Source organism: Lepus europaeus, chromosome 18 (assembly GCF_033115175.1).
Source record: "Lepus europaeus isolate LE1 chromosome 18, mLepTim1.pri, whole genome shotgun sequence".
In the NCBI taxonomy this organism is placed as follows: domain Eukaryota; kingdom Metazoa; phylum Chordata; class Mammalia; order Lagomorpha; family Leporidae; genus Lepus; species Lepus europaeus.
Genome location: NC_084844.1, coordinates 71,112,789 through 71,184,877, shown reverse-complemented (window position 1 = coordinate 71,184,877; position 72,089 = coordinate 71,112,789). Strand labels below are relative to the sequence as shown.

Sequence of the window (72,089 nt, the reverse complement as noted above, 5' to 3'; positions counted from 1 at the left end):
GCAGCTCTGGCCATTGCAGCCAATTGGGGAATGAACCAGCAGATGGAAGACCTCTCTCTCTCTCTCTCTCTCTGTCTCTCTCTCTCTGCCTCTCCTCTCTGTGTGTAACTGTGATTTTCAAATAAATAAATAAATCTTTAAAAAAAAGTTCCATTAACCTGAAGGTCATGTGAGAAACAGGAGACCCTGGGACTCCACTGGACACACCCTGGTCCTTGAGCCCATCTCCTTGAAATAAGCACTGGTGCTAAACAAATAAAATAAATAAATAAATAACTGTTATCAAAATTTGCTTTCTGTATTCCTTTCCATGCTGAAGAACTTCAAAATTAAATGACATGATACAAGAAATTGTTTAGAATTCAAGAGCTTTATTAATATAAGTTTGTTATAAATGAGAATACAGTATATGCTTTCAATACATAGGGAGGGGCCAGCACTGTGGCATAGCAGGTAAAGCTGCCAACTGCAGTGCCGGCATCCCATATGGGTGCCGCTTCAAGTCCCAGCTGCTCCCCTTCCAATCCAGTTCTCTGCTATGGCCTGGGAAGGCAGTAGAAAATGGCTCAGGTGCTTGGACCTCTGTACCCACATGGGAGACCTGGAAGAAGCTCTTGGCTTCGGATCAGTGCAGCTCTGGCCATTATGGCCATCTGGGGAGAGAACCAGTGGATTGGAAGACCTCTCTCTGTAACTCTGCCTTTCAAATAAAGATTTTAAAAAATACATAGGGAAAAATACATTTTTGGAATAATGATTCCCAAGAAAAACACTTGTGAAAAAGGTTTCTTTTTCCAAACATGGAAACATCATGACTTCAGAGAAAATATCCATAGACTCAAAATGATTGCATTGGGAGTTATGACTATTGATTAAAAAAGGAATTTTATCAAAGTACAGAATTTAAAGGGAGGGCACATGTTCAAGGTCCAACACAGAAGAGAGGTGGGGAGCTATAGGAAGTTCAGCAGACTAAGGTCTATAGTGGCCTTATGCAATGGGGATGTTTATAAGGGGGAAAGGAGACTGCAAAAGTCACTTTAAATATGTTTATAAGCAAAAGTCTTTATCCCATATCATGTGAAAAGAAGAAATGTGACCAACTGGCAATTTTTCAGGAAACCTGATCTTGAGTTAAGGGAGATTAGTGATATTTTGATGAGAAAATGAAATGTTCAGAAAATTCTGAAAAACTCTTTAAAAAAAAGAGATTTATTCCTTTATTTGAAAGGCAGAGTTATAGGGGAGAGAGCAAAAAGAGGAGGAAGAAGGGGAGATAAAGAGCAAGAGAGAGAGAGAAGCAAAAACCTCCATCCACTTGTTCACTCCCCAAATGGCTGCAACAGCCGGGACTGGGCCAGGCCAAAGCCAGTAGCCAGCAGCTTCTTCTGGGTTTCCCATTGGGTAGAAGAGGCCCAGAAAGAATTGGACCATCTTCCACTGCTTTCCCAGGAGCACTAGCAGAGAGCTGGATGGGAAATGGAGCAGCTGGGATTCAAACTGGTGCCCGTGTGGAATGCTGGCACTGCATGTGGTGACTTAACTTTCTATGCCACAGTGCCAGCCCCTTGAGCAAGTCTTAATGCCCACTTGCTAACACTGGTTCTTTACTGTGATAAGTAAAATTAAATAACACTTATAGGTCATTTTCTACTAAAATGTGAGAAAGTTAATATGTACATGCTTTCAATGCATAGGAAGGGGCCAGCACTATGACATAGCAGGTAAAGCTGCCAACTGCAGTGCCAGCATCCCATATGGGTGTCGGTTCAAGTCCCAGCTGCTCACTATATTTAAAATGTTACAAACACACTGGGAAGTCTAATGAAATTTAAAGTTGCATTTTCTAGATATTGATATGAAGATATTATATCAGTATATATTCTAACAATACGAAACATTCGGTGATCTACAGCAAGATATACATAATTAGGTTATGTGTTTGTGAGGTGGAGTTCACTTGGGCTAGACTCAACTTATATATCTGGAATTCATCTGGATGGCAGCTAACCTAGGATGGCCTCAGCTTTCCTGACTAGGGCACCTTGGCTCTACATCTGGCTCCATACAAACAGACTCCAAAGCAGAATACAGGCATGACTTTTAGACTATAGAAGGCTTGCTCAGGCATATGGTTATGGCCGTGATAAAAGATCAAGAGCCTGGATGGAGATGTACATGATTTTCCAAATCTCTTCTTCTGTCTGACCTGCACACATCTCACTGTACAAACCAGGAAATGTGGCTGGTATCTAGAGAGGAGTGGGAAGCCACAAGAATGCTCTGTGGCAGCAGATGTGAGTAAAGGAGAGCTGAAGAACTGGAGCCATTACACGCAGTCAATATGCTGCTCACCTGAATTTTCTGATTAGTGACTAACATGTTCCATTAAGGAAGTAAACAAAATGTATTATTATTTATTTATGAATATTTATTTTCTTTTTGTAAAAAATTGTAATACAAAGTAATTGCAGACCAAAGTCCTATCAAATAAATAATGATTCCCATATTCAAATTTTCAGTAAATTATAAGAAATAGATTTATATTCTAAACACTTCTTTTTAAAGTTTATTTGACAGATAGTGAGAGAGAGAGACAGAGAAAGGTCTTTCTTCCATTGGTTCACCCCTGAAAAGGCTGCTACAGCTGGCGCTGTGCTAATCTGAAGCCAGGAGCCAGGTGCTTCTCTCTGGTCTCCCATGTGGGTGCAGGCGCCCAAGCACTTGGGCCATCCTCCACTGCTTCCCCGGGCCACAGCAGAGAGCTTGACTGGAAGAGGAGCAACCAGGACCAGAACCCGGTGCCCATATAGGATGCTGGTGCCACAGATGGAGGATTAACCAAGTGACCCACGGCACCAGCCATGACACAGCTCTTAAAATAACCAAGGTTCAAAATACAACAATATTGAGTGCTAGTAAAACTAGATTTATCTGGAGAAAATCTCCTCAAGGTCATGGAAGTGAATTTCTCCTCCTTTGAGGGTTTATTATGCTTAGTGACTGGTTTTCAAAGAATAGAGTAGTGAAAGAATGAGAAAGCACACATCCTATGGTGAAGAACCTGACAACCAATACAATGGCCTGGGGATCATGGTTGACATCACAAATGATATGATAGTCATGTCAGTAGCATTTACCATTGATTTGATATGATAAAAATGACACTTCACTACTGTGGCCTTTTTCCCAAAAATACAGAATTGAGGTCCAGCAATAAAAACAAAACTGAAATTAATTTATAGGCATTTCATAATCTCAAGTAGAGTCCTAAGACACAAGAGTAGAAATAAAATTACAAAAGCTGTAAAAGGCCACCTGTCATTATTGATTCTAAACTTGTGGGGCCAGTGCTGTGGCACAGCTGGTTAACACACTGGCCTGAAGCACTGGCATCCCATATAGATGCTGGTTTGAGACCTGGCTGCTCCACTTCCAATCCAGCTCTCCACCATGGCCTGGGAAAGCAGTAGAAGATGGTCCAAGTCCTTGGGCCCCTGTAACTGTGTGGGAGACCTAGAAAAAGCTCCTGGCTCCTGGCTTCAAATCAGCACAGCTCTGGCAGTTGCAGCCATTTGGGGAGTGAATCATCAGATGGAAGACCTTGCCCCTGCCTCTCTCTGTCTACATCTCCTCTCTCTGTGTAACTATAAAAAATTATAAAAAAAATAAATGTTTAGAGGAAAACTGTTGGCAGGAAACTGGGGACATATTTAAACCCAGAGCACATTGTCTTCTATTAATGTATATTTATTTTAAAATTATTTATTTGAAAGGCAGAGTGACAGAATGGAGAATGAGAGAGAATGAGCAAGAACTATCATCCACTTGATCACTCTCCCAAATGCCTGCAACAACCAGGACTGGGCCTGTCTGAATCCCGGGGTCCAGTACTTCATCTGATCTTCCCACATGAGTGTCAACAATCCAACTACTTCATCCATCACTTTCTGTCTCCAGAATACACATTAGCAGAAAGCCGGATCATAAGCACAGGTGGGACTTGACGCCAGGCACTCGAAGATAGTTTGCAGATATTCCTAGTGATGACTTTACCTGCTATACCACAACACCTGTCCCTAGAACGCAATGCATTTGAATGAGACATTAAATAAAGCATCAGAATGAGGACTTTAATATTTAAGATTTTAAATTATTGGAGGCCAGTGTTGTGGCACAGTGGGTTAAGTGAACATCTGCAGCACCAGGATCCCATATGGACACCACTTTAAGTCCCAGTTGTTCTACTTTAAAAAAAGATTTATTTAGTTATTTTTGATAGGCAGAGTTACAGAGAGGCAGAGGCAGAGAGAGAGAGAGAAGTCTTCCATCTGCTGGTTCACTCCCCAAATGGTCACAATGGCCAGAACTGGGCTGATCTGAAGCCAGAAGCCAGGAGCCAGGAGTTTCTTCTGGGTCTCCCATATGGGTGCAGGGGCCCAAGGACTTGGGCCATCTTCTACTGCTTTCTCAGGCCATAGCCAAGAGCTGGATTGGAAGTGGAGCAGCTGGGACTTGAACTGGCAGCAATATGGGATGTGGGCACCACAGAGGCTTAGTCTACACCACCAGGCTTTACCTGCTACACCAGCAGGCCCCTGCTCCACTTCTGATCCAACTCCCTGCTAATGTGCCTGAAAAAGCCAGTGGAGGATGGCCCAAGTGCTTGGGCCCCTGAACCCATGTGGGAGACCTAGAAGATGCTCCTGGCTCCTGGCTTTGGCCTGGCCTAGCCCTAGCCAATGCAGACATTTGGGGAGTGAATCAACAGATGCCAAGATCTTTCTCTCTCTCTATCTCTCTCTATAATTATACATAAATAATAATGAATAAATAAAATAAATCTTAAAAAAATTTTCAATTGTTCTGTCCCAACCCTAAATGGTATACTTATGTTACATGGAATATCATCTTTTTTAACCAACATTCTTATTTTTTAAGTATTTGTTTACTTGACAGAATGAGAGAGAGAAAGAGATCTTTGTTCCATTTGCTGATTCACTCCAAAAATGTCCACAGGACTGGGGCTGGACCAGGCTGAAGCCAGGAGCCAGGAATTCCTACCTGGTCTCTCATGTGAGTGGCAGGGGCCCAGGTATTGGGCCATGATCTATTGCTTTCCCAGGCACATTAGCAGGGAGCTGGATCAGGAACAGAATAGCTGAGACTTGAACTGGCATTCTGACTTGGGATTCTGGCATTACAGATAGCAGCTTAGCTCCCTGTCCACACACAGCTCCAATATTCTTCTCACATACCAATGTTCCTACTCCAAAACCAATTAAAACCTGCCTTGAAGTTTGTGGGCATCACATCTGTTTTACTTTTTATTTTAGTCACTGCACAGCACTTCATATGATGACTTTATACTTTCCAAAGTTCATTTAATCATTTTATTTACCTGAAAAGCAGACACCAACAGAGAGAAAGTTAAACAGAGATCTTCCATCTACTGGTCTATTTCCCTAATGCCAGCCAAACCTGAGGCAGGGTAAGGCCAAGCAAGAAACCCAGGTCAATCCAGGTCTCACCTGTGGGTAGCAGGGACCTAAATATTGTTGTCATCATCTGCTGCTTCTTAGAATGCACATTGACAGAAAGGTGAAGTCAGAAGAAGGTCAGGAACTGAAATTCAGACACATCGACATTGGATCAGGCATCCAAAGTAGCATCTTATCTGGTGGCCCAAAGATGTGCCCCTTACACATTTTTTCCTTGATTCATTTAATATTTTGTACTACTGTACTAATTTTATCCATATGTATCATTATTGACATTGCATTCCCATAAAATTCTAATATTCAGTGAAAATGGTATACTATTCAGAAAAAATCAAATTTTCTAGGTTATACAAAATTTAACAAAATTTGATTTGTCATTTTCTATTTCTGGAAATGTACTTGTTCATAATAATATCACTTGTATATTGACTATAGCTTTTAAGATATTTAGCTACAAATACAGGGTTTTACATTTTATGGTACTTTTAATATGAGCAATGGATCTGTCAGTGGCATTAGTCTCTGCTCATTGATTCAACTTCTATAGTCACACACAACACCAGCCTTGGTGGCATCTTTTTTAAAAAGTTGTTCATGTATATCAGAACCTCTGAACATGAGCTGCAAACTGGAGCTTTATTTGTATTCAAAATGAAAATATTATTTCTAAAGACTTTTATTACTTGTATCTACACAAAGTCAAATTCTATACTATTAATCCTAACACTGTGTCTTAAAATTCTATTAGGTCCTAGGAAATTTTTTTAAAAAATAAAAGGAAGAAATTTCCTTAAATACATGTCTATCAAATCATCCTATGTTAGCAAGTTTCTTTATGTTGGATTCAATTCACAGGTAACAATATCTTGGTTATAATATACTTTCTAAAATATACTTAAACATAATACCTGAATATTTTCAAGGAAATCAAATCATTACAAAGGAATAGTTAGGTATAAGGTTGAATGTTATATTCAGATCAAGAAGCCTACACAAAAATTTAATTTGGGGGCTGTTACTGTGGTGTAGGCTAAGCCTCCATCTGTGGCACCCGCATCCCATATGGGTGACAGTTCATGTCCCAGGTGCTCCTATTCCAATCCAGCTTTCTGCCACGGCCTGAGAAAGCAGTGGAAGATGACCCAAGTGCTTGGACCCCTGCACCCACATAGGAGACGCAGAAGAAGCTCTTGGCTCCTGGCTTTGGATCGGCCCAGCTCCAGTTATTGTGACATTTGAAGACCTTTCTCTCTGTCTCTCCTTCTGTCTGTGATTCTGTCTCTCAAATAAATAAATAAACCTAAAAAACTAATTCTTCAATTTGATGATGAAATAATATATTTGCACTACAAAAGGAGGTTATTCACTGAGAAAAATATCTTAGCAATGTAAACTAAATTTTCTAGGAACTTGCTTTTCATATAAACTATGAAAGATAAAATACTAAAATGTAATTATATTAATCTGTGTGGTCCCAAATCTTTAGATGACTTTGTGCTTTTATTTTTCTTCTTTTCTAGACAAGTTAGATAGATTGTACTTGATTAATCACCCTCCAGATGTTCTTACAAAAGAGTTCCTCTTGGGAGAAAGCTATAGGCATAAAATTAAAGAATGCATGCAATTTCCTTTTTGAAGTTTGAGTTAGGATGCTAAGTTTTATAGTGAAGAATTGGTTTATTATTCTGTAGGAGGATCTTGGATGCCTTGAAATAGCAGTAGTTAATAAGCACAAGCCAGGCCCTCTTGTTTACTTCTTTCTAAAAAATTTGTATTTAAAAAGCAGAGTTACAAAGAGTGAGGGATATATACATACATATATTTACATATACATACATACACACAAACGCATGTGTGAGCAAAGAGAGAGCAAGAATCTTCCATTTGCAGGTTCATTCCACAAATGGACACAAAGATCAGGACTGTTCTAGGTTGAAGTCAGGAACCCAAAATTCCATTTGGGTCTCCCGTGTGTGGCAGGGGATCAAGTACTTGGGCCATCTTGTACTGCCTTGACAGTTGCATTAGCAGAGAGCTAGATTGGAAGTGGGCCATCTGGAACAGAAACTGGTGCTCATATGGGAGGCTGGCATTGTAAGTGGTGGCTTAACCTGCTGCACTACAATGCTGGACCCAATCTAGGACCTCTTAAAGCAAATAATTTAAGAAATAGAGCAAGCAAGCTCTATCTTTCCTTTTTCTCTCTCCCCCTCATCCCACTAGCTGCTAACCTAGCTTTGATGCTTAAAGTTGGAAAAATGTAACTTGTGACTGTACACTGGAAGCGGTTTTAATTGCATTACCTATAAAATATGATGAAATCTTTTATAATACAGCTGGCCATTGGCCCAGATATTTCTTGACTTTCATGAAATGCACACCATGAAACCAGTAAGTATACCAAACTTCCTCAGTAAGTATCCTCTGTCTTACCTCCAGCATAACCCTGATCCTATGTCAGTTCTCACTGGAACAAGGTTAGGCTGATTCTGTAAGACCCCTTAAGCAGGCGTCCCACAAACCGGACCCCAGAAACACAGACTCCACTCCAACCGATGCAATAGCAAGAGGAAGTTTATTTCATTTGCAAATGGGCCATCTCAATAGCACCCTCTAGTGTAGTGCAGAGAGAGCGGGCCCCAACATCAGCTTTACAAGGTATTTAAAGCTTAAAACCACAGCATTAGCATACTTAGTTATGTTACAATCCTATTGGGCAAGATAAAAGTTGTGTTACAATTTTATTGGATATGTTAATGGTTACTAGGTAAGGGGCTTGGGATGGGGGTGGTAACAGGCTGTAGGAGCCTCGAGGTTTTTCTTATCAGCTTAAGCAAGCAAGGACGAGGGTGGTAGTAAAACCTTGGTATGTCACAACAGGATAAGGGGTTGCAGGGCGGGGGCGGCAGTAAGACCTTGGTAGGTCACAAGATAAGGGTTGGGGACTTTCCGTCCTTCCCTGTTCTCTAAAGATATCACATTTTTGCAAGCTTAGCCAACTCATGCAGAAGCAAGAGAATGTGGTTAGCCTTAGTTTCTCCATTTTGTCTCTCGGTTAGCCCTTTCAATCTACTTACACATTTATCTTGATATCTGCAACACCAAATAAAAATAATTTTGAATTCTATTTTCCAACATTCTTTCTTCTCCACCTCCAACTAAACTGCTTTCCTGTGTATTCATTTTCTATAACTAAAATAGCAAATATCTACAGACTTGGTGTGTTAGAGCAGCACTAATTTACATTCTGATATTCTGTACGTCAGAAGTCTATCAGGCTAAAATGCAGGGCATATTCCATTCTGGAGGCTCCATAAGTCCATTCATTTTTTGCTCACTGGGTCTTTGGCAGAATTCATTCTCTTGTGGTAGGACCAAAGTCCTTGTTTTCTCTCTGGCTATAAGTGGAGTTCTGTCCCCAGCTTCTAGAGAGCACTGCATTCCATGGATCATGGGCCTCTGTATTCAAAGGAAGCAACAGAGAATTACAGAATCCTGCCACATATCCCAGGCCAATCCTTTTGTGTGCCCGTTCTCTGTTTACAAGTCAAATGTTTGATCAGATCCACATGGGTAATGCAAGATTATTTCTCTATTTCAAGGTTTATATCCTCAATCTAATTCACAATTTAAAATTTCCTTTTGGAAAGATAATGATTTAGTCCCAGGTTTTTAGGGTTAGGGAAAGGGGCCATTGCTTGGGTTTTCAGTGCTGTATCCTCAAATACAGGTCTGCTTTTCCTCACCGGGGTTTTTGAAACTTTTCACTTTTGTTCTTTTCAATGCTCTCTGTATTGTAAGGGTCTCTTCCTGCAAAGTGGACAATTTACCAAGTCAATAGGCAGGAGCTGATATTCTTTCCGCCAGGAAGCAGTTATTCATTGTCTCACAAATGGCCCCTTCTGTAGGAAATGCATCAACCCTAATTACAGGCAATCTCAGACTACAATGTAACAAGTGGACATTGCACAAAACTGTGGTGAAATCATGCAATCAAAATTGCACACAGCAGGATCCTTCAGTAGGCATTAATTTGTACAACATATTTCAGTATCTGTGAATTCAGAACTACTCAAACTCCCTAGTTTTCTAGGCCTGAAGTTTCTAAGGCAAGAGAAGAGACACTGGAATTTTTTCTTCCTCTGAATGGTGCAGCAATGTGCAGCTTGGGCATATCAGAAAACGACTTGAAGCATTCGGTAGATGGTGTTGGTGCAATCAAATGAACACTTAGGGTTCAAAGTCTGAGGGGCTGCAAGGTGGAGTCAACAAAATGTGGAGATGAAAATAGGGTGTCCCCAGAGGCAGATTCTCTACCTCTGACATATGCAATTGTTCTGTTTTCAAGATATTTCTTTTTTTAAGATTTATTTTTATTTATTTGAAAGAGTTACACAGAGAGAGAATGACAGGCAGAGAGAGAGAGAGAGAGAGAGAGGTCTTCCATCTACTGGTTCATTCCCCAGTTGGCCGCTTGGGCCAGAGCTGCACTGAACCGAAGCAAGGAGCCAGAAGTTTTTCAAGGTCTCCCACAGGGGTGTAGGGGCCCAAAGACTTGGGCCATCTTCTACTGTTTTCCCAGGTCATAGCAGAGAGCTGGATCAGAAGTGGAGCTGCCAGGACATGAACTGGTGCCCATATAGGATGCTGGCACTGCAGGTGGTGGCTTTACCTGTTACATCATCACGCCAGCCCCCAAGGTATTTCTTAAAATCAGACACCCAGCTGCAAGTCACTGACTTTAAGTGCTTTAGAAATACTTTGCAGTTTTGCTCCAGAAATTCAAATTTTCTTCTGATCTTTCAGAAATTCTTTCCTCCATTGCTTATGGCTATGCTGCATGCCATCTGCCCTCTCCTCATTCAGGTAGCTGCCCACCTGCTCTATGCTGTGGGCACAGGCAGAGTCTGCAGCCAGCCAACCAGTGGAAAGGGTGTGTGAGGCACTGGCCACTGAGCTGGTGGGGTCATGAGTGATTTGCTTCCCAACAATGAGAATCTGCATCAGTGGTGTGTGCTCCCAATCACCAGCAGCAGTGTGATCCACCAGCCTTGCCCAGAGGAATTCCCAGTCACCTGATTTAGTGATGCCCTGGTCCTCACCACCCCTCTCTGCTCATGCCTTGCCCTGGGTTAGGGGACTGTGCTGCATGAGGGGTCTACCCGAAAGGCTTAGTGTCAGTTCTGAACAAGAGTGTTATAGACAACCAGCCCAGTCTGTGGGAGGGAGACAACTAGTTCCTATACTTCGACTCACAGCCAGCTTACAAAAAGGATGTAGGTATAACTTGCTTTCTAATGAAGATAAAATTGGGAAGGCATTTTGCTTAGCAGTTAAGATGTCATTTTAGGGGGACATTGCTGTAGTTTAGTAGGTTAAGCCTCCACCTGCAGCACTGGCACACATATGGGTGTCAGTTCATGTCCTGACTGCTCCTCTTCTGATCCAGCTATTTGCTTAAGACCTGGAAAAGTAGTGGAAGATGACAAAAGGGTTTGGGTGCCTGCATCCATATGGGAGACCTGAAAAAAGCTCCTGGCTCCTGGCATTGGATTGGCCCAGTTCTGGCCATTGCTGCCATTTGGAGAATAAACCATAGGGTGGAAGACATCTCTCTCTCTTTGCCTCCTAAATAAAGGAATAAAACTTTTTTTAAAAAAAGATGTCATTTGGGAACACAGTGTCCCATGTTTGAGTACTTGGGTCTACATCTTGGCTTTGGATGCTTACTCCACCCTCCTGCCAGCACAGACACTGAGAGGCAGTGCTCACTGCTCAGCTAGTAGGATTCCCCACTCATGTGGGAGCCTTGCATTGAGTTCCAGCTCCTAGCTTTAAGCTGACTCAGATCTACATTGTTGGTGTTTGAGAAGAGAACCAACAAATGGGAGCTCTGCTGCTGTCTCTCCCTCTCAAATAATTTTTTAAATGTTCTTCTCATTGTAAAACAAGACAACATTGAAAACAAGAATATTGAAAGTTTCAAGAAAATCTACTATTCTATCACACAATTAACATTATGGGCATTTACTTCTACACATTAAATGATGGTCAGTATAAATTATTGCCCTACACTTTTTATAGACTCTATATTCAAAGCATATCCTCAAACTAATTCAATTAATTTCAAGGATTTATTAAATGCTAGACTACATTAAATTCATGGATGAATTTTATCAAGCAATTGTCTAATGTAAATGATTACCATATGTTTGCTCTCTTGGGAATCATTGTGAATATTTTGGCATCGATATAATTTTGTCTAAATTTTCTTTATGAAAAAATATCTGGACTAGATAAATTGAATTGTATTTCATGGTTTTGTTACCTAATGAAAATTGCCTTAATTGAGGTTTATAATTATTTATTAACACTAATGTTATGTGTTTATCAAATACAGTTATATTAAGATACATTTGGGGTTGGCGCTGTGGCATAGTGGGTAAAGCTGCAGCCTGGCAGTGCCAGCACCCCAAATGGATGCCGGTTCAAGTCTTGGCTGCTCCATTTCTGAGTCAGCTCTCTGCTATGTCCTGGGAAAGCAGTGGAAGATGGCCCAAGTCCATGGGCCCCAGAACCCACACAGGGGACTCACAAGAAGCTCCTAGCTCCTGGCTTTGGTTCGGCACAGCTCTAGTCATTGTGGCCAGTAAGGGAATGAACCAGCAGATGGAAGATCTCTCTCTCTCTTTCTGCCTTTTCTTCTCTCTCTGTGTAACTCTGACATTCAAATAAATAAATAAATCTTTTAAAAAAGATACATTTGTTTGCAAGCAATATGTGACATCAATACAACTGCTTAAATTTTCTCATACAACTAGCTTAATTTGGGGGCCTGAATTATGGCTGATTGGTTCTGTAGTATAATGATATCTTTGAACCCAACTATTTTCTCCTTCTATATGAATTTCAGTGTTTATGTTACTAGAATTCTTAAAAAAAAATCACATAACTTTTTAGGCATCATCTAAACATCACGATCTCCAAAGAGCAAAAATTACTACAAACTATGATTTTCTAGAATGATCTGTTTGGATAATGCTACAATTTTATTGTAGCTTTAAATGGAGCACACACACATTTACACACACACCATACACACATTCACAAATGCACATACACAATCAGCGAGTCTCCAATGCATTTACCAAAGTGCATCAATGTACTAGTTTAAGATTACTGCCAGAGAATAGTCCCTTTATTTAAATACCAATTTACCCTAGTGATTTAGTTTTGACCAAAAATGATACAGTTTAGTTACTCTTTTGAAAAAGATGCAGGTGCCATCACAAAGCACAAATGAGTGAATAAGTTGCACTATCTAGAGAATTAGATAAGAAATGGCTCACTCATCAAATTAAACAGAACTGAATCTAATTTGAGTAAGTATGTCAAGCAAAATATGAAGTTTTAAAAAAGGAATAGATATAATTTCAAATAAATTTTGAGTTGTATCTAAATGTGGACACTACAACATTAAGCATAAAATCACAGATATTTAAATACCTTTAGTTAGGAAAGTGCAAATACATAATAACAATAATTGCTAACATTTATTTTATGCCAGGTGATATTTCCAGCATTTTATGTTTCCAGAAAAATGGAGATAGCTCCTGTTATCTTAATTTTAAGGACAATGGAACTGAGGCATGAAGAGGTAAGTAACTGGTTTGCCCAAGGATATATAATCATGAAGTGGCAAAGCCTTAGACTTGGCATGATCTGAATGAAAGCCATTTTTTTTTTTTTTTACAAATTCAATGTTTGGTCTATTTCATATACCCACTAAAGGGATTTACTATCAAATGATACTTTCTGATAAACTCTATGGAAATTGCAGATGAATATTGCTCCAAACCAAATACTTGGGGTCAGCATTATGGCGTAGCAGGTAAAGCCATCATCTTTAAATTTAGCAAAGATATGCTTGTTATATGAATGTACTTTGTGTAATTCTTCTTGTCAGTGTATACACTTTAGAAGTTGATTACAGGGGCCAGAGCTGTGGCACAGCAGGCTAAAGCCCCAGCCTGTGGTGCTGGCATCCCATATGGGTGCTGGTTCAAGTCCTGATTGCTCCACTTCTGATATGGCTCCCTGCTAATGCACCTGGGAAAGCATCAGAGGATGGCTCATGTTCTTGGTCCCCTGAACCCATGTGGGAGAGCTGAAAGAAGCTCCTGGCTCCTGGCTTCAGATCAGCTCAGCTCTGGTTGTTGCAGCCAATTGGGAAGTGAACCAGTGGATGGAAGACCTTTCTCTCTATCTCTGCCTCTCTATGTAACTCTTTCTTTCAAATAAATAAAAATGAATCTTTAAAAAAAAGAAATTTATTACATTAGGCAACACATATAAACTTGTATTTTAGAAAGCTTGTCCTTTAGAAAAATTTTAGACCTACAGAGCTAAAAAAAATGTGGTACAAATGTGAACTTTTGAATAAAAAATATTTTTCATGAATGCATGGTGTTACAAAACACAATAATACATCACTGAGAACCAAAAATAAATTGGACTATCTCATTCTGTGATTTGAAATTTAGGGACAAAACATCCTTTACTTTTCTTGCAAAGAATGTAAATAGTGTTATGATATCAAATTCATTCTAAGTTTAGATACCCCATGGGCAAGTTTGATCTAATGAAAACAAAGCTGTTGGATCATTTACCTCATAGATTCTGCTACCTTTAAAATAACATATCTGTAATAATACATTAAGAAGAAAACATATTTATGCTTAAAAATACAAGTTCAACTATTACAAACTGTTCAGCAAAATTTAAAATTGTATGTTTTAAACATTCTAAAATGGAACATTTTCCTTTGCTTTCCAAAAAAATGTGATACACTTTAACATCTTGAGAATAAGAACTGAGAGTGTATAAAGTGAAATATATTTTAAGGAGAGAATTTAAAATGTTCATTTTTAAAGCAACAAAAACAGCTTTCACTTCTTGGTTTGCATTTTAAATTTGTATATACACACACACACACACACACATTTTTTGCCATCCTGACTGGTTACGGCAAATTACCACATACCAGAATCAATTGCTTCCCAACCATTTACAATTTCTTCACTTCAAAGAAAAATACTTGACTGTGTCTCTTGAGGAAACAAGTAAATATAATACTTTGGCATCATTTTTACAAAACTGAAATCTGTAAGAACACAGACACCACTGCAGAAATATTCTCTAAGAATGTACTCATGCATATTGTTCTTACAATGGATTCAAGCCCATGTCATATGAGAGCAACTCCTTGCTCAATATTCACAATATTCACATTCTTCTAAATACCCCTTTAACATAATGGCCATAGTTGGACAACAATTTGTGTATGCTGACTTTCCTAGTCTTCCTGTTTTTTTGGGACAGAGTATCTTTTTTGAATTTAGGCTGACAAGTGATACAACCCCCTCCACAAAGTAAGATGCCTAAACATTAGAGCACTGCTCCTGACACCAGCTCACTTCTTCCTCTATATGGGGTTTATGAATGACTTACATGAATGGAAATATTGGAAAGAGTAAATGAGCTACCAAACCACTCCCCCTCTTTTTCTGTATTTAGGATTTTTCTAGGATGCCTACAAGAGAACATGAGTCCTTGTCTGCCCTCTTTCATACTGTAAATTTAGCAAAAAAAAAAAAACAAAACAAACAAACAAACAAAAAACTGTGCTCTGTAAGTGGCTAGGTAAGGATGCAAGGTAATGTACTAGGGGCAATGGACGGGAGTCTTTGTTGCTAAGCACCAAGACTAACAACTCTGTGGGCTAGGAAGCTTACATTTTGACTTCCTTCCATGTCTAGCTTGAATTATTCAGAATACAAAGAAAGTAGGAATGTAAGTTATGAACACACTTCACTGTCACAAGTTTTATGATACTCATCAGTTTGTAATCAGGAATGACTTAAAATTTAACCCAAAATACCACAGTAAACTATGGTGGATTCATCAACATCTACACTTATAATTAACATCCACATCTCTAATTTTATCTCTCTATGAATGATCTGACAATAATTATTATCTGGGATGGATAATTAACAACTCCTTTTACAATTTTCATAATGCACCAAAAAAGTGAACTTTGAAACCCTTGGGAATTGGATAAGATAAATATGTCTGTATTTGATGAGCCCAGGCTGAGAAAGAACTTGTAAGTGCAATACCAGTCACAATACCTACCAAAAAGTTAAATACCTTGGAACAAATTTAATTAAGAATGTGAAAGATCTCCACAATGAAAATTATAAAACATTAAAGGAAGAAATAGAATAATGCAAAAAAGTGGGAAAATATTTCATGTTTGTGCACAGGAAAATCAATATCAAAATGTTCATACTACCCAAAACGATTTATAGATTCAATGAGATCTCAATCAAAACTCCAAGAACATTCTTCTCAGATCTAGAAAAAAGAATGCTAAAATTTGTATAGGAACACAAGAGGACCCCCCCCCCCCCAAATAGCTAAAGTAATGTTAAACAAGAAAAAATTGGAGGTATCAGAATACCAGATTTCAAGACACACTACAGGGCAGTTACATATGAAACAGCCTGGGACTGGAACCAATGTATACCAATGAAACAAAATATAAACCAAAGAAATTAATCCATGCAGGTACAATCAACATCTTTGACAAACGAGCTAAAATCAATCCCTGGAGAAAGGACAGTCTCTTCAACAAAGAGTGTTGGGAAAATTGGATCTCTATATGATATGCAGACGTATGTAGCAAGACCTGTACTTACACCCCATACAAAAATCAATTCACAACTGATCATGAATCTAAATCTATGACCTAATTAAACAAATTACTAGAGGAAAACATTGGGAAAACTCTGCAAGACATTGGCATAGGAAAGACTTCTTGGAAAAGACCTCAGAAGCACAGGCAATGAAAGCAGATATAGACAAAGGGATTACATCAAACTAGGAAGCTTTTTTGCTGCAAAGGAAACACTCAGCAGAGTGAAGAGTGGTAGAAAATATTTGCAAACTATATAACTGATAAAGGGTTAATATGTGATGATTAAAGATTTCAAGAGACTCAACTGCAACAAAATAATGCAGTTAAGAAATGGGCAAAGGACATGAACAGAATTTTTTTTTTTTTTTTTTGACAGGTAGAGTGGATAGTGAGAGAGAGAGAGACAGAGATAAATATCTTCCTTTTTGCCGTTGGTTCACCCTCCAATGGCCGCTGCGGCCGGTGCATAGTGCTGATCCGAAGCCAGGAGCCAGGTGCTTCTCCTGGTCTCCCATGCGGGTGCAGGGCCCAAGGACTTGGGCCATTCTCCACTGCCTTCCCGGGCCATAGCAGAGAGTTGGCCTGGAAGAGGGGCAACTGGGATAGAATCCGGTGCCCCAACTGGGACTAGAACCCAGGTGTGCCGGCACTGCAGGCTGAGGATTAGCCTGTTAAGCCATGGCGCCGGCCCATGAACAGAAATTTTTCAAAGGATGCAATCAATACAAATGGCCTATAGACACATGAAAATATGCTAAGGGTAATGAGATGACTGGGTAAAATATCATGACCGGGGCATCCCATGTGGGAGCCGGTTCGAATCCCAGCTGCTCTGCTTCCGATCCAGCTCTCTGCTATGCCCTGGGAAAGCAGTGGAAGATGCCCAAGCCCTTGGACCCCTGCACCCGCATGGGGGACAGGGAAGCAGCTCCTGGCTCCTGGTTTCATATCTGTGCAGCTCTGGCCGTTGCAGCCAACTGGGGAGTGAAGCAGCAGATGGAAGCCTTCTCTCTCTCGCTCTCCTGCTCTCTATCGCTCTCGCTCTCTCGCTCTCTAACTCTGCCTTTCAATCTTTTTTTTTTTTTTAAATGTCATTGCTAACAGCAAGAAACACACAGGAAATATTAAAAAGACGAAAGACAGACTAGAAAACACGTATCTACAAGAGAAATGGACCAAGAGGATTAACCACGCAATATCTTTAAACAACGTTCAAAGGAACATCACAAAAACTTCCCACAAGAGAAATCGTTCCGGATGTGAAGAAACAAAGACCAGAAGTCGATGATCCGCAGTTGGCGGGGACTCACCTGGAGCGGCTTCTGCAGCTCACGGCGAACTCTGGAGGTCCCGAGAGCCCCGAGGAACACGGAAGCCACAGCGACCCCACCGGCCTCAGACCCCAAACCCGGCCTGCACTCCCGTCGCCTGGCAACAACCTCCCCACGCCCACTGTGCCAGCGAGCGTGCTGATTGGCTACGGCTTTTGTGACACACCTCACGCCCATTGGCTTTGCAGCTGTCCAATCAGGGGCCCTGGTGAGGGTGGCGGACAACTTCCTCATCTCGCGAGATCCCTGTGTCCTAGTCGTGTCCAGACTACAGCGGGAAGAGCGTCCCTGCGGTGGCTTGGCCTTCTCCTCTCTGAGAAGAGGAAGCCCCGGACCTCGGGAGCGGGAAGTGGTGAGTGTGTGGGGCCAGGTTTCCCAGAAGGGGCCGTGGGCGGATGGATCCTGTCAGAACCAGCTACAGAGGGACCTGGACTTCCCCCAGTGAGCTCTTCCATCCGCGGACCCCACCGCTGAGGGCTGGGCCGGCTCCGGACACGGGCGACAGGCCCCGTCCCTCCACCAGCGGCCTCGGCTCGCTCCAGAGCCTCCTCTCCCTCTGTGTGCGCGCAGTCCGCCTCTCCCCAGGTTGTGTGGAGAGGACGGAGGGAGATCGGGGAGCGTGGACTGCGCTGTGGCCTTTTGTTGAAGTGAGGTCGGCTCCGGCCTTCAGGCCTTGTTTGCCTGTCTTACCAGTTAGCTAAACGTGGGCTGGAACGCGTGCAATGTACTGCACACTGCTTTCCATTAGGTTCTCTAGTTATAGTAAATTCTCATTCTTCTTAGAAATTATGTAACATTTCACTAAGAATCACCTTTATAATCAAGGAAGGCCAAACACCCATATGGGTGCTCCAATCCACTGCACCCACGTGGAAGACACGGAGGAAGCTCCTCATTCCTGGCTTCGGATCGGCATAGCTCCAGCTGTTGCGGTCATCTGGGGCGTGAACCAGCGGATGGAAGACCTCTCTGTATCTCTCTCTCTGTAACTCTTTCAAATAAGTAAAATAAATCTTAAAAAAAAAAGAAAATATGTTGTTGATGCTAATTTGGCAACATTTCCCAAACACCAGAATTGTAAGCTCAAATTGCATGGTATTGAGCAAAAATAACCAAGGCGCTGAGGGCTCTAGGTATAGACTTATAAAACAAAATCTTGAAATCTGGTGCCTCTTTTTTTAGACAAAAGACTAGGGAAAAAATGATATCAGTTGTATATGGGGAAGATAAGTACTTTTAGGGGAACTAAATGATGGCTTCTGTGCTCCTATGGAAGGTGGGGGTGTCAGAAATATGGCATTGATCACATATTTCCCTTTCTAAAACATCTTCCCTACAGGTCCAGAAACTGCTCAGGTGTGGGTGTAGGTGGTTGAGCAACAGGCAGTCCTGCCTTCTTGATTCCCCATAAAGATACAGGTACAGTTCATCTTCATGTTTGCAGTGCTTAAGAGTTTCAGGGCATACAGTGCATGATCTTGATTTTGAATGTTTTCTGTGTTTCTGCTTAATGTCATGTGAAAAGTTTTTGAAGTTCCCTTTTTATTTGGTGTGAACATTTCAGCCACTTAAATCGGGTTTGCTGTTATTTCTACACGAAAGCTTCATTACCAAGTGTAATACATTCAGAACACTTTCCCCAGGCCTTTTGTTTCCTGCTAACATCTTGGGTCCTGTAAAATCTTTTGGGTTCTAGACTCTGGATGTGTAAATTCTGTTAGCTCTGAACTGTTCTTTGTGAAATGTCAATCATATCTGCTAGGTGCAATGCCAAGGAAATATTCTTAGAGTAGAAAAATGCTCTTCTCATTTGCTATTGTCCTTCTGGATGGGATGGAGGGTGGATGACTGGAGCTGCAGGAATCATTTTGTACCATGAGGGGATGTTATGGATAAGGCAACAAGGCAAATGAGCCCCTCTGGAATGAATATCTTTGAATCCTTAAATGTGAGAGAAGTGTTAAGCTACAGGTGGTTTTATTTTTTTAGACATTATTTATTTAAAAGGCAGAGTTACAGAGAAAGAAAAGTCAGAGAGAGGTATCCTCCATCTGCTGGTTCACTCCTCAAATAGCTGCAGCCACTAGGACTTAGGCTGAAACCGTGAGCTAGCAGCTTCATCCAGGCCTCCCACCTGGGTGCAGGGACCTGAGTACTTGGATTCCGCACTGCTTTCCCAGGTGTATTAGCAGGGAGCTCCAGCAGAAGTGGAGCAGCCAAGACTAGAACTGGCACCCTATGGGATGCCAGTCATAGGCTGTGGTTTAACCCACTGTACCACAATGCTGGCCCCTAAGCTACACTTTTAAATATTTACTTTGTGTGCCACTCATAGCTGGAATAAACTATAATACACGTGAGTCATTTCATTTCTTTGATACTGACAATAACCCTCTAAACAAGCACTGTGATACTCTCCATGGGCAGGTGAGAAAGTGGAGCCAATAGAATCTAAACACCTTTCTCAGGGCCACACAGCTGAGTGGGAAAACTGAGGTTCCTGCACCCCTTTTTAGGCACTACAGTACCTTCCTCAAATGGAAGATGAATCAAACAGAAGAAATCCTGGTGGCTTTGTCCTCAGTTAGGACACCTCGTACTAAGACAAAATTGTGAATCCAACTCTTTAGTGGCCTACTAGGTGACCGTGGATAGTTTAGTTCAAAATCCTTCTCCCAGACATCTTGTAGAGAGTACATGGTGTTTTCACTGGGATGTTTTTAGTTCAGGTCACTAAGAGCCCATCTCCAACCAGCTTGAACAATGAGGAGAGCCAGACACAGTGGTCCTGGGCTTGATAAATTCAATGGCTGAGTGACGTCAGTGAGAACACAGGTTCTTTTCACCTCTGCTCTGTGACTCACAGCACTACTATTATCTGAAGTTGATTCTCTTTGTGGCAAAAGGAATTAGGCTTGGAGCAAGCAATTGAGATTATCCACACTCTTATTTATGGGTAATAGAAAGAGAATGGAATTCCTTGTCTTTCTTTAAAAACTGAGGTGGGGGGTGAGTGCTTGGCCCAGTGGTTAAGACGGCTCTTGAGAAACTTTCATCCCAAATTAAAGTGCCTGGTACAAGTCTTGGCACACTTGCAATTCCAACTTCCTGCTAATGTGCAACCTGGGAGGCACAGGTGATGGCTTATGTAGTTGGGTCCCTGCCAACCATGTGGGGAGACCAAATTGAGTTCTCTGATCCCAGCCTCAGTGTGGCCCAGCCCTAAATATTTCAGGCCTTTGGAGAGTGAAATGGCAGATAGAAGGTCTCTTTCTGTGTCTCAAATAAATAAACATATAAATATGTAAATAAATAAATAATATCAAAGTAGAGGGTGTTATGGTACAGTGGGGTAAGCTGCCACTTGGAATGCCCACAGCCAATATTGGAGGACCTAAAATCAGGTCACACCTCTGCTTCCAGTTGAGCTTCTTGCTAATGCACCTGGGAAGCAATGGTGATAACCTAAGTGTGTGAACTCCTGACATCCATGTCGGGGAACAGGACGGAGTTCCTAGCTTCAGCCTGGCCCAGCCCTGGCTTTGCAGACATTTGGGGAGTGAGCCAGTGATTGGAAGTGCTCTTTAATACATAAATCTTTTAAAACTCTAGGTAGGATTTTCTCACCAATCACCTCCTGTCCAACAGCAAAGTTTGGAGGTATCATCAGAGGTATCATCTGAAGTGGGACATTAATAGACAAATGACCATCAAGGCCAGGGGAGTGGGTTCAGACAGCACTGTAATGTTTTAAGAGGAATGCTCCCTCTGGACCAACTACTCAGAGATCTTTCCTGCAACCCTCCCTCCCTGCCCCAAGACACTGCTTTCAGAGCTGTCTGTGGCCACAGAGAAGAGGTGGTCTGGAGAGTGGTCACTGAGGAGAGAGGAAGGGCGGGGAACCCCAGGGTCCCCTTTCTCCTGGTCTGGAGCCCCTTCTCCTATGTCACAGCTCTGCAGCAGAGCATGCCTGTCACCTCCCTCAGCCTGTGACACAATCTATTAGCATTGCCCATGGTTACGGTAGACTTGGGGACCACAGTGTGGTGTCCACTATGTCAACTTGAACTTCTAGGTTGGGGCTGGCACTGTGGAGTCATGGATAAATTTGCTGCCTGCAGTGCCAGTTCTAGTCCTGGCTGTTCCACTTGCAATCCAGCTTTCTGCTATGACCTGTGAAAGCAGTAGAAGATGGTCCAAGTCCTTGGGCCCCTGGACCCATGTGGGAAGACCCAGAGGAAGCTTCTGACTCCTGGCTTCAGATTGGCACAGCTCCAGCCCTTGTGACCAATTGGGGAGTGAAAGAGCAGATGGAAGGCCTTTCCTTCTCCCTCTTTCCCTCTCCCTCTCCCTGCCTTTCCTTCTCTCTCTGTGTAACTCTTTCAAAGAAATAAATAAATCTTAAAAAAAACTAGTTTTTCCATGAAGGTGACACCTGCGTGTGTCCCTCCCAGGCAGCAAAGTTGGGAAGAACTTGTCAGCTAGAAAGACCAGGGAGGTGAGACCAGAGAGCTGCTAGCTGGTGAGAGCCTTATGACCTGACCTGTGTTTGGTGGGGGGGTGTAGCCTGTCCCCATTCCCTCCATCTGAGTGGGAACTGTTCCCCCAGCACAGTTCTAGAGGAAGTTGCTGTGTTTAGCTCCTGGCCCAATCACTGCTGTGTGGAAGGATTCACCAATTAAGCCTCTGCAGTGTGTATGGGAAGGGCTATGGGAAGGGTTTTGCTGTCCCCATTAAAATGCAGTAATGGACAAACTGTCCCCAGGCACTGCCAGGTGAGCTCCGTACCTGCTCTGCCCTCTCTTCTAGAGATTCAGCCTCCCAAGATGCACCACTTCCATAGGCCCCTCCAACTCTTCCTTTCTGTGGGGAGAGGGTAGGTGGCAGAAGGCTGCAGGCTCTGCCTGTTGCTAAGGGGAAGTAATGGCAGAGGACCAAAAGGACCATTCCCAGGAACACCAGGGTTCTGTGCCTGTTCCTATTACTATACTACTCAGGCAGTTTTCTTCTGGTTCCATTTGTGAACCATGTGTCTGTCATTTAGAGACTGGGAGTCTGTATCAGCTTCACAACACTTTGCCCAGGGCTCACTGGTTCAGGTGCTCTGCATTCTCCCACAGCCTCCATGCTGCCCCAGGGAGTCCTGCCCACATTATTTTGATAAGTACATCTCTAAAGCCATTTAAAGTAATTTGTGTTTAGAAATGAAACGAGGTCATCATTACTGGCTGACTAGATGGCTATTTAAATGACTAACTTTACCTTGACTTAATTACTGATCTCCCAGTTGGAAGTTAATACATAATTATTTTAAGTTTTTTTTTTTTAAAGATTTATTTATTTTATTTGAAAGGCAGAGTTACAGAGAAGCAGAGAGAAAGAGAGAGGTCTTCCATCCACTAGCTCACTTCCTAAATGGTCACAATGGTCAGAGCTGGGCTGATCCAAAGCTAGGAGCCAAGAGCTTTTCCCAGGCCTCCCATTTGGGTGCAGGGGCCCATGGTCTTGGACCATCCTCTACTGCCTTCCTAGGCCTCAGCAGAGAGCTGGATTGGAAGCAGAGCAGCTGGGTCTCAAACCATTACCTACATGGGATGGTGGCACTGCTGGCCTTACTTACCCTCTATGTCACAGTACCAGTCCCAATATGTAATTTTTAAACCAACACTATCTATTAAACTCTAAAACACCGCTGCCTGTGTTCTACATAAAAGTCCCTTAAGTGGCCTCTCCACACTACTACTTTACCATGGCATCCCTGATACCAGCATTTCTTGCACCTGAATTAGCATTTCTCCTGAATAAGTAACTGTGCACCTGTATTGCAAGAGGTCTTTTAAGTGCACAAGAATGTTTTTTAAAGATTTATTTATTTGAAAGTCACAGTTACAAAGAGATTTCCATTTGCTGATTCAGTCCCCAAATGGCCAAGCTGAAGCCAGGAGCTTCTTCTGAGTTTCCCACATGGTATAGGGGCCCAAGCATTTGGACCATCTTCCACTGCTTTCCCAGGCACATTAACAGGGAGCTGGATCAAAAGTGGAGCCAGGACTCAAACTGCTACCCATATAGGATGCTGGCCCTGCAAAAGGTGGCTTAACCCTCAAGAATTTATTTTGAATGACCATCTTTGTGACACAGCAGGGTAAGCTGCCACATGTGAGGCCAACATCCCTTATTTGAGTGCGAGTTGCAGTCCTGGATGTTTTGCTTCCTACTAATGCTCCTGGCAGAAGAGCTCCTACCACCCCTGTGGGAGACTCATATGGACTTCTGGTTCCCATCTTCAGCCTGGGCCAGTCCTGGCTCTTGTGGTCATTTTGGGAGAACCAGAAAATGAAAGATCTATATCTCCCCTTTCCACCCCCCTATAACTGTCTTTCATAAAAATAAACAAAGTTAATTTTCCACCTGTGGCATTGGCATCCCACATGGGTACAGTTCTAGTCCCAGCTGCCCCTCTTCCATTCCAGTTCTCTGCTATGGCCTGGAAAAGCAATAGAAAATGGCCCAAGTGCTTGGGCCCTAGCACCCACATGAGAAACTGGGAAGAAGCACCTGGCTCCTGGCTTTGGTTCAGCACAGCTCCAGCTGTTGCGGCCATCTGGGGAGTGAAACAGCAGAAGGAAGACCTTTCTCTCTGTCTCTCTCTCACTCTTTGTAACTCTACCTCTTAAATAAATAAAAAATTAAAAATAAATGGATTTTCTTTAAAAATTTTTTTTGAAATCCATGTACCATTTTTGTATAATAGACATTTTCCATGAACTTTTTGAAGAACGTTCACATGCGTAGATTTCAAAATTTGTTGCATAAAATAAGATTATCTTTTAATTCCATTTTCCACAAACTTTTGAAACTCTCTCATATTTGCTTTTATTTCTATTTTTCTATAAACAGTATATATATTTGATTTTATTTCTTGCAAAACATGGATTGTATTTCCTTCCTCATGCTTTCATTCCAGTTTTAGTTTCCTCTTTTCTGCACTCGTAATCTGTCTTGCAATTTCTTCTCATCTCAGTCTATCCTATGTGAGGTTATCAGATCAGACTCCTTGGAGAACAGTTTTCATCCTGTTACTCTCTTGTACAAAAGTGGTTAAAAAAATATCATCATACTTAAGAATGAGGTATGCCTCCTAAGTAGTGGTTTATCCTGCTGCACCACAGTGCTCATCCCTGACATTTTATTTGCTATTTCCCTGGCATTTTGAATTGTTTTACCTAAATTCATTTGTTGGAGCCAGTGTTGTGATGCATTAGGATAATCTGTTGCCAGTGATGTTGGCACACCATATGGGCACTTATTTACAGCTCAGCTGTTCTACTTCCCATCCAGTTCTCTGCAGTGCATCTGAGAAGCAGCAGACAACCCAATTTCTTGAGTCCCTGCCACCATGAGGGAGACTTGGATGGAGTTCCAGATCCGAGCTTTGATCTGACCCAGTCCCAGCCATTGTGACCATTTGGTGAGTGAATCTGCAGATGGGAGATCTCTCCCTCTCCCTCCCTGTCTCACCTTCTTTATAACTCTGTCTTCCAAATAAATAAACAAATCTTTTTAACATATTTGTTTTTCAACCTTTTTTCTCCCTACCTTCTAGCACACTCCCTTGGTACTGCTGCTCTCTGTGGACTTGTCCTCCTCAGCCTCTGACTAGAGCACAGCCACTCTCCAGTGCTGACATCCTCTGACACACATTTCACTCTGCTGTTCTCTCTAAACTGTAGACTCTGCTTGGGCAACCCAACTAACTCTCATGCATAGATATACACACCTGAGGACTCCAGAGCCTTAGACTTCAGGTCCGAACTAACTTTCATTTTCAGATGACTGGTGAAAAAACAAGTCTGGAAGCCAGGGTGTAGCCTTGTGGTTTAGATGCCTGTATCCCACATTGGAGTTTCTGGGTTTGATTCCCAGTTCCAGCCCCTGACTCCAACTCCCTGGAAATGCAAACCCTGAGAGCCAGCAAGTGATGGCTCAGATGATGGGGTTCCCTGCTCCTGGGCCAGCCCTGGTCACTGTGGACATTTGAGCAGTGAACTAGAGGGTGAATACCACTTCTCTGACTACTTGTTTGTCTCTTTGCATCTCCAATTAAAAAACAAAACAAAAAAGGATGTCTATATCTTTCATTAAAATAAATTCCTCAATGGCTAAAAATAGTTTCATTGTTAAAGTTAGCAAAAAATAATGCTTCTTGGTTGTAAATGATATTAGAATAATTTACAACTGTAAATCAGACTTCCATAGTGGATAAGGAAGAGAAAGATGAGAGCAATAATTTTTACTTCTGGCTTTGGTGCTTCTTTGTCATGTAACCTTGGAAAATTCATTTAAACTCCCGGAGCCCAAGTTGAGTGTCATTAAAATTGCAGGCTCATCTAGTTGAGGCAAGTGGCATAAAGCTGAGACCCTTCCTTGTTTCTGTACTGAAAGAGCTAAGTGACATTAGCAAGTCATTTTACCCCTCTGGTTCTTCCTCCGCTGTGAAATAAGATTGTCTTTATATTTACAGGATTTATTCTACACAGTACTAGCTTGTGGTAAGGTTTGCATGACTGTCAGGTCTTCTACAACTCTACTGTATTATTAGCAGTTGACACTGAAGACGAAATGCTAAACAACATAGAACTGCTAGGACTGGGGCCCACACTGTGGCACAGTAGTTAACGCCCTGGCCTGAAGTGCCAGCATCCCATATGAGTGCCGGTTCAAGACCTGGCTGCTCCACTTCCAATCCAGCTCTCAGCTACGGCCTGGGAAAGCAGTAGAAGATGGTCCAAGTCCTTGGGCCCTGCACCTGCATGGGAGACCAGGAGGAAACACCCAGCTCCTGGCTTTGGATTGGCATAGCGCCGGCCATAGCAGCCATTTGGGGGTGAACCAATGGAAGGAAGATCTTTCTCTCTGTCTCTCTCACTGTCTACCTCTGCCTGTCAAAAAAAAAAAAAGAATCAATATAGTTATTAAAATTCTTAATTATAATCACTGAGTATTGGTAATTACTTTTTTAAAAGATTTTATGTATTAATTTGGCAGGTAGAGTTAGAGAAAGAGAAAGGTCTTCCTTCCATTGGTTCACTCCCCAAATGGCCACAATGGCTGGAGCTGCACTGATCCAAAGCCAGAAGCCAGGTGCTTCTTCCTGGTCTCCCATGCGGATGCAGGGGCCCAAGCACTTGGGCCATCCTCCACTGCCCTCCTAGGCCACAGCAGAGAGCTGGACCAGAATAGGAGCAACCAGGACTAGAACCTGGCACCCATATGGGATGCCAGCACTGCAGGTAGAGGATTAACCTGTGTACTGCAGTCCCCACCTCAGTAGTGTAATTACTGATAGTATACTCCTAGTATTGTATATTTTAGTTTACACAATACTTAAATTAGATAAAAATATAGGTAGCGATAGTTATTGCTTCTCTTACTTTTACTGGATTGGATCATAGCACATGTCAATAAACCTTATTTTTTTAAAGGTTTATTTTTTAAGGAGTTACAGAGAGACATACATCAAGAGATATTCCATCTGCTGGTTTACTCCCAGGTGCCTGCAAAAAGCTAGAGCTGGGCTGATCCAAAGCCAGGAGCTTCTTTCAGGTCTCCCACATGGATTCAGGAGCCAAGTATTTGGGCCATCTTCTGCTTTCCAAGGCACATTAGCAGGGAGCTAGATTAGAAGCGGAGCAGCTAGGACATGCACCAGTACCCATATGGGATGCCAGCACTGCAGGTGGTGACTTTACCCAATATGCCATGGCACCAGCTTCAGCCTTTTCAATTTAATACTTAGAGATTATGCACTGTTCAACATCCTGGCTTTGGCTTGGCCCAGCCTCCACTGTTGTGGACATTTTGGGAGTGAACCAGAGGTTGAAAGATCTCTCTTCTTCTGCCTCTCTGCCTTTCAAATAAATGAGTCTTTGAAATATATACATATATGGGTCCCACACTGTAGCACAGTGGGTAAAGCCACTGCCATATAGGCACTGATTCAAGTCCTGGCTGATCCACTTCAATCCAGCTCCCTGCTAATGTGCCTGGGAAAGCATCAGAGGACTGCCCAAGTGCTTGAGCCCCTGCATTCCTGTGGGAGACCTGAAAGAAGCTCCTGGCTCCTGGCTTTGGATCGGCTCAGCTCAGGCCATTGTGATCATTTGGGGAGTGAACCAATAGATGGAAGGTCTGTCTCTACACCCTCTCTGTAACTCTGCCTTTCAAATAAATGTTATAAAAATGAGGGAGAAAAGTGCACTTCTGTTGCTTTCCTCATTACCTAAAGTAACATAATCAAAATCTGTTAGGCAAGTGAAGGCAAATGAATAAGGGAAATTCTGAGATCTATGTTGACCACGAAGAGAACAGTTTCCATGTATGTCTTCTGGAAGCCCATGTGAGTTGGAACCAAAGAAAAGAGGACAAAAAAGGGGGAGGCCCATATTCCCCATTTGTCTTCTTCCTTCATTGGTGCAGTGGAGAGTTGAGTAATGTAACATTGGTGTTTGTCTCCATACAGTTCACTTCTATTTAGTTGTTTCTCAATCCTCAAAAAGGGATTTAGGTCAATGTTCTATTCTCATCAAAGACCCTGATGTTTAATAAAAGATTCTGTTAGTAATTTTTACCCTGGGTAAAATTTTTTACCCTGGGTGGGTCTAAGGATGTGCTGTGACTTAGGTTTAGAAAAGAGCATCTTCCTTGCCACCCTCTTCTCAGCTCTGGGGCTGTCAGTTCTCCCTGCACAGACACAGTAATGCACACTTCTTCTCTACTACAAAGATCTTCCCCTTATGTTGGTCATAATTCTAGTTATCAACATCAAATCAGCTCACACCTGGACTGTAAGTATTCAATGACATTATTTATCAAAATAAATGTATTCAAATATTCAAAGACCACTTCAAAGCTTAACTGCCTTCAAGAGTTTTTGGCACTTGTAATAGACACTGTGGTTTTCTACACACAAGCACTCACTATTTTATATACCATTTAACAATTCAAACATCATTTCAGGTTCGGCAATACACAAGAATAGCATGCATGAAATGGAGTCACAAGAACTTTAGTACTCTTCTACATAGTAAACATGTTACATTAGTTGGGACTCAAAACCACTATGTGGTAACATGCACTGATTTAATGAAAGATATACAGCTAGGTAGTTAAGGCCACAGAATCCCAGACCTATTGATTTTAAATGAGTTTAGGTCAACAGCATTCCATTGCATTATCTTCTATCTCACAGTCCTGCTTTTCCAACAAGACCCACCCCCTCAGACCACATATTTCCTGCCTGTGTCTGTACAGTGGTGGAAGCTGTTCTGATACAAGCATCTCCTGGACAGTCACCAGCTTCCTGACTCACTACCTAGCTTGGAATCATTAGTTCTGAGGGAACTGAATTGAATGTCAGTCTCTGGCAGTCACAGACTTCTGCCTTAGGAAACAGAACATGTCCTCTACTCTGGGGCTCCCTTTTTCTCATCAACCATGGTGTCTGTGGTGATCTATGGTTTTTTTCTTTTTTCTTTTTTGACAGGCAGAGTGGACAGTGAGAGAGAGACAGAGAGAAAGGTCTTCCTTTTGCCGTTGGTTCACCCTCCAATGGCTGCCGCGGTAGCGCGCTGCGGCCTGCGCACTGCGCTGATCGGATGGCAGGAGCCAGGTGCTTCTTCTGGTCTCCCATGGGGTGCAGAGCCCAAGCACTTGGGCCATCCTCCACTGCACTCCTTGGCCACAGCAGAGAGCTGGCCCGGAAGAGGGGCAACCAGGACAGGATCAGTGCCCCGACCAGGACTAGAACCCGGTGTGCCAGTGCCGCAAGTCAGAGGATTAGCCTGTTGAGCCACGGCGCCGGCCGATCTATGGTTTTTCACTCAAGCCCTAGTAGAACTCTGATTCCAAAAAACAGGGATAAGTGTTCTACCTGGGGCTGGTGCTGTGGCATAGCAAGTTACACTGATGCCTGCAGCACTAGCATCCCATATGGATGCCAGTTTGAGTCCCAGCTACTGCAGTTCTTACCCACTCCCTGCTGGGAAAAGCAGCATAAGATGGCCCAAGTGCTTGGTCCTCTGCCCCTACATGGGAGACCTGGAGGAAGCTCCTGGCTTCAGCCTGACCCAGCCCTGACCACTGTGGCCATTTAGGGAGTAAACTAGCAGATGGAAGACCACTCACTGCAACTCTGCCTTTCAAATAAGTAAAACATCATGTTGTACGCCCTTTTCCAGGCAGTTGTACAGCTGGGGGTTGTAGCTTCTTGTATATTTTGGATAATAAGAGTTTTGGTTTGAAAGCATGCTCATCTGAAACAAAGATCACTCATTATCCTTCATTAGAGAAGGGAGCTCTGCTCTTTGAAAGTGAAAATCAGAAGCTGTAACGTGTGATGAGCTCCACCTGCCAGGTCTGGGGATACTTAGTTGAAAGCCAGGACACCAGGAAAGGAAGCTTTTCAGATTCCCTGGCCCTTGCTTTAGTCTTATATCTTTACTTCCTTTGTTGCTTCTTGGTGCCAAGGGTGTACACTTTATACTGAAATGAGGAATTTGGTCTTACCTCTTTGGGGGTTTTTTCTATGAAGACTGTATATATTTACCTTGGTTTTAAGGATAGCTTCTGGGGTGGGTGGATTTTTCAGAAGTTTTCACAAGCCAGCCAAAAGCCTATATTTTCTTCACAGAATTCAGTTTTTAAAAAAGCCTTCAATACAGCCAGAATATCTGTAGGAAGGGAAAAGTAGAAAAAAAAGCATGTGAAATATGAAGAACCGAATGATCAAATAATCCCTTGTGCTTTTGTAGTACTAGGATTAGCTATTTTCTAGTTTTTACTCAATCCTGTAGTCCTGAGGATTTAGCTCTTTAAAGACAAAGATGCCAGTAGGCAAAATACTTAAGTTGGTGCCATACTACTAAAACATAAATACTTCAGTTTGTTTTTAATGCCAAAATGTATTTGTAGGAGAGGCACAAATTGTCAGGGAACTAAGTCTCTTGCAAACACTGCCTGCAATGAAAAGCATCCTCAGCCTCCACCAAGAGCAGTGCCATTGCAGAGCTGAAGGGTGATTTATCTTCCCCACCTGGGGTGAATATGCTGAGATAAAGGGAGATAAACAGACCTAGGTTAAGTCTCATTCCCCTTGCGGAGCTGCTCATTTGTGTTTGAGGACACAGCCTTTCTGCATTCTTGTGATACTTACAATGGATTAAATTGAAGACTAATTCACATTTGCAGGCCAGCAGCTCCTGGAATGCTTCTGACCACAGCAGTGCTTCCTTCGGGGAAAGTCTGCAAGAGCAGTTCTGTAGTGAGTTGTGCTCAGAGCAGTTCCCCTCCCGGCTCAGCAGTGAGCTGTTCAGATTGCAAACACAGGAATCTCAACTTACTTGATGAAAGTTTGCTACGGGCTTTTCTTGCCAACTGTGGCCTTCCCAGGAGTGGTGGAGTTTTGAGGTAGCTCAATCGTGTCTTCCAATCTTTTACTCATAAAAAAAAGTACATTTCACTAAATGACCATCCTTGAGTACACTACTGACCTGAATGCATTTTTACCAAATAAAGTCGTCCAATAGCTACAAACAAACCAAAAGCCAATAGCAGGCTTACCAACCTAATATTAAACTCAGCACCGGGCTGGCACCGTGGCTCAATAGGCTAATCCTTCGCCTAGTGGTGCTGGCACACCGGGTTCTAGTCCTGGTCGGGATGCCGGATTCTGTCCCGGTTGCCCCTCTTCCAGGCCAGCTCTCTGCTGTGGCCAGGGAGTGCAGTGGAGGATGGCCCAAGTACTTGGGCCCTGCACCCCATGGGAGACCAGGAGAAGCAGCTGGCTCCTGCCATCCGATCAGCGCCGTGCGCTGGCCGCAGCGGCCATTGGAGGGTGAACCAATGGCAAAAAGGAAGACCTTTCGCCGGCGCCGTGGCTCAACAGGCTAATCCTCTGACTTGCGGCGCCGGCACACCGGGTTCTAGTCCCGGTCGGGGCACCGATCCTGTCCCGGTTGCCCCTCTTCCAGGCCAGCTCTCTGCTGCGGCTAGGGAGTGCAGTGGAGGATGGCCCAAGTCCTTGGGTCCTGCACCCCATGGGAGACCAGGAGAAGCACCTGGCTCCTGCCTTTGGAACAGCGCGGTGCGCTGGCCGCAGTGCGCTACCGCGGCGGCCATTGGAGGGTGAACCAACGGCAAAAAGGAAGACCTTTCTCTCTGTCTCTCTCTCACTGTCCACTCTGCCTGTCAAAAAAAAAAAAAAAAGGAAGACCTTTCTCTCTGTCTCTATCACTGTCCACTCTGCCTGTCCAAAAAAAAACTCAGCACCGAATTACTGAGCAGTTTCATGTGTTCCTCATAAAGTAAGTGCTGCTGTGAGGACTAAAGATAGGACTGCCCAAATTTTAATTTTCAATATACTGCACAGCTAATAAAGCAGATGCTGTCTCTGGCCCACAAAAGGGGACAGTTTCCCTGCAAGGTTAACCGCAATCGGGAGACATTTCACACCTGATGGAACCCGCAGCGGGACTACCTTGAAGCTGCTCCTCTGCTTCCCTTTCCACCTTCGATCCTGGACGGGCCAGAGACCACGCACAGGAGGTGCCACCGGCTCACCCGTGCCTCCCTGTAACCCGCAACGCTCCTGGGAGGCAGATGCCACAGAACAGTGATTTGTTCCATGGTTGTCACTGCGTGAGATCAGCCCATCATGAGAAAACGACCATGGACTCGGACGAGACATCCAACCGCAGAAGCACTGCCCCAGCGGCAGCGCAGGAGGGTGGATGACGGAAGGCACAGCGTGGCCAGGATCTCTAGGGACCCCGCAGGACTCTACTGCCCTGGATTCCTACAGCAGGCTGTGCACGAGGGCCCAGTGCACCTCCAGTGCCCTCCTACCAAGCCCTTCCTCCTGTCTGCCCGTGCAGACCACACAGATGCAGCATCAGTGTGCAAATCCGCATCGGGCCCTTGGTTTTCCTGCTGAGACTCGGCCTTCATTGCTTCCCCAAGTGCAGCTCTTGCTGCAAACCTCAGCCAGCGGGGCTGGCGGGAGAGGCTGAGGGTCGCACTCACCGGGTCTGCCTCCCCTCCTGGCTCTCCTAGCTCTCATCACTGCCGCCTGTGTTCTTGTCCCAACGTCCAAAATTGAGCTCAATGGCCAAGAATGTAACACCACCCACGTCACCCGTACACACCACAACTACCAGGTGCCCGCCAATCACCACCGCCTTTATAGCCGGCCCGGCATGGGGCAAGTCTGGCAGCGCCGGTCCTGTCCCAGTTCAGGGAGGATTGGTCCGAGGTCCCTGGCCGGGCGGAGCCTGAGCCGCCCTGCAGCAGATTTTGGAAGCAAGGGAGCTGCTGATGGCTGAGGCCGGGCTCAGAGCGCACTGAGGGAGACGCCATGCCCTGCAGGGGCGCTGGAGCCCTGGACTTTCCCAGGCTGCAGTCCTGGGGTGGAGGCTGGCTTAGCCCTTCTTCCCCAGCCCTGCCCGCAGGTGGAGCGGGGTTCCCACGGGGGCGGCTTTCTTCACGGGAGGGCCTCGACTCAGGGTGCTGGCCTGCAGCCTTCCGGGAGGGAGTAGGAGACAGTGACTTTGTCAGGAGGCAACACCCGAGCTGGGCCTGCTTTTTGGGACAGCTCTGGATGCACGTCCGCGTGTGCCTGGACCTGCGGGGCCGCCTCTCGCCTCCTGGAGGATCTGGGAGCCGGGCGTCCTAGTGGCGGGGGCGGGAGGGCGATGTGCTGAGCTCGCCCTGGGTGCACCAGGCTCTTTGGAGCCTTTGAGAGTCGAGGTCACCTCCTGAGTCACTCCTGGTCCGCTTGGGATTTGCCAGAACCCTGAATTAGGGGTGTGGTGGAAGTGGTAGTGGTTGACTTCAATGCAATTTATTTGTGAATTCTTCAAACACAGTTTCTCCCTACTCCTGCAGGCTTTAAGGTGATTGATGAGGACAGAGTCCCTAAGCTGCGAAGAGACTGAATTTTGGAAACTACATCCAGAACTCCACAGTGTGTATTTAAGTGCTCTTCCCTCAGGCCTGCAGGTGGACAGCAAGAGCAACAGTAAGATATTAATTACTGTAGATACTCTCCTTTCTTTACAGTAGACCCACCAAAAGAGAATGGGGGATGTGTGCTTGAACAGTGGAACCAGTCAGCATGCTAGGGTGAGCTGCCCAAGCGCTTGTACCCCTGCACCCACATGGGAGACCCAGAGGAAGCTCCTGATTTCCAGGCTTCAGATCGGCCCAATCTCTAGCCATTGCAGCCATTTAGGGAATGAACCAGCAGATGGAAGACCCCTTTTCTCTCTCTGCCTCTCTCTCTGTAACTCTACCTCTCAAATAAATAAATAAAATCTTTTAAAAAATGTAATTGAATGTTAACTAATGTGAGGATAGGGCAATACAGAGATTCCCAAATTTTAGTTTAATACTTTTAACAAATACTCCCCATTTACTTAAAGGAAGAGCAACTCCTTGTGTGCCTGCTGCAACCTTGCCACCATTTGAAGGGGAAGAGCTCATTGTCTGCCCTGAGGGGCAGTGCTGCATCCCCCTCAGGTGTGTTCACATGACTGTCAGACTGTCACTTCCCTAATGAGAGGATTAGAGCTGGCAGAGGGCCCAAGACAATTCTTTATATTTATTTCCTACAGTCAGGTTCTTTATACCTATTTAAGTGCTATAGTAGTTACTGTGCATAACCAGAGCAGCCATTCTCCCAGCCTCTTATTTGCTTTCAGACAAGTTCAATAGTTTGTAGTGATTCCCCCCACCATGGAAATCAGTTTGTATTTATTTCTGTGAAGGATATCAAAACCAGGGTGCACTGTCCTCAAGGGACTTATGGATCTACAAATCTTCAAAATGGGTTTATAAATAATAAAATAGCAAAAAATTAGAGGACAGTTGTTTTTTTTTTTTTAACTTTTATTTAATGAATATAAATTTCCAGTGTACAGCTTATGGATTACAATGGCTTCCCCCCCCCCATAACTTCCCTCCCACCCGCAACCCTCCCCTCTCCCGCTCCCTCTCCCCTTCCATTTGCATCAAGATTCATTTTCAATTATCTTTATATACAGAAGATCAATTCAGTATAAAGATTTCAACAGTTTGCACCCACATAGAAACACAAAGTGAAACATACTGTTTGAGTACTAGTTATAGCATTAAATCACAATGTACAGCACATTAAGGACAGAGATCCCACATGAGGAGCAAGTGCACAGTGGCTCCTGTTGTTGACCCAACAAATTGACACTCTAGTTTATGGCGCCAGTAACCACCCTAGGCTGTCGTCATGAGTTGCCAAGGCTATGGAAGCCTTCCAAGTTTGCCGACTCTGATCATATTTAGACAAGGTCATAAAAGACAGAGTGAGGATAGTAACCAATGATCCTAAGAGTGGCATTTACCAGGTTTGAACAATTATACAGCATGAAGTGGGGAAGAGGACCATCAGTACACACATGTTGGGAGTAGAGCCATTGGTGGTAGAGTAGAGGTTATGATTACAAAGGAATGAGGCCCAAGTGCACTAGACAGGGCCTAGAACAAAGGACAGAGTCATTATTAGAGGAGCTAAGAAAGGTGCTGTCTAAGTTACAATTAAGTTTTCTGATTGAGAGGCAAATAGAACCTGATAGAAGGGGCTTGATAATAATCTGGTGGGCTTTAGGCCTTGTAAATTCAGAGGCCCAGACCTATCTATCTCCTCACATGGGGTATATCCTAAGGGAGGTGTGAACCTCCTAGGGGAAGGCACTCTGTTGACTTTCATTACTTGGCTGGCCTGGGAGGAGAGCTGGCCAGGTAAAGGCAGGGGGCATCTCTAACAAGAAATTTACAGTTCTGCCTGCAATGTTGCTGACCCTACTTGACCATCCCCTCAGCTGCAGTGGTCACTTTGGAAATTGGACTGAGTGAAGGGCTTTTCAGCTTAGAGCCAATAAGATCTGTGGTTCTGACCTGGGCATCCTTCGACTCCAGGGCAGGTCCATTTCCAGTGATCCAACTCTTGGCAGAGCTGCCAGGGCTCTTCACAAGCTGACTTCTCCTGAAGCCCAGGCTTACCACTTTGAAAGCCACTGCAGTGGACTGGCCTGTTGGGTCTCCTTGAGGGCAGATCACTGTACAGATCAGCCATGAATAGGCCTGCCACCCATTGCTTCTGATGCCGAGCTTTCTTTTCCTCCTGGTTTGTGTTAAAGCAGACCAGAGGATGCAAGTCAAGGGAGTGCCCGTTTCCCATCTCTAATCCTCGGTGGCCTGAACTACAAGTCTATAGTCACAGGCATGTTCTGTAGTAGTTTTTCTAAGGTAGACAATGCCCATGAGGAAAATTATATTCTCACTTTCAAACTTTCTTTCCCTTTGGTCTGAAAGGGAGGTTTTTTCTACTTACTGTATACTTCGCTGATGGCGAAGTGAATCTAGCTATGAGATTATTATTTGAGTTCTTATTTTGGCTATGCTATTGCAGAAAAATGTTATAGAAGGCATTGGACCTTCTGGTAAATGTTTTCTTAAGTTGTTATCTAATGGTTGAAACGGTTTGCTAAGTATTCATGTGATATTGCTATTGTCAGCAAGCGATCTAGGACTTGCTCCCTCATTTCTCTATTCTAAGCCCAACTTGTTCTTTCATTTCTCTATTCTCTTCAAGGTAGGAAACTAATTCTATTATGAAGGAATCTGTAGGATGCACAATTTAATCTTTAGACCTTATAATAGAGGACAGTTTTTACAGCATCAATCTTCAATTGTTAAACAAAGATATTTTTGTGTAAACAGAACAAAATTATATGAACATTCACAGTTACATTTTTTTTTTTTTGACAGGCAGAGTTAGTGAGAGAGGGAGAGACAGAGAGAAAGGTCTTCCCTCCATTGGTTCACCCCCAAATGGCTGCTATGGCTGGCGCCTGTGCCAATCCAAAGCCAGGAGCCAGGTACTTCCTCCTGGTCTCCCATGCAGGTGCAGGGCCCAAGCACCTGGGCCATCCTCCACTGCCTTCCCGGACCACAGCAGAGAGCTGAACTGGAAAAGGAGCAACCAGGATGGAATCGGTGCCCCAACTGGTACTAGAACCTGGTGTGCCAGCACCGCATGCAGAGGCTTAGCCTAATGAGCTGCAGTACTGGCCACATTCACAGTTACATTAACAACAAAGATGTCACCATCTGCCTACTTCTTGATCTTCGAGGACTACTGAGGCTGTCTTCTGTACTGGGAGATGGCATTCCAGGGTCTGCCGCTATGAAAGCAACAAGAGAGGTGTCAGGAACCTTTTGGCAAAAGTGACTTCAAAAAGTTTGTGGAAAATAAAAAATGTAGGGGCATCTGTTCATAGTGGGTCAGGCTTGTGCACCTGGGAGGCAGCAGATGATGGCTTAAAGGCTTGGAGTTCCTGGCTGGGCCAGCCCCAGCTGTTATGGGCATCTGGAAAATAAAGCAGTAGATGGAGGATCTCAGTTGCTGTCTTTCAAGTTATTTTTTTAAGGTGTTAACTTCAAAAATAGCTAAATAAATTGTGAGAGTGACACATAATTCATACTATGTATATTCCAAACAAGATCCGTAAGGGCAGAACTGCTCAGCAGCCACACTGCAGGGATAGGTATCTTTCCGATGATATCTTCATCTGCTCCTTGTGGTTGAAGCCAGTGTATGAGCTCTTGATCTGTTTTCTGCCCTGGGAGGGCCTAGGGTGCTCTATATTATCTGTAAAGATTCAAAATTTGTTGTATATTAATGTCTAATTATAAAATTTCCAAAGTGGCAAGCTGGATGTAATAAACTATGCCAGACTGCAAAAAAAAATACAAACATGGTATATTGTCTATAAAGTACAGAGGTTAATCTGTATTTTAGAGATACACATCTCTACACATATCTCTATTTCTTTCACCTCTGAAAGTCTACATTAAGCTCTCAATGGGATGATTAATTAGGAATAGATTTCATATACTTAATTTTGTAATCAGTGAACTAGAAATAATTATTGTAGTATTGAGGATTGTACTGACTAAAACAATATGTTTATTCCATGTTAAATACCATCATCGTATCTTTGGATTCCTTTTGTCCTACTACTTAGATATTCACAGGAGAGGGGAGGTGGGAAGAAAACCCAAGATCCATCAGGGTGGAGGGGGAATGTCAGAGGCTGTGGTTCTATTGTACTGCAGCATTGGTTCTGGAGGAACACATTAATGGACCCAGATTTTTCTAAGGTAATTGAGTGCCTCTTTTCTCCTGTACACTTGTCTGTAGTATTACATTTTCATTTATGTAAAAGTTTATTTTCTTCAAGTAATGTATTAATTTGGATGAAAATGAAGATGTTAAGGAATTTTCAGAATGGGTCTGTCGCAGCCTTCCTTGGCTTTGTTTTTAGGCACTTATATCAGAAAAGAAAAGATAGAAAAATTCATTTTGGGTTCTCTTCCTCTCTACCATGACAGTCTTTGGTTAAGATTTGTCATTTTGTCATATTTGATTCTCTAGACTCCCTGAAAAATCCCCTACTTCATTAGATGGAGTCCTTGTCTCACCATGGCAGTGAAAAGTTAAAAATGTTCCAGCTTTGCATTTAGCTAGGTCATGGACACATGCCATGGCTCTTGCCAGCCAAGTGTATCAGGGACATCATCTGAATCAGACTTACTTGCATGAAGAAAAGGAGCAGCAGATCCTTCCAGTGAAAGTGGAGAGGAGCAGGAGCTGCAGAACACTGCTGGGGGGGGGGGGGGAGTGTGCCGTGGGATGTCATGTGGTGGCTGGTGTCTGGGATACTGGTTCTGAGGAAGACAGGGTTTATGGTGGCCAGTGCTCTGGCATAGTGGGTAAGGCTGCCGCCTGCAGTGCCAGCATCCCATATGGGCACCGGTTTGAGTCCCGGCTGCTCCACTTCCGATTCAGCTGTGCTATGGTCTGAGAAAGCAGTAGAAGATGGCCCAAGTCCTTGGACCCCTAAACCCAAGTGGGAGACCTGAAAGAAGCTCCTGGCTCCTGGCTTTGGATCAGCTCAGCTCCAGCCATTGTGGCCAATTGGGGAGTAAACCAGCAGATGGAAGATCTTTCTCTCTCTCTCTCTCTGCCTCTCCTCTCTCCGTGCCTCTCCTTTCTCTGTGTAACTCTCACTTTCAAATAAATAAATCTTTTAAAAAAAAGAGTTTATGCTTACGGGTAGTGGTCATGGAAAATATATGGGACATTTTGCAGCAAGATTTGGGATGAATTTTCTAACCACTGAATCTCCTAGAAATTAGAATACACTTCTAATGCATAACTTCCTCTTATGCTTAATTAGGTTTTTGTTTTGAATTGTTTTTGATGAAACAGCAAGGAATTCTGAGTTATAGACTTCCTATTTCAGAGACAGGAAAACATTAATGCCTGCATTATAATTAAATAATGCCTATCACCCTTTCTTAAGCAACAAATGATCATAGATTCTCTCTTTGCTAATAATTAATGAGCATGGAGATTCTTTCCACTGTAACCACTCTCCCACCTACACTCCCTCCCCTCTTCCTCCTTCCTCTCCTATTGACATGGAATGCCTTACATAGTTAGGGTGAACATTTAACCTGCTTGGCCCTAGATGTTTATACACTTCAACTCTGTGTCATTATTAATATGCCCTTTTTATGACCAAGCTTATATCAGAACAACAAATTATATATTCACCTAATACTGACAGTCATCAAATCAATTTTTATTTTCTTCTCTATTAGGCAGTTCTTCAGGGGCAGAAATATTTATTTTGTATATCATTTATTCATTCAACTAAAAGACTGACTGTCAAGATGCTGAGTTTTAGTGTCAAAGCAAATATGTTTCTAGACCCCATTAAGTTTACAGTCTGGCAAGAAAGAGCAATACCCAAAGAATATTGTCTTTCATAGTGAATTGTGGTGTGAAGTCAGTGGATAAAGATTTAAGCATTATTAATCCAGCACCAACTCTAATCCCATGATCTCTAATTGAGAGAAGTAATCAGAGATATAGAACCCCATGTTACCCAGTTATCTCTTTGAATTTCTGCTTAAAAATAAAACATATCAAACAACACACAAATACCTAGCACTGCATATTTACATACTATCTTGATATTAAAAATAAGAAAAAATTACCATGAAATAATAGAAACTTTGAATCTCCTTTGTTTTCTAGACAAGTTATAATCCTCTGTGGTTCTTTACAGTGTAAATTATTTTCGTAGGTAGTCTTTGTATCTCTCACATTTTTTCCCTATGAGAAATCAGATTTTAAAAACTGAGACCCAAGACAAAAAAAAAGATTTTTTAAAACTAGTATTATATGTTGATTGGCTCTTTAAAAAAGATTTATTTATTTATTTGAAAGTCAGAGTTACACAGAGTAGAAGGGGAGAGAGAGAGAGAGAGACATCTTCCATCTTTTGGTTCACTCACCAATTGGTCACAATGGCTAGAGCTGTACTGATCTGATGCCAGCAGCCAGGAGCTTCTTCTGTGTCTCCCACACAGGTGCAGCTGCCCAAGGATTTGGGCCATCTTCCACCACTTTCCCTGGCCATAGTAGAGAGCTGGATTGAAAGCAGAGTAACCGGGACTCAACCTCCACCCATATGGAATGTCAATGCTGGTGGCAGCTTTACCTGCTATGCCACAGCGCTGACCCCTTGGTTGGCCTTTAACTTAGACTTTTTAATGATATTAAAAAACACCATGTTTTTCTAAGCTCTTTCCATTCAGTTTCTCCTTTGTAAACTCCAGATAATACTGTCCCCAGAATTAATCGAAGGTATAAATGATATAAGGCATTTAACCCCTTAACCTGTCTTCTTGAATACTCAGCTGTGTTAGCTCTGTGTCCATTCCTCTGTTTGTCTCCATACTAGATGAATAAAAAGACAGTGTAAAATGATTTGAAAAGAACTGTAAGGGGTCAGTGTTGTGGCGCTGCCTCCAATTGGGGAGTGAACCAGCCGACGGAAATCCTCTCTCTCTCTCTCTCTCTCTGCCTCTCCTTCTCTGTAACTCTGACTTCCAAATAAATAAATAAATCTTAAAAGAACTGTAAACATCCATAAAACACAAATAAAAATTGTATCCTCAAAACTGGATGTTAAACCATGCCTTCTACACCTCTGTTAAAAGTTACATTCTACCATAGCCATTTATGATTTCTAGGGCCAAAGCAGTAAATAAGATTTTTCTGGAAGAGACAGAGGTTATGAGGGAGCCAGGATTTGGGGTCAGTAGCAGCAGTAGGTGTCACTCTTTAAAATTTTGATTCAGAAAAGGAAGAACAGCAACTGATCCTTGAGATTTGGGGGTGGGAAGGACAGGAAGGAGGGACTTAACAAAAGCAAATGCCCTCTGGTTGTGGGCACCCACCCCAGCCTGAACCCCTTGGGGAGGGCCAGCTGGTGTCTGTAGGGATGCTGTGGCCTGGACTCCATTTCCCAGAGTACCCAGGATCTCCAATGTAATCTGCCTTCCGAATGCCTGTGGGCATGCGCGTGATAGTGCCCGCCCAAGGGTTGGACCAGAGGGAGTTCATTCCCTGGTCGAGGTCTGCCCTGGGGGCTGTGTTACTCCTCCTGCATTTACTGCATCTCCTGCTCTGCACGTGGGATCCCAGGCAGTTTCCGGGTGCTCACCGAGCCTGCCTCCTGCTGCTGCTTCCCTCTTCATCGTCCGCCTGTGGGTCCCACGTGCCAGGGACTCTTTCTGCTCCACTCTCCCCGCTTCGCTCCCTGTGGTTCCAGAAGAAAAGGTACCTACTCCTGGGACTTTCTGCAGCAGGTTTGGGGTACAGGAACGGGCGGGGACGCGTGTGGGAGAAGGGTGGGTGTCAGGGAGAAGGGTGGGTGCCAGGGCGGCTGGAGGCCCCCAGTGAGGCTCACTTACTTCTCAGCGATCATGCAACTTTCCCCGAGGTCAGGGCTGGGGCCCGGGCTGTTCTGTCTCCCACCTAGGCTTCCCAGGCTCCCAGCGCCTGGCCTGTCCCTAATGTGCTTTATTTAGTGGTTACAGGAGAGGGCAGCGTTCTGGGAAACTGCACACGCAGGGCAGCTGAAAGCACAGGGAAGGAAGGCGGGGAGACTCCCGCTCTCCAGTTAAATAAGCTGGGTTCCCACTGTGGGTGGTCTCAGAATGCAGTCTGGCAGGGCCTCCTGCTGTTTGCTGGGCTGGTTCCTGCAGGGTGGGGCTGGATGGTCTTCAGCAGAGAGCCTGGGGCAGCAGAGGGGTGGGAAGGAGGATCTGACTAGGATCTGCCCCACTGCTCTCATCCTGCACCTCATCTTCCTGGTGGGGTCCCCACGGACACACCTGCTGGGTGTGGCCCTGAGTGTTCAGCTTTTTCCCAGAGGGAGCAATGTGAAGCATGTGAGCAGTGTGAAGCTTTGTGCATTGATCCCTTTCCCGTCTTTAATTATCAGATTTTTCCAATCTGGAATTTGAAGCTGTTACAGAAATCTGGGGTGGCAAAACTCCCTTCTTTCAAACAGGCACAGAGAGAGTGGAGGGTCCAAGGAGTTTATATTAATGGCCCTAGGCTCAGCTGGAATGATTTCCTGAGAATTGAGCATCAAATTCAAGTTTGTTAGAATATTCATAGGATCACCAGCATCATACCTCAGCTGTTATAGTACTGGTGGGTTTAAATGCAGCCTACATGACTTAGGACCACATTTCCAACTATCGGTGGGTCCAGTATGTTTGTAAAAGAGATGCCAGGGACAGATTTACGAGGACAGATTTATGACTGGAGTTTTCAGAAGCAGAACTTAGGGCATCTTCCCTCCCTAGACAAGATATCAGTGGACAGCTGCTTCACTCATTAATTGTGAGCATCCACTTTTCAAGGTTTGTGTTGGATGGGGTTCATTTCTCTTTCTTTGTCTCAGGTTGTGTAAGACCCCTTAAGCAGGCGTCCCACAAACCCACAAACCGGACCCCAGAAACACAGACTCCACTCCAATCGATGCAAAAGGCAAGAGGAAAGTTTATTACATTTGCAAATGGGCCATCTCAGCAGCACCCTCTGGTAGGGTGCAGAGAGAGAGAGCGGCCCCCAACATCAGTTTCACAGAGTATTTACGCTAAAAACTACACTATTAGCATACCTGATTGTGTTACAGTTTCATTGGGCAAGCTACAGGTTACTAGTATTTTTATTGGGCAAATAAATGGTTGCTAGGTAAGGGGCTTTGGATGGGGGTCAAGGATAGTTTCTTCTTATCAGCTTGAGGAAGGAGGCGGAGGATGGTATGGGCTGTCCATGCTTGCAGTCTTTTTTCTTTTCTTATCAGCTCAAGTAAGCAGCTTAATTAAGCAGGGAAGGGGGGTTCCCATGAGCATGGCAGGACAGCAGGATAAAGGGGCTTGGGAAAATTCCATCAGGATGGGGGTGGCAACAAGACCTTGGTATGTTTCAACAGGATGACAAGCTGCAGGGCGGCAGTAAAGCAATAAAACAAGATAAGGGGTTGGGAGAATAGGTTACAACAGGATAAGGGTTAGAAGCTTTTCTTTCTTCTTTGTTCTCTAAAGACAGCACATGTCCTGCAAGCTCAGCTATTATATAGAAGCAGAAAGATATGGTTAGCATTAGTTTTAGTTCCTTTATTCTGGCTCAACTTAATCCTTATAGTTGTGGCTGTATTTCTTCTACAAGGCCATGGAATCATAGCTGATGATTTATTTGGCTGCTTTTCATTTTCTGTCTTCAGCTATTTCTTCTCCGGTTAGCAAGGTTGTCAACTGTTTTTACCTGCCACTGATCCCTTTGCAAAGTGAAAAGTGAACTAAAATTAATGCAAGTCTACTGTGTTGTCAATAACTGGAGTTTTTTTTTTTTTTTTTAAAGATTTATTTATTGGCCGGCACCACATCTCAATAGGCTAATCCTCCACCTGTGGTGCCAACACACCTGGTTCTATCCCCAGTCGGGGTGCCAGATTCTGTCCCAGTTGCCCCTCTCCAGGCCAGCTCTCTGCTATGGCCTGGGCATGCAGTGGAGGATGTCCCAAGTGCTTGGGCCTTGCACCCACATGGGAAACCAGGAGAAGCACCTGGCTCCTGGCTTTGGATCAGTGCAGTGCGCCAGCTGCAGCATGCTGGCCACGGCGGCCATTGGAAGGTGAACCAATGGCAAAGGAAGACCTTTCTCTCTGTCTCTCTCTCACTATCCACTCTGCCTGTCAAAAAAAAAAAAAAGATTTATTTATTCATTTGAAACTCAGAGTTACACAGAGAGAGGCAGGCAGAGAGAGAGAGAGAGAGACATCTTCCATCCGATGGTTCACTCCCCAATTGGCAGCAGCAGCTGGAGCTGTGCTGATCTGAAGCCAGTAGCCAGGAGCTTCTTCTGCATTGAAGCTGTTTTTTAAAATAATTATTTGCTTATTTGAAAGGCAGAGTTACAGAGTGACATAAGCAGAGATAGATGGCCTAAGCTGTTCTGATACAAAACCAGGAGCCAGGAGCTTTGTCCAGGTCTCCTAGGTGGGTGCAGGAGATGAGGGATTTGGGCCATCTTCTACTGTTTTCCCAGGCCACAGCAGAAAGCTGGATGGAAAGTGGAGCAGCCAGGATCCCAACTGGCACCCATATGGGATGCTGACACTGCAGGCAGTAGCTTTACCCACTATGCAACAGTGCTGCCCACTAACTGGAGCTCTTTTAATCTGAGTTTGCATAAAGTGGAGAATTACAGCATCATAAATACAGATAAGTAACAGTTTTTCTCTGCCTAGTACTTTACAGTTACCCAGTGATCCACTGAGAATCTTATATTCCACACTGTGTAATTAAGAAGGCCAGGTATTTGTCTTATTTTGGGTTCTGTGTTTAAACCCATGACATTTTTGACATGGGAGGAAATTAGTTCTACAATTTCATAGAGACTGGTCTGTGGAAGCATCTATAGAAGTTATAACTGTGAGAGTGGTAAGAAAGAAGAAGGGAAGAAATAAGTGCCCCTTGCCCCCCACAGAGATGTCCACATAGTGGAGTAGAAGATGTGCCCTGGAAAACTATGGCTGACTTTCCGTGACAAACTGTGTTTGAGTGCTTCACATGTTCTGATAGAAAGGTGTTGCCACCAGGTTACTACTATATTTATTTATTTAGTTAGTTTTTAAAGATTATTTATTTGGAAATCAGAGTTACACAGACAGAGAAGGAGAGGCAGAGAGAGGAAGAAAGAGAGGTCTTCCATTGGGTTCATTCCCTCAATGGCTTCATCATTGTGAACCTTGCTCAGTTCCTGGCCTATACCTTTCCTTTAACCTAGTACTTTGCCATGTAGTAGCCCATGAAAACTGCAGACTGCATAAATGAATGAATACTTTGATGGTTGTGATTTCTTAGAGGAATATCATAAGGGACAGAAGGAATAAAAACAAAAAAAAAAGTATCCTCAGTTTATAGAAGGTATACTATTTTTGCAAGTGACAGAGAGAGGAAGAAGAAGGAAAGTAGTGAGACTGGAAAGTTGTGGCAAATATAGTAGGCACTGGTCAAATTTAACAAGCCCTTTAGAAAACATTAGGGTTTCCTTACTTCCGTGTAGACTGTCCTCTAGAGGTGAACAGGGTCCTCTAAACCCACTTGTTGCACAAATGAAAACCCAAACATTGTCTTCTCCCACAGATGGAGTCTGCTATTGGTTTTGATATATGTTTTCCTAATGGTGAATGATATTGGGCATGTTCATATATGTCTTAACCATTTATATTTCTTCGTCTGAGAAATATCTATTCTGATCATTGCCCATTTCTTTTTTTTTTTTTCTGACAGGCAGTGTGGACAGTGAGAGAGAGAGAGACAAAGGTCTTCCTTCTGCCATTGGTTCACCCTCCAATGGCCGCCGTGGCCGGTGCACTGTGGCCGGTGCACCGCGCTGTTCCAAAGGCAGGAGCCAGGTGCTTCTCCTGGTCTCCCATGGGGTGCAGGGCCCAAGCACTCGGGCCATCCTCTACTGCACTCCCGGGCCATAGCAGAGAGCTGGAATGGAAGAGGGGCAGCTGGGACAGAATCTGGTGCCCCAACTGGGACTAGAACCCGGTGTGCCGGCACCGCAAGGCAGAGGATTAGCTTGTTGAGCCACGGCACTGGCCTTGCCCATTTCTTAACTGTACATTTTGCTTCTTGTTTAGAGTTTTTCCAGTTCTATATATGTATGTTCTGGCTATCAATCTTTTGTCATATGTAGAGTTTTCAATGTTTTCTGCCATTCTGTTTGTTAATCTTCACTCTGATGATTACTTTGTTGTGAAGATGTATCTTAATTTGATACACTCAAATTCATATGTTTTATTTTTGTTACTTGTGCTTTTGGAATCTTACCCAAAACTGTTCTCTAGCTAATGTTTCATAGTTTCCTCTATCTTTACTTAGTTTTTGGTTTTGTATCTAGATTTTTAATTCATCTTGAGTTACTTTTACATAGTGTATGAGGTGTTGAGGTATATTTTCAGGCTTCTACATATGGATAATCACTTTCCTCTAGACCATTTGCTAAAAGGAATCTTCTTTCTCCTGTTTGTTTTAGTTTCTTTGTTAAATATGAGTTGCCTGTAGAAAAGTCAGTTTATTTCAGCTGCCTATTCTTTTCCATTGAACTATGTGTCTGTTTTTCCAACAGTGCTAACACTGCCTCTATTTTTTTAGGTTTTTTTTTTGAAAGGCCAGACACTTCTTCCAAGTCTTTCATGTGGGTGCTAGCACCCAGGAACATGGGCCATCTTCCACCGATTTCCCAGGTGCATTAGTAGGCAGCTGGATTGGAAGAAGAGTAGCTGGTCTCATAGCAGCAACATATGGGATGCAAGGTCAAGGCTCTAACCCATTGCACCACAGCACCAGCCCTTTACTTACTTATTTCTGTAGTGATCTTTCATTATTCACTTTTTCTACTGCCCTGCAACTTGATTCTTTCTTGTTTTTCTCTGTGTACTGGAGGATGGTAGTAAGTTGCTTCTGGGATATCTTTTTTGTGTTTGTAGATAGTTGGTCATCTATAGTCATAGTTTTAATTTTTATATTTCTCTGCCAAACATGAGAACCTTCTAGATGACTGCATGAAATGTTGGCAGAAATGAGGATGTATTAATTTGCTAAGAAAATACCACAGAGAATATGGTTTAAATCATGGGATTTTACTTCTCAGAGTTGTGGAGGTTGAAAATATAAGATTAAGGTCCTAAAAGGCTCAATTTTTCCAGAAGCCTTTCTCCCAATGAGACAGACACATATATCATTTGACCTGCTTAAAAGCACTTTCTTGAGGTAGAGTCATGTTGGTGGTTAGCACTTCAGTGTTTGAGCTTTAGGGAGGCACATTTCAGTCCATAACATCAAAAGGGGCCCTGTGGTCTGCTACAATGACAGCCATTTCTAGGGAGGACAGAAAGTTTGAAATCAGCGTTAGGATTTCTCACAGTATTATTGTCAGTGCTATCTCCATACAATGTGCATTCATGTACACACAAACAAAAATACCTGTACATATAAACGCATTCTACAGTGGAAATGTCTGTTGGTTGTGTACAGGTAACATCAATATAATAATCCATAAGATGGCCTATAAGCAGACATTGAAAAGAAGATTAGAAAGAATGACAACAAAATCTTCAGTTACCTATATTTATGTATATATGTATGATATTCAATATTTATAGTTGCTAAAAGATGAATGCTGATGTGTGAGAAATAAAAGCTAAACCTTACCTTACAATATTGCAGCCTATTCCACATGAAAGGTGTCTTCCTAAAACCATTCATTGGGCCCACTCTGTGGCATAGTAGGTTAAGCCTCCACCTGCAGTACCAGCATCCCATATGGGCACTAGTTTGAGTCCCTGCTTCTGCACTTCCAATCCAGCTCTTTGCTAATGGCCTAGGAAAGCAGTGGAATATGATATCAATGCTTGGGCCCCTGCACTCATGTGGGAGACCTGGAGGAAGCTGCTGATTCCTGGCTTCTGGCACCGGCTTCAGATTGGCCCAGCTCCAGCCCTTCTGGCCATTTGGGGGTGAACCAGTGGATAGAAGACCTCTCTTTCACTTCCTCTCTATATCTGTAACTCTGCCTCACAATAAATAAATACATTTTTAAAAACCTTTCACATTTTACATTTCTTAATTTTTAAAGATTTATTTATTTGAAAGTCAGAGTTACAAAGAGGGAGGAGAGCCAGAGAGAGAGGTCTTCCATCTTATGTTTACTCCCTAATTGGTTGCAACTGCTGGAGCTGTGCTGTTCTGAAGCCAGGAACAAGGAGCTAGTTCTGGATCTCCCACATGGGTGCAGGGGCACAAGGACTTGGGCCGTCTTCTACTACTTTCCTAGGCCATAGCAGAGAGCAGGATCAGAAGTGGAGTAGCTGGGTATTGAATTGGCCCCCATATGGGATACTGGCACTTCAGGCCATGGTGTTAACCTGCTGCACCACAGCACCAGTCCATCATTTTAAATTTCTGATACTCTAAAGTAGCACAGGACTACATTACATATAAGAAAGATGCATTCAAATATTATAAATCTAGTGCATTTTAGCAGAAGTTTTAACAAATACTTCTGCTTTTCTCAGCATTATGTATTAAATTAATGACATAATGAGTCATTGTCAGGTTTTTAGCGCTTTGACAGCCACTTATAATACTTAACAGTTTTTCAAATTTATTGCTAGTGTATTTTTTTCTTTTTTTTTTTATTAAACTTTTATTTAATGAATATAAATTTCCAAAGTATAGCTTATGGGTTACAATGGCTTCCCCCCTCCCATAACTTCCCTCCCGCCCGCAACCCTCCCCTTTCCCGCTCCCTTTCCCCTTCCATTCATGTAAAGATTCATTTTCAATTCTCTTTGTATACAGAAGATCAGTTTAGTATATATTAGGTAAAGATTTCAACATTTTGCCCATATAGCAACATCAAGTGAAAAAACTACCATTGGATTACTAATTATAGCATTAAATAGCAATGTACAGCACATTAAAGACAGAGATCCTACATAATTTTTTTCCAAATTAATTAATTTTCTATGCCATTTCCATTTTAACACCAGGTTGTTTTTTTTTTTTTTTTCATTTCCAATTCTCTTTATATACAGAAGATCACTTCAGTATATACTTAGCAAAGACCTCATCAGTCTGCGCCCACACAGAAACACAAAGTATAAAAATACTGTTTCAGTACCAGTCATAGCATCACTTGGCTTTAGACGACACATTAGGGACAGATCCCACATGGGGTGTAAGTACACAGTGACTCCTGTTGCTGACTTAACAATTGTTAACAATTGTTAAACTAGTGTATTTTTTTCAACACATGCACTGGATTTTACCAGTTTAGTGAACATGGAATTGCCTATTCTAGGATTTGCATTTTATGCATTTTCATGGCTCACATAATCAACATCTGCAAAGCCTCTAAAAGACATAAATAATAACATGAATCAGGTTTTTTTAAAAAAGATTTATTTAGGCCGGCACCATGGCTCAATAGGCTAATCCTCTGCCTTGCGGCGCCGGCACACCGGGTTCTAGTCCCAGTCGGGGCACCGATCCTGTCCCAGTTGCCCCTCTTCCAGGCCAGCTCTCTGCTATGGCCCAGGAGTGCAGTGGAGGATGGCCCAAGTGCTTGGGCCCTGCACCCCATGGGAGACCAGGAGAAGCACCTGGCTCCTGCCTTTGGAACAGCACGGTGCGCTGGCCGCAGCACGCCTACCGCGGCAGCCATTGGAGGGTGAACCAACGGCAAAAAGGAAGACCTTTCTCTCTGTCTCCCTCTACTGTCCACTCTGCCTGTCAAAAAAAAAAAAAAAGATTTATTTATTTGAAAGTCAGAGTTGCACAAATAGAGGAGTGGTACAGAGAGACAGAGACAGAGAGGTCTTCCATCTGCTGATTGTGGCCCAGTTGGCCACAATGGCTGGTCTGCGTCGATCTGAAGCCAGGACCCAGGAACTTCTTCTGGGTCTCCCACATGTGTGCTGGGCCCCAAGGACTTGGGCCATCTTCTACTGCTTTCCCAGGCGATAGCAGAGAGCTGGTTCAGAAGTGGAGCAGCCGGGACTTGAACTAGCACCAATATGGGTTGTCAGCACTGTAGGCAGCAGCTTTACCTGCTATGCCACAGCACCAGCCCCACATTGCATCTTTTTAAGATGATATGGATTTAAGTTCATGAGAAATTAGCATAGTGGGAACTGATAGATATGGATGATTCAGGATGGGCTTGTTAAGAATGGTAATGTTAATTTTCTTATAAAATAAAAATCAAATATGATTAGACATAAATGAAGACTAAATTTTATTAGTGGTGATCCAGAAAACACTGATCTCAGGTCTTTTTCTTCTAGTGTTAAGTTTATGTTTTAAAACTCATATTAAGTGAACAAATTTCATGTAATTTATATATACAGATTTAAGAGCAAACTGATACATCCTACCCTATCTTCCCTTTGTCTCATACTTCCAATTCCCTCCTTCTTGTTTTATTTTCTTTCAATTTTTACAACTGCATGCTTTGATTTTATTTTAGAATCACAAGCTTTAACCCTCTACAAAATAAAGAATTCAAGTAGTAGCAGAAATATCAATGAGTATATTTTCGATACTCTATCAAAGAGTACAGAAAAGTTCTGTGAGCAATAACCAAATCTCAAAATGTTAATTTAACTCATGCTACATTTTGTTGTCTATATATTAATTACCACCAATCAGAGAAAACATATGGTATTTGTCTTGTGGGGACTGGCTTCTTTCACAAAGCATAATTGTTTCCAGTTGCATCCATTTAGTTACAAAAGATAGGATTTCATCCTCAATTATGGCTGAATAGTATTTTAGACTGTATATATAGCTCATATTCTTTTTCCAATCACCAGTTGATGGACATCTGGGTTGATTCCATGTTAACTATTGTGAATTGAGCTGTTATAAACATGAGGGTACAGATAACTCGTGCATATGCATATTCTATTTCATTTCATTTGGATAAATTCCCAGGAGTGGGATGGCAGGATCATATGGTATATCTGTTTTCAGATGTCTGAGGAACTTTTATACTGCCTTCCATAATGGCTGTACTAGCTTCATTCCCACCAACAGTGGGTTAGGGTACCTTTTTCTCTACCTCTCCACCAGCCTTTATTGTTTATTGACTTTTTCAAAAGAATTCTTTATTTGAAAGGTGGAGTTACAGAGAGGGAGAGGCAGAGGCATAGAGACATAAATATTTTATCTGCTAGTTTATTCTCCATATGACCCAACAGGTGGTGCTGGTCCAATCTGAAGCCAGAGCTAGAAGCATCTCCCTGGTCACCCAAGTGGGTGCAGGGGCCCAGGTACTTGGGCCATCTTCTGCTGACTTCCCAAGCACATTAGCAGGGAGTTGGATCAGAAGTGGAGCAGCCTGAACTCAAAATCGCATTCATGTGGGGTTCTAGCACTGCAGGCAGCAGCTTAACCTGCTACACAAAACCCTCCATCTCCTGACTTTTGGTTTCTGTCTGAGAGCCATTCTAACTGGGTGAGGCAAAAGGTCATTGTGGCTTTTATTTGCAGTTCTCTGATGGCTATTGTTCCTGAGCATGTTTTTCATGTGTCTGCTTGCTACTTGAAATCCATCCTTGGAAAAATGCCGATTTATATCCTTTGCCCATTTCTTGACTGGATTGTTTGTTTTGTTGTTGAGTTTTTTGAGCTCTTTCTAGATTCTGGATATTTTACTTTTTCAGTTGCCTAGTTTGCAAATATTTTCTTCCATTCTGACAGGTGCTTCTTCTTGTTGAATGTTTACTTTGCGGTTCAGAAGGTTCTTAGCTTGATGTAATCCCATTTGAGTATTTATACCTTTATTGATTGTGCTTCCTGGAGCCTTTTCGAAGAAGGCTTTGCCGATGCCAGTATCTTGCAGAGTTTCCCTGATGTTTCCCTCTAGGAATTTGATGGTATCACATCATAGATTTAGATCATTGATCCATTTACACTGTATTTTTGTATAAGTTGTAAGGTAGAGATCTTGTTTCATTTTTCTGCATGAGAAGGTCAAATTTTCCCAGCACCATTTTTGAAGACTGTTCTTTGTCCAGGGATTTCTTTTAGATCATTTGTCACAAATTAGTTGGTTGTAGATTTGTGGATTAATTTTTGGGGATTCTACTCTGCTTCATTCATCCACATGACTTTTTGGTGCCAGTACCAGGCTGTTTTGATTATAACTGTCTTGTAATAGGTCTTGAATTTTGGTATTATGAGGCTTCCAACTTTGTTTTTGTTGTTTAAGATTCCTTTAACTATTTGGGGTCTCTTCCATTTCCATACAAATTTTAACATTATTTTCTCTAGATCTCAGAAGGATGTTGTTGGTATTTTGATTGGGATCATATTGAATCTGTGATTGCTTTTGGGGGGCTAGTGCTGTGGTATACTAGATTGAGCCTCTGCCATCCACACTGGCATATCACATTGGCATCAGTTTGTATCCTGGGTGCTGCTCTAATGATCCAGCTCTCTGCGAATGGGCAGGGAAGTCAGTGGAAAATGGTTCAAGTACTTTGGCCCCTGCGCTCATGTGGGAAACCCTGGAGAAACTCCTGGCTCCTTGCATCAGATCAGCCCAGCTCCAGGCATTGTGGTCATTTGGACTCAATTACGTATTTCTTTTATGAGGATTTTTGCATCTATGTTCATCACAGATATGTTTCTTTCTTTTTTAAAAAATTTTAACTCTACTTACAGGTAGAGTTACAGAAAGTGAGAGAGAGAGACAGGGAGAAAGATCCTCTCTTCACTGCCTCACTCACCAAATGGCCGCAATGGCCGGATCTGTTCTGACCTGAAGTCAGGAGCCAGATGCCTCTTCCTGGTCTCTCATGCAGGTGTAGGGGCCCAGGCACTTGGGCCATCCTCCACTGCCCTCCCTGCCAGAGCATAGAGCTGGACTGCAAGAGGAGCAACTGGGACCAGAACCAGCACCCACATGGGATGCCAGATCTGCAGGTGGAGGATCAACCCAGTGTGCCATGACACCGGCCCTCATCAGGGATATTTTTCTATAGTTTTCTTTTTCCACTGTATCTTTTTCTAGTTTAAGAATCAAGGTGATGCAGGCTTAATAGAAGGAGTTTGAGAGGATTGTCTCTCTTTCAATTGTTTTGAATAGTTTGAAAAGAAATGGAATCAGTTCTTCTTTAAAAGTCTGGAAGAATTCAATAATGAGGCTGTCTGATCCTGGACTTTTCTTTGTTGGGAGGGTCTTTATTACTCATCCAATCTCTGTCTTGGTTTTTGATTTATTTAGCTTTTCTATGTGTCTTTATGACTCAATTTTGGTATATTGTGTATGTCCAGGAATCTGTTCATTTTTTTCCTCTAGGTTTTCCAATTTGTTAGCCATCACAACAGATGCCCACATCCTATATTGCAGTGCTAATCTGAGTTTTGGGTATTCCACTTCCAAATCAGTTTCATGTTAATATCCCCAGGAAGCAATGGATGATGGCTCAAATCCTTTGATTCCTGTCATCTAATTTGGAGAACTGTAACCTAAATGGGGACTTGAGAACCTGGTCTTGCATAGTTGTTGTAGCCATGTAGAAAGTGAACCAGCAGATGGGAGATCTCTCTGCTTCTCTTTCCCTCTTTCTTTGTCTCTGCCTTTTTTATCATATTAAAATATTTAATTATTTATTTGAGTTACAGAGAAAGGGAGAGACAGAAATCTAACATTACCTGTTTCATTTTTAAGATGACTTCAATAGCCAGAGTGTGGCCAGGTTGAAGCCAGGAGCTTCTCCTCCAATGTGTGTGGCAGCAGCCCGGCACTTGGCCCATCTTCCACTGTTTTTTCAGTCCATTGGCAGGGAGCTGGATCAGAAGTGGAATAGCTGTTACTTGAACTGGTGCACATACAGGATTGCCAGTGTAACAGATAGCAGCTTTGTCCACTGCACTACACCACCAGCTCCTCTTTCTGCCTTTTGAATAAATAAATCTTTTGAAAAAGAACTTCAGGTAGTAAAAGTCGTCGTGACTGAGCAATGGCAGATTGATTGAAGTGATCTACTTTTTTAAAGATTTATTTATATATTTGAAAGGCAGCACTACAAAGAGAGAGTGGGAGAGATTGATCTTCCTCCTCAAATGACTGCAATGACTGTGGCTAGGCCAGACTGATGTCAGGAGCCAGGGGCTTCTTTCAGTCTCTTACACGGGTACAGGAGCCCCAATGTTTGAGTCATCCTGTGCTGCTTTTCCAGACACATTAGCAGGGAACTGGATCAGTTTGGAGCATTAATGTCTATGATACTCTCCTTGCAGTTAAAGAATTTGGAATCCATTTTGATTATGGGTGGGCCAAGTACAACAGCTTCCAATCGTCCAAGGTTTGGACCTGATGGGTTCTGAGAAATTTTGTTAAAATAGTTATCAATAATAACTCTCAGTTTAAGCTTTTCTTACCAAATTTTCATGTTTGCTGATGTTAACATCTATGGGAAAATTGGGTCTCTGGATTGCAACCAATGAAAGCATCCAGACTAACAGTAAATAAGGTCAATAGTCAGCAGAATGGTGTCCAGCTGAACTTAAATAGCTTTTCTTGTTTGGTAGAGGGGTAACCTCCTGCATTATACTGACATACTGACATAGAGAGTAGATATTGGAGCCTGTCCCTTTTGCCAAATGGAGAATGCCATGTTTTGGTTCCTTTTATATATATATATATATATATATATATATATATATATACACACATAGACATATATACATATACATATATATATATATATACACACACATACATACACACAGATTTTATTTATTTATTTGACAGGTGTAGTTACAGATAGTGAGAGAAAGAGACAGAGAGAAAGGTCTTCCATATGCTCGTTTACTCCCCTAATGACTGCAATGGCTAGAGTTGGGCCAATCCAAGCTAGGAGCTTCCAGGTCTCCCACATTTTTGCAGGGACCGAAGCACTTGGACCATCTTCTACTGCTTTCCCAGGCTACTGCAGAGAGCTGCATGGGAAGAGGAGAAATGGGGACTAGAACTGGTGCACATATTGGGTGCTGGCACTGCAGGTAAAGGATTACACCACTGCACCACAGTGCTGACCACAGTCTATCATTAATTAAGGACACCTCAGTAACCATGCTCAGGTTTTACTGTCCTATATTCATGGCCAAAGTCCTAGCAGACAACATAGTTTGGAGAATCGTAAGCACAAGTTGTGTAGGAGACTTCATTTCTCATACAGCACAGTTAATAACAAGGTTCCAAGAGGCGAAATTACTTGCACCATAGTCTTTGACAACTAATGGACATCACAGGTGATCTAGAGAATTTAGGTTTGTGAGCCCCTAGAGGGAAAAAGTCACTGAGAACACAAGGACAGTGCCTAGAGTTTATTTTGATGGATTTTAGCCCCTTTCATTGGAGGGAGGCCCAAAGAAGCTGGACTGATTTGTATACCTCAGAAGTGTCTTTTCAAGGTGAAGGCAAACTGAGACTGAGGGGCTTTTGGAAAAACTTTGAACAAAACACATTTGCCATACTTGGTTAAGACACAGCATTTATCTATTGAGATGCATCAGATATGTTAACATTAGCTATAAGGTACAGTGGACATGGTGGATGGCATATAGCAATATGATTTTAGTAATCTATCATGAGGTGCTATTTTTTTACTGGATTTAGCAGGTATAATTGGGCTACCTAATGGGGTATAGCTTGAATAATCACCTTTCTGTTAAATAAATCTGAGGTAGTAAATGTTAGTATATGAAGACATTGAGTTTTCTTTTATTGGTCCTTCTTGGTTATTTTAATCTGGGATCTGCAAATTCTCATTTTCTCTAGCCAAATTGTAACTTAAAAACTTTATTTTATTACGCATCATGTTGGACTAACTTTGCCACTTCTGGGATTTTTTTTAGTACATCTGACAACTGGAAATTTAGACAATAGTATAGTACCAAGTAAAGTACTTATTTTTCTTCTGATACATATTTTGAAATTCTTCTAAAATTCCTATTGAGTACTCTTGTTAAATTTAGTTGCACCCCTGGTTAAGACTTATTGGAGCCACTCTACTGATTACATCTATGAAACTTTGTTAATAAATGCATATAGAACCTGGGAAAGTTGATTTATATCTTATGCTGTAGAGACATAAGACAGAACATCTTTTTTATCTTTTTCAATTATATAATTTAAAAATGAATTTTAGATTTTCAATAGGATCAAATTGTGTACTTTTCAGAAATGTATACATGCAGACAACTATAATTTATGCATTTTACATTTTCCTTCTTTAGATTTTTAAAAAGCTTTACTGAGATTGCTGCTGTGATATAGCAGGTCAAGCCCAGCTCTGGCCATTGCGGCCAGCTGGGAGTGAACCAGTGGGTGGAAGGCATCTCTGTCAATGCTTCTCCCTATCTATAACTCTTACTCTCAGATAAATAAAGAAATCCTGTAAATATTTAAAAATAAAAAATAAGGAAGACTGACCTCCCTCGAGTTGCAGAATAAAGTCACTGAAAGGTAATTACCAGCTCAGAGATGATACAGGAATTTGAACAGCACAATTCAGACATTATATCTAGTAAAAATTGACCAATAGCTGTGGGCCAAAAGTCAGTGCCCCATGACACTACCACTCAAATCATAATTTCATGTCCATTCTCACTTATACAGGAAAAGGAGTAAAAGCAGGAAGTCCATGGCATCCCTTTATCTGTCTCTGGGCCTAATTTGTGGGAGAAACCACAAATTAAGTTCAGATCTCAAAAAAATAAAGTTTTGTTAAATACTTAACTAAATGGAGTGATTCATAGATGAATTTCAGGAACTTTTGGGTAAAGAATTACCAGGTAGTGCAATTTCAATTATTCATGAACATTTTAGAAGGCACTCACCCCAATTTCCAGCCATTTTAATACACTGAATAGATTCAAATAATTTTCCTCACTGCAAAATATGATGCATTGATGGGTGAAAAAATGTTTTAGTAGGTAAGATCAAGCATCATTTTAAAAGATTAAAAATGGGTTGTTGAGGAACATTAGTTTCTTCGAATATTTTAAGTTAAAAAAATTCTTGGAGTCTTTTCCTGAGTATCTGTAAGAAGTATATATTTAGGGGGCTGGTGCTTTGGTGCAGCAGGTAAAAGCCCTGGCCTGCAGTGCTGGCATCCCATATTGGCCCTGATTCCAATCCCAGCTGCTCCACTTCTGAACCAGCTCTCTGGTATGGCCTGGGAAAGCAGTGGAAGATGGCTCATGTCCATGGGCCCCTGCAGCTGCACAGGAGACCAAGTAGAAGTTTCCATTCCTGGCTTTGGATAGCTCAGCTCTGGTTGTTGCAGCCATTTGGGGGGTGAATTAGCAGGTGGAAGAACTCTCTCTCTTGCTCTACCTCTCTCTGCATCTCTGTCTTTCAAATAGATAAAATAAGTCATAAAAAATATGTGAGGTTTTTAGAACCATATTTTAATTATGAGATTTAAAAATAACAATAAATTTAATGACAATTGCCAAGAATTCTTTCCATATTTGAATTTCTCCACTTATACTATGTTTCTTTCAGATGTAAATATGTCAAACCAAGAATTACTGAGGAATTGGATAATTATGTGGGTATCTCATGTGGTCAGGAAAGTTCTGGTATATCCCCTCTGTGTCCCAGGAGGCTGATTTTCCAGCTGATATATGGATCATCTTCATTTCTTCCTAATGCAGGCATGCATTGGTATCTGGGAATCTAGCGTCATCTGCCCATGATGTCAGCAGGTCAGGACCATGGGAAATCTCCTCTGGCCTCCTTCTCAGCATGTGCCATTCCAACCACTCCCACCATCTTCACAGAATTCCTGACCCCTGGGGCTTTCCTCATATGCTCAAGAGCTGTGTGGTTGGTTTCTGTGTCTGTGGGTGTTAGTGTGAGGGTGAAAGGAACCTTGGAGAGCAGGACAGGTGTCTGTCTCTTGGTGGCATAGGTGACAGCCATAGATCTGAGGTGTTAAGTCAGGTATTCAGGTGCACCCTGTAGATCTTGGCTGGTCGAGGAAGAGACACCAGTGGCACAGCCTCAGTTCTGGAGCTGGAGAAAGGGTGAATTTTTATTAACATATTTTAGAAAGTTGAAATTTTAAGGAATTTTTTGTCAGAAAATGCTGCACTGAAAGAAGACTGGAGAAAAGGTGAATAAGGTTGAGATTTTAAGGATTTTTTTGGTCAGAAATTGGTGCACTGAAAGAAGACCAATGCGTCTCCAGGTGTACAGAGTACAGTTCTAAAAATTCTGTAGAAAGTCTGTCTCATCCAAGACGGCAATGGGATGGAGCTGGGGGTTCAGGCCATTTGGGATGAAATGTGTGTGGGTGAATGTCTATTGCACCTCTGTCACTATTTACCTATCTGTAAGATTAGTGCTACTAGTGAAATGTCCCTGCATTCCCTGAGAAATCCTCGTGAGGTGTGTGCAGGCTGACTTACACTATGTGGCAATTGCAATTTTGGGGTTTCATGGTATATCATCTTCTAGTAAAATTTCTGTTTTCCTGCATTGTGTAGCCTGCCTTGCACTACTCTTTCAAGGTTACAGAACTTTATACAAGACCTAGTTTGCAAAAATGTGGAAGTTTGGATACTCTGTGACAATCCCGTTTGCAGAGAGAGAGATGTCTTCCATTTGCTGATTTACTCTCCAACTGGCCACAATGGCCAGAGCTGCACCAATCCAAAGCCAGGATCCAAGAGCTTCTTCCAGGTCTCCCAAGCAGGTGCAGAGGCCAAAGGACTTGGGCCAACTTTTACTGTTTACCCAGGCCATAGCAGAGAACTGGAACTGAAGTAGAACAGCTGGGATTTGAACTTGCACCCATATGGGATACAGGCAGCTGCTTTACCTTTTAAGCCACAGTGCCAGTCCCCAAAATAACTTTCATTAGTGTAAATTTTACTGAACATAGTTTATTTGAACAATAACTAAGTTTTATTGTTTTTTGTTGTTACATTGTCATTTAATAAAATTTTGGCAATGCTTTCATTAAAGCAATGATAACTTCTGGTTAATCTCTGCCACTTAATAGAGGTGGGGGCACTTGCCTATATATTTCCATGTTTAAACGTTTATTCCTCCATGGTGAAGTTGACATTTTCTCTATTTATATATTCAAGATTCTTTATTCATTTTACCATTCCTTTTTCTACAGTGTAATGTAGAAGGAAAGATGAGAAATTTTCTTTTAAATCCTTGCATTCACGTTTTCTTCCAGGTATGGTTCAGGGCACCTCCTGATATTTCAAAAAGCAAAGAAAATTAATACATCACCTGCAAATTGTGTGCTTTTTAAAACATATTTATTTTATACATTTGAAAGACAGAGTCACAGAGAGTGATAGAGAAAGAGAGCAAGAGAGAGACAGAGAGAATCTTTTATCTGCTGGTTCATTCCCCAAAAGGCCACAATGGTCAGAGCTGAGACAATCTAAACCCAAGAGGCAGGAGATTCTTCTGTGTTTCCCACATAGTTGCAGGGGTCCATGCACTTGAGTCATCCTCCAGTACTTTCCCAGTCATATTAGCAGGAGCTGTATCTGAGGTAGAGAAGCTGGGACTCAAACTGGCACTCACATGGGATGCTGGCTCTGCGGGCTGGGGCTTTAACCCACTGGGCGATCACACTGGCCCCTGTAAGTGGTTTTTTTATTCCCCAACTTGCTGTCAGTTTTCTTTTTAGATTAATAATAATTTATTAATGGAAATGGATAAAGGAAGAGGAATTTTATTCTCAGGGAATATATAAAAACAAGATGAATGGTGAATGTGTCATGGCTATGAAGCATTGCAGTTATCCAAGATAAGGCAGTTTTGTCACTCACCTTTCTGTTGCCATAGCAAAATATATATTTGTTATATGATTTCAGTTGAAGCTTCAAGGACAATATTCTAAATTTTGGGGTCATGATGTCCAATAGAGTCTTTAGTGTTATACAGATGATGTAGTGGGCAGTGTTTTAGTGCCACCCTGGAAGTAAACACTTAACATTCTGCAAGGGAAAGAGTTACCTAGGGCTAAAACACAAATCAGTTGCATTTATTTTTAATTGTTAGAGCAATGCAGTCCTTAATAGTTTGAGGACATGAACATGATCCTGAGCTAGGACGATGTCGGGAAAATAATCTACTGCAGGTTCTTTTATGTTTTAAGATTTTTTAAAAAGATTTATTTTTTATTTATTTGAAAATCAGAGTTACACAGAGAGAGGAGAGGCAGAGAGAAAGAGGGAGAAGAGAGATCTTGCATTCAACAGTTCACTCTCCAATTGGTTGCAATGGCTGGGCTGCACTGATCTAAAGCCAGGAGCCAGGAGCTTCTTCTGGGTCTCCCACATGGGTTCAAGGGCCCAAGGATTTGGGCCTTCTTCTACTGCTTTCCCAGGTCATAGCAGAGAGCTGGATCAGAAGTAGAGCAGCTGGGTCTCAAAACGGTGCTCATATGGGATGCCGGTTTTTTAAGCCAGGGCATTAACCTACTGTGCCACAGTGCCAGCCCCAAGATTGATTTATTAACTTATTTGAAAGGCAGAGTAATAGAGATAGGGAGATATGGGTAGTGAGAAAGAGATATCTTCCATCTACTGGTTCATTCAACAAATGGACACAATGGTTGGCCAGGCCAAAGCCAGGAGTCTGGAACTCTATCTGGGTCTCCCATAACCATGGAAGTGGCCCAAATACTCAGGCCATCTTTCACTGCTCTTTCAGGCACTTTAGCAGGGAACTCAATTGGAACTGGAGCACCAAGGACTCAAATTGTTTGTTCACATGGGTTGCCTGAATTGCAGGTGGAGACTTACCTGCTGCACCACAATGCTGGTGCCTACTGCAGGTTCTCAAACAAATCTCTCTGTATTCCCCTCAGTCACAAATGCAGATTATACTGCAGAATTTCTCAGGTTCTGTTCTTGGGTAAATAACTCCACTGCTTTTACTTTAATTTGTTATAATGTTATTTCAGTTCTTTAAATGTTTATGAGTAGAATAATTATAGAAAAAGCCAAAGCTGCTTTCTATTCTTTCTTGAATCTCCTCCCTTATTTTCAAATATTTATGAGCTTGGTAGAGAAAGAAGTTGATGGTGTGAGAGAAAGCTAGAGAGCTCCCATGTACTTCTTCACTGCCTAAATAATCATATCAAGCAGGGATGGGGCACAACTGAAGCCAAGAGTCAGGAATGGAATCTAGGCCTCCTTCTTGGTTGGCATCACCATTGCTTCCCCTGTTCTGCATTAGCCGGGAGCTGGAAACCAGAGCTGGCACTGAAATCCAACTTTGGAAATTTGATGTAGAGAGAATATCTGAGCTGGCATCATAAACACTAAGTTAAAGTCCTACTGTCTCTTTTAAAATATTTTTTTCTCTGCCATAATTGCATTGACTGTGTACAGTATTTTCCTGGAAATTCTTCACTGTTCAATCCCTTCATAACTTCCCTGATGGTTTCTTGTCTTTTTCCCTGAATACTTCTACATTCTTCTGAACATTGCTCATTCCAGAGTGACTTTTGTCCCCCTTTCAGCCTACTGTGCAAATACCCTTGACATAGTCTGGCCTTTGTGAACAGAAATTCCTGTTTCCCTCCAGCTTGGGCATTTTTCACAGCCTTTATACCATAGGTTTGATCCCCTGCTGAATGCTTCTGTGAGGCTGTCCAAATGCTCAACCAATCTAAAATGAAATGGCATTCTTGCTTCTTCTTCCTCCATACCCATGTAGAAGATATACAACTGCCATTGTTTGTTATATGACAGAGTTGACATGTTGACCAGGAGTGTTTTATCACAGGTGATGATAGCATTTGAAGACCTGGCTGTGTACTTTACCTGGGAGGAATGGCAGAACATGAACCAAGCTCAGAAAATCCTGTACAGGGATGTGATGCTGGAGACCTACAGCAGCCTGTTCTCCCTGGGTAAGTGTCACTCTTCACATGCCCAGTGGTAACATTTTCTCGCTATTTGACAAAGAAGTGAGCACTATTCATAAAGTTTAATGAGGGACAGGTATAGAATTTGAGTCCATGAAGAATCTGAATATCTACCACCTGGGAAGGATTTCAAATTGGAACATTTGTTGCATAGCTTCTGGACCAAGCTGTACTTCTTTAATTAACCCAAGATAGTGATTTCACAAAGTCTACATTGTTTCCATTAATAGGGTACTGCATGACCAAACCTGACTTGATCTTCAAGTTGGAGCAAGGAGCAGAGCCCTGGATGGGGGAAGAATGCCTACATCAGAGCCTTCCAGGTCAGTCTGCACATAACGGGCAGGGAGGCCAAAGTAGAAGCAGTGCAGCAGATATTGACTGGTGTTCTTTCCATGATTTTTTCCCAAGTCTTACTCCTGAAGACAGCTGGTCTTGTGATTCAGACACAGACATTCTACAGTATCTATGGAGATCAGTATCTCTGGTAAAGGCAAGGAAATGAAGTTTTATGTGAAAATCAACAACTGATGAAAAACCTCCAGAAACTCAAATTATCACAGAGGAGTGTTTATAGAAAGAAACAAGAGGAGGTAACCAGGGCTGACGTCTGCACAATGAGTTAGAAATCAATTTTCAATAATTGAGCAGACTCTGGATTGCAGAAACAAATTATTTAAACTGGTGGGAATGTATAGCCAAGGTGGTATATTGGGACTTTCTGTAACTGTTGCAGTTCAAAGAAGCTGAGGATGTCAGGTTTCCTTAGAAATATGGGGAAACTGTAAGAGTGCAGATAAAATAGAGAATTTCATTAGAAAAATTTCACAAATGCTGTTTCCCTGGGAAGACAGAACATGAGACAACCACATATTCAAATCTTGTCCCATGAATGTGATCCTTCTTAGAGTATAGACACATTTCACTCTTTACCTTCAAGGAAATGATCTAGTAAAACGTCCCCATATTTATGGTTGAAATATCACAGAAGTATAAAACCCACAATTTTTCTAAAATTGAAAAAGGGGCTTGCACTGTGGCTCACTTGGTTAATCCTCCCCCTGCAGTGCCGGCATCCCATATGGGCCCTGGGTTCTAGTCCCAGTTGCTCCTCTTCCAGTCCAGCTTTCTGCTGTGGCCCAGGAGGGCAGTGGAGGATGGCCCAAATGCTTGGGCCCCTGCACCTACAAAGGAGATAAGGAGGAAGCAACTGGCTCCTGGCTTTGGATTGGCATAGTTCCAACCGTATTTGCCATTTGAGGGGTGAGCCAATGGAAGGAAGATCTTTGTCTCTGTCTCTGTCTAACTCTGACAAATAAATAAATAAATAAAAATACATTTAAAAATGGACAGGGAAAAATTGGTTTCTAGATTACAGATGAATATATTTATTAAATATTAGTCCATTCTGTGAAGTCTTATTCATTTTTGTGAAAGTAGAAAGAGGGAGAAACAGTGAGAAATATATTTTCTATTTAACTCCCCAAATACTAGCAACAGTTATGACTAATCTGAAGCCAGAAGCCTGGAATTTCACCTACTCATCTCTATCACAGGGTCCCAAGCACATGAACCATTATCTGCTGCTTCCCAGTATATATTATCCCAGAGCTGTATTGGAAGCAGAGTAGCCTCGGCTTAAACTGGCACTGTTTTGAGATACAGGCATCTCAAGCAGTGACTTAAGAGATCTTACCACAAAAACCACTCAATCATACTTGAAAAAAATTCTGTTAGTAAACAGGATCATGGATGAACATTGGAAAATCTATGGATACAATTTAATATATTAATGTATTATGGAGAAAACCTGTATATTCATAAATATGTATCTTCTAATCATTTTGTTAAAATTTTATGATGGAATGAGCATATGAGCCTGAGCCATTCTCCCTCATTGCTCAAAGGATATAAACTTTGGAATGTATTCCTTGCCCTTGAAACTCAGTTGGGTCTCACAGCCTATTGCCTTCATACCCCACCCTGCATTATTTTCCAGGTTCCCAAGACCCCCCACCCAGTTCCTGGAATTCCCCTCCACTGCTGCCCCCTACCCCCATGCCCAGCCTTAGCCCTCCTTATAAAGGTCTAGCCCCTGGGAGTTGGGGCCTTCTGCCACCTGCTCCATCTTGTACACACAGCCAGTTAGTCACCCACCTCTGTGGATTAATTTTCTCTGAATAAATTCGGTCTGGCTGTAAATTGATACACTGTCTCCTCTATTCTACAACTCTTTTCCTAACTTTTTGGTGCCCTATGTGAGGAGGCACCAATGCAGAACTTTTCCTAACATCTTATCCCTCTTAAATACAAGTAACTTCATTCCTTTTACATGAGTATGCTAGGAGAAGCAATTATATTTGATTTAGTGACATTTTTTTTTCTCACTTCAGTTGCCATGAAACTGGATGAACTGATTAAGACCAACCAGAAAAGTCTGGAGAAAAATCTGAATCAGAATGTTATGAAAAATAATAACACATTAACTCCCAAGAGAGTTGAATTCAGAAAAACACTTAATTTAAGTATAAGCCATATTCCAAAACTGAGTATCAAAAAGAGAAACTATTCAGGAATAAAACCTGAAGAATGTAGTATATGTCAGAATGTGTATCCCCATTGTGGGCCTGATCAGCTACAAGCTGGAGAGAAGTTTGATGCTACTACGGTACCTGGGAACACTCTCCAGTTCTGTGAGCCTCTTAATGAACAGCACAAAATTCAGACCATGGAGCAGGCACTTGAACAAATTGGACAAGGGAAAGTCTTCAAAAGGAAGAATATATTCTATGAATCTGAGAAGCTTTTTATGGTAGAAACCTGTAATAAGCCAACTGCCACTATTGGCAAGACAACTCAAATACTACAAGATTTCCATAAAAAGTCTAACCTCAGTATACATCAACAAAGTCCCAAAAGAGAGAACGTTTATAAATATATTGGGCCTGAGGAACCTGTCATTTACCAATCATATGTTAGAATGAATCATAGACCAAATATAGAGAAGAAATCGTATGCATGTAAAACTTGTGGGAAGTCATTCAGTAATAAATTCTGCCATCCCCTCCATCACAGCACTCATATAGTGGAAAACCCTCATGTGTGTAATGATTGTAGAGAAACCACTCACCAGAAGTCAGCTCTCATTAGACATCAGAGAATTCACACAGGGTTGAAATCTTATAAATGTAATGACTGTGGGAAGTTTTTTGGCCAGAAGAAACACCTCATAAATCATCAGAGAATTCACACAGGGGAGAAACCTTATGAATGCAATGACTGTGGAAAAGCCTTTGGCCAGAAGTCACAACTCAAAATTCATCAGAGAAGTCACACAGGGGAGAAGCCTTATGAATGCAATGACTGTGGAAAAGCCTTTGGCCAGGAGTCACACCTCATAAATCATCAGAGAATTCACACAGGGGATAAGCCTTATGAGTGCAATGACTGTGGAAAAGCCTTTGGCCAGCAGTCACAACTCAAAACTCATCAGAGAAGTCACACAGGGGATAAGCCTTATGAGTGCAATGACTGTGGAAAAGCCTTTGGCCGGAAGTCAATCCTCATAAATCATCAGAGAAGTCACACAGGGGAGAGGCCTTATGAGTGCAATGACTGTGGAAAAGCCTTTGGCCAGTTGTCACACCTCAGAAAGCATCAGAGAAGTCACACAGGGGAGAGGCCTTATGAGTGCAATGACTGTGGAAAAGCCTTTGGCCGGAAGTCACACCTCAGAAAGCATCAGAGAAGTCACACAGGGGAGAAACCTTATGAATGCAGTGACTGTGGGAAAACCTTTGGCCAGAAGTCAAACCTCAGAACGCATCAGAGAATTCACACAGGGGAGAAACCTTATGAATGCAATGACTGTGGAAATGCCTTTAGCCAGAAATCAGCACTCACAAAGCATCAGAGAATTCACACAGGGGAGAAACCTTATGAATGCAGTGACTGTGGGAAAATCTTTGGCCAGAAGTCAAACCTCAAAACGCATCAGAGAATTCACACAGGGGAGAAACCTTATGAATGCAGTGACTGTGGGAAAACCTTTGGCCAGAAGTCATACCTCATAAATCATCAGAGAATTCACACAGGGGAGAAACCTTATGAATGCAATGACTGTGGAAAAACCTTTGGCCAGAAGCCACACCTCAAAATGCATCAGAGAATTCACACACGGGATAAGCCTTATGAATGCAATGACTGTGGAAAAACCTTTGGCCAGAAGTCACAACTCAAAATGCATCAGAGAAGTCACACCATGGAGAAAGCTTATAAATGAAATGACTGTGGAAAAGCCTTTGGTCCCATCCTTGCATACCAAGGATAAATCCCACTTGGTCTGGGTGGATGATCTTTCTGATGCATTGTTAGATTCAGTTGGCCAGAATTTTGTTGCGGATCTTTGCATGTATGTTCACCAGGGAAATTGGTCTATAATTACTTTCTCTGTTGTAGTTTTTTCAGGTTTAGGAATGAAGGTGATGCTGGCTTCATAGAAAGAATTTGGGAGAATCACCTCTCTCTCAATTGTTTTGAATAACTTGAGAAGAATTGCAGTTAGTTCTTTTTTTTTTTTTTAACTTTTATTTAATGAATATAAATTTCCAGTGTACAGCTTATGGATTACAATGGCTTCCCCCCCCCCATAACTTCCCTCCCACCCGCAACCCTCCCCTCTCCCGCTCCCTCTCCCCCTCCATTTGCATCAAGATTCATTTTCAATTCTCTTTATATACAGAAGATCAATTCAGTATAAAGATTTCAACAGTTTGCACCCACATAGAAACACAAAGTGAAACATACTGTTTGAGTACTAGTTATAGCATTAAATCACAATGTACAGCACATTAAGGACAGAGATCCCACATGAGGAGCAAGTGCACAGTGGCTCCTGTTGTTGACCCAACAAATTGACACTCTAGTTTATGGCGCCAGTAACCATCCTAGGCTGTCGTCATGAGTTGCCAAGGCTATGGAAGCCTTCCAAGTTTGCTGACTCTGATCATATTTAGACAAGGTCATACAAGACAGAGTGAGGATAGTAACCAATGATCCTAAGAGTGGCATTTACCAGGTTTGAACAATTATACAGCATGAAGTGGGGAAGAGGACCATCAGTACACACAGGTTGGGAGTAGAGCCATTGGTGGTAGAGTAGAGGTTATGATTACAAAGGAATGAGGCCCAAGTGCACTAGACAGGGCCTAGAACAAAGGACAGAGTCATTATTAGAGGAGCTAAGAAAGGTGCTGTCTAAGTTACAATTAAGTTTTCTGATTGAGAGGCAAATAGAACCTGATAGAAGGGGCTTGATAATAATCTGGTGGGCTTTAGGCCTTGTAAATTCAGAGGCCCAGACCTATCTATCTCCTCACATGGGGTATATCCTAAGGGAGGTGTGAACCTCCTAGGGGAAGGCACTCTGTTGACTTTCATTACTTGGCTGGCCTGGGAGGAGAGCTGGCCAGGTAAAGGCAGGTGGCATCTCTAACAAGAAATTTACAGTTCTGCATGCAATGTTGCTGACCCTACTTGACCATACCCTCAGCTGCAGTGGTCACTTTGGAAGCTGGGCTGAGTGAAGGGCTTTTCAGCTTAGAGCCAATAAGATCTGTGGCTCTGACCTGGGCATCCTTCGACTCCAGGGCAGGTCCATTTCCAGTGATCCAACTCTTGGCAGAGCTGCCAGGGCTCTTCACAAGCTGACTTCTCCTGAAGCCCAGGCTTACCACTTTGAAAGCCACTGCAGTGGACTGGCCTGTTGGGTCTCCTTGAGGGCAGATCACTGTACAGATCAGCCATTAATACGCCTGCCACCCATTGCTTCTGATGCCTAGCTTTCTTTTCCTCCTGGTTTGTGTTAAAGCAGACCAGAGGATGCAAGTCAAGGGAGTGCCCGTTTCCCATCTCTAATCCTCGGTGGCCTGAACTACAAGTCTATAGTCACAGGCATGTTCTGTAGTAGTTTTTCTAAGGTAGACAATGCCCATGAGGAAAATTATATTCTCACTTTAAAACTTTCTTTCCCTTTGGTCTGAAAGGGAGGTTTTTTCTACTCACTGCTTACTTCGCTGATGGCGAAGTGAATCTAGCTATGAGATTATTATTTGAGTTCTTATTTTGGCTATGCTATTGCAGAAAAATGTTAGCCATCTCTTTTATAAGGTCTAAAGATTAAATTGTGCATCCTACAGATTCCTTCATAATAGAATTAGTTTCCTACCTTGAAGAGACTAGAGAAATGAAAGAACAAGTTGGGCTTAGAATAGAGAAATGAGGGAGCAAGTCCTAGATCGCTTGCTGACAATAGCAATATTACATGAATACTTAGCAAACCGTTTCAACCATTAGATAACAACTTAAGAAAACATTTACCAGAAGGTCCAATGCCTTCTATAAATTTTAAGAATCATGTATTTGAAAACACCTCTTAAATATCTAACATGGTGTAGTTTGTTTAGCCAGTAAACTTAAGCACAACCATCTAAAATGTTTTTAGTTTCTTTCTACCAACAAGTCTAAAACATATGATACACAGATTCAGGTCCCACAAATTAAAATGTATCTTTGATTTTAGCAGCTTAAATTATGGACAATCTTATCTATAAGCCATTTAAAATAAAACTCTTAATAAAATTTCCCCATGTGGACATACAATATGTACACACATATAATATAGCATAATAGACCAATATAGCAATTTTAATAATAGCTTTTAAAATCTTTAACTCTTTTTGTAGATTGCCAATTGATTTGAATTGCTTTTTCTTTTTAGTAACCTCAGTTAACCATACTTTCTCTCAGTTGGTACTGTTAACACATTATTGGCTTCATCTGTTTACAGAGCCATCCCAAAGTACTGAATACAATAAAGGTGGCTGGAAAAAGTCCATAGGAACCTATAGGAGGACAGCTAAACTCAGAACCAACAACGCTTTAGTTTTATGAGCAGCAGATCATATATAACTGTGGATGACAAAAGACTTTAAGTCGCCATGTTTAAAATTATAAACTCATCAACCAACAAGAGGCACTTGCTTACTTCACAGTATTTTTGAAAGCACCTGTAGGATTTTACAAGTATTTAACCCTTTAAGTCTCTGGGGCTTTCTCATTAAGATAACTATCATGTCTAGTAACACAAGATCATTAGACTTTTTAATTCTCAAACATTTGTATTAATAGCATTTTCCATTATAGAAACTTAAAGTCTGGTACGACATCACATCTTGACAGTCCTTCTAATATACTCCAAATAGACTGATTAGTTGGTGTCTCTATAAGATGAGAGACATAGGTCCTTCGATTTTTTCAGTTGGGCCCAAACTGGAAAAACCAAAGTCCAGGATTTACTGGAAATTTTAGAGACCAGATTATTTGAAACTTTGATTTTTTGAATGCCTGTCAAGAATGCCAAGAAGGCTCAAAATCCAAAATATCTGGTTGAAATAAGATTTCTTAAAATCATGACATAACATAGACCAAATTTGATCATTGTTACAAGGTGATTATTCAAATTTTTGAAAATAAGCACATATTTAAATAACCCATAGCTCTTAATAAAAATGCAGCTGTTTTTGAACAATTAGAATTTAACAGACATCAAGAGAACATAATAGATTACTTTAACACATTGCTTTAACAGAGCATCAGAGTTTAATTCTATGTCAAAGAGAAATTGAGCTTCCTGTGATCTTTTGCTGTGAGGTTTCCTTCCTTTACCTTCTTTCATATTGGTGACCATGTTTCTGTGTTTCTGTGTGTAAGACATCTTTAAGCATCTTTTGCAGGACAGGATGAGTGGCAACAAATTCTTTCAGTTTCTGTTTGCTATGAAAAGTCTTAATTTCACCTTCATTCACAAATGAGAGCTTTGCAGGATATAGTATTCTGGGCTGGCAGTTTTTCTCTCTTAGTACCTGGGCTATGTCTCACCATTCCCTTCTAGCTTGTAGGGTTTCTGATGAGAATTCTGCTGTGAGTCTAATTGGAGATCCTCTAAGAGTGATCTGACGTTTCTCTCTTGCACCTTTTAGGATCTTTTCTTTATGTTTCACTGTGGTGAGTTTGATTACAACATGTCGTGGTGAGGATCTTTTTTGGTCATGTTTATTAGGGGTTCTATAAGCTTCCTGTACTAAGATGCCTCTGTCCTTCTCCAAACCTGGGAAATTTTCTGCTAGTATCTCGCTGAAAATGCCTTCTAATCCTTTCTCCTTCTCCATGCCTTCAGGAACTCCTAGAACCCGAATGTTGGGTTTTTTAATAGTATCCTGTAGATTCCCAACAATATTTTTTAGATTTCTAATTTCTTCTTCTTTTCTTTGGTTTGCCTGTTTCCTTTCCTGTTCTCTGTCTTCTAAGTCTGATATTCTCTCTTCTGCTTCGCCCATTCTGTTTTTAAGGCTCTCTAATGTGTTTGTTATTTGATCTATTGAACTCTTCATTTCATTATGATTTCTAGTCACTATCAGAGTTTTTTGTTACACTAGTTGTTTCATTTCATTTTGATTCCTCCTTAATATTTCACTTTCACGAGAGAGATTTTCTATCTTGTCCATGAAGGATTTCTGTAGTTCAAGAATTTGTTTTTGAGAACTTCTTAATGTTCTTATCAATTTTTTGAGATCCACTTCTTGCATTTCTTTGATCTCATCATCTTCATAATCTTGAATTGGGGTGTCTTTTTCATTTGGGGGCGTCATAGTTTCTTCCTTGTTCTTGTTAGCTTGGTTTTTGCGTTTGTTGTTTGGCATGTTGGAGATATTTGGTTTCTTCACTGTGGTGTTTTTTCTTGTTACACTATGGCTCTATATTAAGTGGACTGTCTGCTTTCAGTGGAGCCTTAGAGGCTTGAGATGAGTGTGGCCTGAGAGCTGTGTTTGGTTCCTCAGGGTTGAGGGTGTGTCCAGGATGACACTCCCAGGTTAGGTGTGGTAAATCTCTCTTTCTTTTTTTGATTTAAAAGGGAAGTAATTCCGCACAGCTGAACGTAATTGGAGGTAGTTGGCAGGCAAATGATATACCCACAGGAGCCAGAGATCAGAAGCTCTTTCCCAAGGACCACACAGGGAATCTCTGCTGCCCTCAGTGTGGGCTCCAATTCTCCTGCAGTCTCCCACTGGGTTGCCAAGTTAGATACTAATCTCCTGTTATTTCACCCCTCCCCACAGAGTCAGGTTTTTCTGCTAGGCTCAGGGCCGGTGCAGACCTGAGGTCGCCCTGCTTATGACGTATGTCCAAAATGGCGCCTGCTCTGTCTTGCTCGCCTTTGAGAGGTGAACGGAGAGAGAGAAACTTGTGTCCGTATCAGTCACTTTTTTTAATTTTTTTTCTCTCTCTTCTAGTTAGCCTGGTGAACTTTTCCCCACGGATTTTCAAGCCTCGTTCCCTCTAGCCTCCTCTTTCCGCTTGCCTGCTGGTATCTCAGGCTATGTAGGTTCGGCTCACCTCGCGTTCCAGCGCTGGTGCGTTGAGTCTGCCGCTGGTGTCCCGAACTTGGGCTCCCACGCTCTCCACGCAGGTCCACTGTGAATCACTAGTTCCGGAAGAGTTTCCTCTGCTGTTTCATCCCCTACTCTTCCTTGACCCTGCAGTATCTCCACTTATATTGAACTTTCTCTGCCCCCGGACTAAGTGTGCTCCCTGCCTATTCCGCCATCTTGCCGCCTCCACCCATAGTTAGTTCTTCTTTAAATGTCTGTCAGAATTCAGCAGTGAAGCCATCCAGTCCTGGAATTTTCTTTGTGGCGAGGGTCTTTATTACTGATATCATTTCCATCTGGTTGTGGGTGTGTTTAGTTTTCCTATATCTGTGTTGCTCAATTTAGGAAGGTTTTATGGATGTAAGGAAGGTGGAAAGCCTTTTTGCTGTAATTCATAACTCATAAGATATCAGAGAATTCACACAGGGAATTTTCTATATGACCTTTTTGTACAAGTTATATCTCATGAAATATTAGAGAATTCACCAAGGGGAGAAATGCCTGAATGTAATAAATGTGAATAAGCCTTTGTGGTACAAATCAGACCTCATCAAATATAAAAGAATTCTCATGGGGAGAAATTTTATGAATGTAATGACTCAGAGCCTTTTACCATAATTCAGCCCTTATTGTACATCATCAAATTCATATAGGGAAAAACCCCTTTGAAAGTAAAATCCCTTTAATTACAAGCCATACCTCATAAGACAACAGGGAATTCACATGGGAGAGAAACATAATGGATGTAATGAGTGTTGGAAAGCTCTGCCCAAATCTCTCCTTAGAATGCACAACATATATATCTAATGAATGAAATACATGTGAGAAAGTCATTTCACATAAGTAATGCCTCATAATCCATCATGGAGCTTGAACAAGGGAGAGACCTTAACAATATAATGAAGGTGGAAGAGCTTTTCCCCAAAATTCATGTAAGTATTGTGACAAAACCTTTTGCTGGAAATCACATCCTATCT

General features: G+C 42.3%; 1 protein-coding gene and 1 pseudogene across 2 annotated transcripts; one reads left to right on the top strand and one right to left on the bottom strand.

Moving 5' to 3' along the window:
- The window catches only part of LOC133746635 (UPF0449 protein C19orf25 homolog), a 10,187-nt pseudogene extending 4,532 nt beyond the window's left edge, over positions 1-5,655 (bottom strand).
- A 12,190-nt stretch (positions 5,656-17,845) lies between these two features.
- On the top strand, positions 17,846-66,003 carry LOC133746592 (zinc finger protein ZFP2-like). Of its 2 annotated transcripts, XM_062174763.1 has the most exons (8): positions 17,846-17,946; positions 18,420-18,565; positions 18,934-19,013; positions 24,936-25,065; positions 33,537-33,669; positions 61,483-61,609; positions 61,855-61,947; positions 64,018-66,003. In XM_062174763.1, the coding sequence occupies exons 6-8, from the start codon at positions 61,486-61,488 to the stop codon at positions 65,904-65,906; spliced, it is 2,106 nt and encodes a 701-aa protein (XP_062030747.1). In that variant the 5' UTR covers positions 17,846-17,946; positions 18,420-18,565; positions 18,934-19,013; positions 24,936-25,065; positions 33,537-33,669; positions 61,483-61,485; the 3' UTR covers positions 65,907-66,003. The 2 variants fall into 2 exon arrangements, 1 of the variants encoding a protein (XP_062030747.1); XR_009864241.1 differs by lacking the exons at positions 61,483-61,609; positions 61,855-61,947; positions 64,018-66,003 and adding an exon at positions 33,711-33,938 and having other exon boundaries at positions 33,537-33,615.
- The last annotated feature ends 6,086 nt before the right edge of the window (positions 66,004-72,089 follow it).

Excerpts from the sequence above, each read along its gene's own strand:
- LOC133746592 (XM_062174763.1), top strand. The coding sequence starts at position 61,486 with ATGATAGCATTTGAAGACCTGGCTGTGTACTTTACCTGGGAGGAATGG. Across the intron at positions 61,610-61,854 it reads CAGCAGCCTGTTCTCCCTGG|GGTACTGCATGACCAAACCT; the intron begins GTAAGTGTCACT and ends TTCCATTAATAG. Across the intron at positions 61,948-64,017 it reads CCTACATCAGAGCCTTCCAG|TTGCCATGAAACTGGATGAA; the intron begins GTCAGTCTGCAC and ends TTCTCACTTCAG.